The following is a 72089-nucleotide window of genomic DNA, read 5'->3' as shown; positions in this document are numbered from 1 at the left end:
TTAATAAAAATAAAAACCTGGAAAAAAAAAAAAAAAAACTGAAAAATCACATGTACATCAGTATTCACAGCCTTTGCCGTGAAGCTCTAAATTGAGCTCAGGTACATTCTGTTTCCACCGATCATTCTTGAGATGTTTCAGCAGCTTCATTGGAGTTCACCTGTGGTAAATTCAGATGTTCGAACATGATTTGAAAAGGCATACACCTGTCTATATAAGGTCCCAGGGTTGACAGTGCATGTCAAAGCACAAACCAAGCATGAAGACAAAGGAATTGTCTGTAGACCTCCAAGACCGGATTGTCGAGGCACAAGGCTGGGGAAGGTTACAGAAAAATTTCTACTGCTCTGTAAGTTCCAATGAGCACAGTGGCCTCCATCATCCATAAGCGGAAGATGTTTGAACCACCAGAACTCTTCCTAGAGCTGGCCAGCCATCTAAGCTGAGTGATCGAGGGAGAAGAGCCTTAGTCAGGGAGGTGATCAATAACCTGATGGTCACTCTGTCTGAGCTCCAGCGTTTTTCTGTGGAGAGAGGAGAACCTTACAGAAGGACAGTCATCTGTGCAGAAATCCACCAATCAGGCCTGTATGCTAGAGTGGCCAGATGGAACCCACTCCCCGCCTGGACTTTGCCAAAAGGCATCTGAAGGACTCTCAGACCATCAGAAACTAAATTCTCTGCTCTGATGAGACTAAAATTGAACTCTTTGGAGTGAATGCCAGGCGTTACGTTTGTAGAAAACCAGGCACCGCTCATCACCAAGCTAACACCATCCCTAGAGTGAAGCATGGTGGTGGCAGCATCATGCTGTGGGGATGTTTTTCAGCAGCAGGAACTGGAAGACTAGTCAGGATAGAGGGAAAGATGAATGCAGCAATGTACAGAGACATCCTGAACGAAAACCTGCTTCAGAGTGCTCTTGACCTCAGACTGGGGCGACGGTTAATCTTCCAGCAGGACAATGACCCAAAGCACAGAGCCAAAATATCAATGGAGTGGCTTCACAACAACTCGGTGAATGCCCTTGACTGGCCCAGCAAGAGCCCAAATCTAAATCCTATTGAACATCTCTGTAGAGATCTGAAAATGACTGTACACCATCGCTCCGCATCCAACCGGATAGAGCTTGAGAGGTACTGCAAAGAGGAATGGGCAAAAATTCCCAAAGACAGGTGTGCCAAGCTTGTGGCATCATATTCAAAAAGACCTGAGGCTGTAATTACTGCCAAAGGTGCATCAACAAAGTATTGAGCAAAGGCTGTGAATACTGATGTACATGTGATTTTTCAGGTTATTTTTAATAAATTTGCAACAATTTCAAAAACTCTTTTTCACATTGTCATCATGGGCTATTGTGTGCAGAATCTTGAGGAAATAAATTATTTTAATCTATTTTGGAATAAGGCTGTAACATTAAAAAAAGTGAAGCGCTATGAATACTTTCCAGATGCACTGTAGCTGACTTTTTCCAGCCCAAAACCCGCCCAAATGCACAAAAATCCACCCAATATATTAGATTAATATTTTATTTAATTTAAATCGAAATTACCTAGTTACATACAGCAACCAACACCAACAGTCACAGAACTGCGTGATGTGCGTGCACGCGAGGGGAGTCAGATTTGTCTGGGGAGTCAGATTTTGACAACTTTCCTTCACCTCCTCTTGCGAGTGGACCCACGCGGTTTGTGCAGTGCACTGGTCACTATTAACTGAATGGAGTAGGCAGCCTGATCTCACGAGAAAACGTAAGTATTATTATTTTTTTTTAAATTATTTTTAGTGGCTAATTCGTACGAGTTCAGTTGTAAAAAATTTAACGATTTTAAAAAGGAGGCGTAGCACGTAACCCCACCCCTAAACCCAACCGTCATTGGGGGATGAGCAAATCATACTAAATTGTACGAATTAGATCGTACGAATTCGTATAAATTAGCCACTAAATCAAAAAGTTACAAATTGCCGTGAGATTGTGTTGAAGTAGGAGCACACAGTTATGTTTTGTTTAAGTTGCTGCATATAAACTTTGCATTTCAAAACTGCCCAAATTTTTTCCCGCACAATCAAATTCAAAACCGCCCAACCGGGCAACACGGTCACAAACTGCTGTTGTGGGAATCTATGAATAAACTATTTTACAGATCTTTGATGACAGCTGACAGTGTTAAGGGTAACGCATTACAATTAACGCAAGATATGTAATAACATTACTTAAGTAACGAATAAAAGTAACATTACTTTAATAATATTTAAGTTACTTTATTTAAAAAAATGTAAGGCTAGTTACTTTGTTTAGTTATTTCACTTTAAAAAAAAACTAATTGCTGAATTAGAATGATCGTAGTCACATTGAATCCTGCACTCAATGAGAGAATGCAGGAACAGACAGAAATGAAGATAGCATTATTTTGAACACATGAAACAGAAAAGGAAAAGAGGATTATCTGAATGAACACTGATTTTACTTCACTAATAAGACAAAAAGTACAAAAAGTAGAAAACGCACTGCTTTAAACCTTCATTAATCTGTTTATATGACATGTCTAGCTCTTGGTTCAGGAAGTTCTCCGAAGATAACATTATCCTACATTTATTTTTATGCGTTTTTTAAAGGTAAATGAAGGTTATACAGTGTGTTGTTAACTGTAGAGCTTCTACATTGTAGAGCTTCTCTGAAAAAAAAAACTGAACCCCCCCCCCTGCAAGTTTAAGATTGAGCCAAGTCAGAAAAAGAAACGCAAAAGTAACGCAATGCATTACTGACCATAAAAAGTAACCGAGTAATGCAACTAGTTACTTTTTTGGGGGAGTAACTCAATATCGTAATGCATTAAGGGGGGTCCCACACCAGATGCGCGGCTTGTTGTACCAAGCAGTGCCATCATGCATTTCAGAATTCTAAACGGTTCTTTTTTTTCGAACAATCTTTTTATTGAGATGTAATAAAATCATGACAATATAACATCACAATCATATTTACATCTTTGTTTTCAATTTAGGGGAAAAGACCAAAATAATAGAAAAAAGAAGAACAAAAGCAGAAAAAAAATTATAATTATAAAGGGAAATAAAAAGGGGGGAAAAGGGGGAGGGGGGGCACAGGTTGTTTGAATTAGTAACAGATTATTTTAGAGAAAACATGAGGAAATGAGGAAGAAATTGTTGAAAATACAAATGTATATAAGGCATGTACCAAATCATCAATATGACAATGGCTTGTTTAAACAAATCTTTGGAAATAGGGGGAATATGTCAATAGGCTAAGTCAATGTCAGTTTATTTAATCTTTCCCCGTTTCATTTAGCAAATTGCTTAAATTTAAATTTGAAATAAGATATATAAAGGGTGTCCACATTTTCTCAAAGACTGTAAGTTTGCCTTTTAACATGTATAAAATCTTTTCCATAGATAAACTGAAGGACATATTATTGAATGGCCTTTCCATTTTCCTCCAGTACATAGCTATTAAATGCTTTGCTTAAAGTATACCTATATTAATAAGTATCCGAGTCCTGCTGTGGCAGTCAATATTTTCACAAGTAATTCCAAAAATACACATTTCGGGTTTCATGGGCAGTTGTATAGATACCATATCAAAAATGAACATGGCCATCTCTTTCCCAAATTCCTGTACCTTCGGGCAATTCCACATACAGTGCAAAAGTGTTTTTCAACTGAGCATTTGATGCATGTGTCTGGGATATTTGGGTTAATCTTATGTAACCTGACTGGAGTGATGCATGTTCTCATAATCCAGTTGTACTGTATTAATTTAAGCTTACTATTAAATGTTAATGACTGAGCCTCCCATTCATCTAGTGCAGGGGTGTCCAAACTCGGTCCTGGAGGGCCGGTGTCCTGCAGATTTTAGCTCCAACTTGCCTCAACACACCTGCACGGATGTTTATAGAAAGCCTTGTAAGTGCTTGATTAGCTAGCCCAGGTGTGTCTGATTGGGGTTTGAACTAAACTTTGCAGGACACCGGCCCTCCAGGACCGCCTCCAGGACATGCCTGATCTAGTGGAATATTTACATTTGATTCTTCTCTCCAGGAAGCCAATTTAAATTCTGATGATTCTGTCGAGCATGACTCTAACATCTTATAGAACATAGATACTAAACCTTTTGATGGAGCAGGTTTTGATAACAGGTCTTCAAGAGGTGTTTTATAAGGTTTTGTAAGCTTAGATCCTTGATGAGAAGAAAGATAGCTCCTTAACTAAAGGAATTTAAAGAAATGTTTTTTGGTAATATCAAACTGTGTTACGATTTCTAGAATTCTAAACCCTCTTTATCAGGGTACACACACCGGCGCCGCAAATCGGCGGCTGTGCACAGCCACGACTCAGGACACTGTTCATATTCTGCCATATTATGCGAATGTGCATGTCTGGTGTGCGATACTTCCAACTGTCATATGTGCGCCGTGTCAGGGCGCATCTGGTGTGCGACGCCCTTCACTTTCTAAAGTGACTTTCCCCAACATTGATAGTCAAGAAATGTATATTTAGTAGTATATTTCTCTCCTATGATAAATTACCATGGTAATCAGAGTTTCAGCCAAAAAAAAAGGTAATGCAGTGGAAACTAACTGCAGTCAAAGCTTATATGGTTTACTGCAGTAAATTTTCAACAACTACATTTAAGAGAATTGACTCTTTCTAAATGCATTTTTGCCTTTTTTTTCTACTTAGACAATTATATTAGGTATACATGCATATATTTTTAGATTATTTTTTTATTTAATTCTTAAAATGTCCAGATTTTACACAAAATAATGTTTTTTTTTATATTAATAACCAAACATTTTTTTAAAAAAGTACAAACCAGATCAAAACATTTAACAGCTTGCAAGAGCAATTTATCCATAAATGATGTAATGAAATATAATTACTTTATTTTCATATCTATAGTAGTGTGTGTGTGTGATCTGAGCTGTACCTTCAAACTATGTTCATCCATATGTTTATGGGCTCCAAACTGCTGTTGTGGGAATCTATGAATCAAATATTCCACAGATAATTTATGATGGTCATAAAAATCATGAAATCTGGGAGTACATTTCTAAATTACCAGTTGCAGATAATAAAACGTAAACGCAGTCAAAACTAACTAAAGTATAACTTGTAATTTTGGTAGAAAATGTGGTTTACTGTAGTAAATTTTCAACCTCACAGTAATCTTAACACTCTCAAAATGTCTAGATTAATCGTTCATCCATATTTTGGGACCCAAACTTTTAATGATAGTCATGAAAAACATGAAATGTGGTAGTATATTTCATGGGCATAAATTTTCATTTAACAGTAGGGGGTGGGGGTTCAATAAATATAAAATTTCTCATAAGCAATTTTTGAAGGAGACACAAATAATACAGTCAGAACCTTAGGCCTATGTCCGTTTTCATTTTCTCTGTCATCTAGTTTCTGACACTGCAAGGCAAGTTAACTTATACTGTAAAACATTTCATACACAATGGTAATCCAGAAAGAAAGTAAAACTATCATAAAAACATAATAGAAATTGATTATACAAAAAAAAATTAAGTGGGGTCAGTTCATACGTAGCACAGTGCTCATTTAGTAAACGCACAGCTTAAACAATATGCTAATGGTGACCGTTAAGTTAACATTATATCAAGTCGTCACAAATAAAGCAATGCATGGGAAACAGCTTTGGCGTGTTGTGCTATTGTCAACAAGCTAACGTAGATAAGTAATATTTTAACCGCTAATATGGCAGATTGATGGAAAATTACTTCGGCAAACAGCATTTTGGCCGCAACTAATTTATGAATGAGTCTGCATCAACTACATTAAAGAGAATCGCTTTATTTAAAGTGAATAAAATACCATACTTACAGCCAGGGGCTCAACATTAATTGATCTCCAGCCGCACACCTGACTCGTGTGTGAGTAAGTGAGATGAAGCGGGAAAGAAGGCAGTGGGCCAAACCACTATGAGGAAGGGTAGGGGGAACTCAACTTTTTCTAAATGCATTTTTTGCAGGTTTTTTCTGCTTACACAATTACTTTCGGTATAATAACAGATATTAACAATAACTACAGATGACTGGGCGGTTGTTTTTGCATTTCGACTGGTTTTGAATAGTTTTGGGGCTGGAATCAGTCAGCTACATCTGTCAACATTAGATCTGCATTTTCATAAAGCTCCTCACTCAGTTAAGTCAGTTCTCAAGATGTTGCTGTTTGTACTTGACCAAAGTGAGCTCAATACCGACGGTACAAGTGGAGCCATGCCAATCTCACAAAGTCCGCTTCTTGAAGCTTCACTCGGACGCACCTGTGCTGTAGTTCTTTGCTGTTTGCAAATGTAAACGCAACAGACTGATTTCACCCAGCCGCCATTTTAAAAGCGAAATCGAGGCTGCGGTGGAAAGAAACCCAGAAGTTTCACTTGGAGTCAGACAGGAACATTGTGTACCTGGCTGTTTATATCTTATCGTAGAAGAGAAAGTGACAAATTTATAATTTGCCACCTTCCAAGTGACCCGAAGGTCTCTCCTGAATGGATTGTGATAATAGAAAGGGATATCAGACCTCATTTTCAGCTAAGGGTAATGGCACTAGTTAGCTAACGTTATCTTTACCAAACACACATTTTAGATGCTATTTATCAAACTCAAGTGAACTGATTCTGTGTATGTGTGTTTGCACTCGGTGAAGATCAGTGTTGCCAGATTGGAAATGTCAAAGTATCGTACCAGAACCTCAAAAGTATCGCATTTAGAGGAAAAGTATCGTACTCGAGTCAAATGGAGAGTATACAGCTATTATCTAGACACATAGCGTTTTGACACAACGTGCAAATTACCACAATACATAAAAATAAAAAAAAAACTAGGCATACCTTAGTGGGAAGGTTCAAACTCCACTTCTTAGTTGCTGTCATCGAATGTTGCATGTTGCCAGATGTTGAGTGATTCATTTTGCTGTATAAATTGGATGCTGTCATGGACTGCAAAATAGGGCCGGTTGGCTTGAAAGCAGTGCACCCTCCTGAATTTAACACACTCTGAGGTGTGCATGCTTTATTTTGATGAGAATAACTTTGGAAAAAAACACGTTCACATGACGTATTTCAATGGGGGAAAACGACAACATCAAGGGAAAACTCCCCTGTCCTTCTCACCTTCCTTTACAGCACTAATTGTTTTAATGTTATTGCTTAAAAGATCGACCTCAAACTGAAAACTACTGACCTAACCACGGGCATGTGCAGCATTAGCGTTAACTCGTGAGAGAGAGCCATTCTCCACGTTGATTGGCTGAGAAGGGGTAACATAAGATGAGATAGAAAACCTGCCTAACTCCACCTTCTCCTCACAGACAGTACAGAAAAGATGCAGCTAGATCAAGAAGAAGCCAGATTACAATGAAATTACTTTTAAATGCCATAAAATTCTGAAATTATCGTACATTACAGGATTTTTCTCATTATTGATCGTACAAATACAATAATTATCATACGTCTGGCAACACTGGTGAAGATCGGTGAACTGATGACCTTCATGGCCAATCACAGTCATTTCTGTTGAGCATGTGAACACAATGGCAAATCAGCTGTTTAAGAACTTGCTCAATGATGATTAAATGTTAGCAGGAAATGGGCGTTTTTAAAACTTCAGTACCAGGACAACACTATTACAGACAACACCAGGGTGTGCTAAAGAGGACTGCATTGTTTTTTTTCGCTCACCAGTTTACATACCTGAAGCAGGGAAGCGTCTCTACGGTATAAACCAGGTGCCATGAACTGAAGCCTAGGAGGACACTTAGGCATATTACTCTTAAAGCGATTGTGATATTATTTGATGCCTAATATGCTTTTATTTGTTTAAATTAAACGTAACTGAATGGTATTAAAATGATGTTTACACCATTTCTGCATTTTGAAATCACGGCAACAGCTGGAGGTTTGTAGTCCACAGCATGTTGTTGCAATGTTTACAGTGCTGATTCTATACTTCTGGGTTTTTTCCCAATGCACCCTCGCTTTCGTTCTTAAAAATGGCGGCCACGTGAAATAAGCATATATTGCAAAGAATATTACATGTTTGTTGCTCGAAATGTGCCGCCGAGCAACATTACGGTGTAACCGGCTGGGACTAACACCCGGTTCGCTAGTGCACTCCCTGAGGCGAGCGTGCACGCTAGGCAGGTGCTACATGGGCTCTGAGGACCCTCAGGGAACATGGGAGGCCGGTAGTGAGACCTGCTGCCTGGGTTATGGTGGGTGGGAGCAGTGTGGCCCACTCATCATCTATTTTAAGCTAGTTTCAAACTTTAGTTCACTATAAAATAGATAATATGGTAACTGTATGCCTGTTTGTTGAAATGTTGTGATGTTTTCTTTTGTTTTTTAGCAGAGTTATTGAACAAAAAAGACTTATTTTAACTGCGTCAAGTCAAGCTAGCCGCACTCCACAACAACACGGTCAGAACCACTGTGATCTATCATGAGCGCGCAGATTATTATGGCTTTTTTTGTTTTCCTTCTTTCCTTAAGTTTATCTTTCAGATCGTTGTTTTCAGATGATTTTGCAGGTCAAACTAAATTAATTATACTCTAAACACCTGAGTTTTTATTTGTCTTAGCCCCCCTGTGAAAATAATTCTTTTCAAAATATTCCCAGAGAGTGGTTTAACAGAGAGAAGAAGAATAACTCATTTCTAACAACTCATTTCTTTTCTTTGGTGACAGTGCATAATATGTATTTTTACATTACGTTATCGACGCTGAAAGTTTATATTGTGCAGCCATAATTTTTGGTCTGAATTAGGTTATGGAGAATGAGTTATGGTAATTGCTAAAACTTTTGCACAATTTTAAATTAAAATTGAAATATCTACCTAATAATAATGACGACAATAATATTAATAATATGACCTTGTCATTTTTATAAGACATAGAAATCTTTTATTTCGTTCAAAACAAGATAAAAAAGTACTAAACTGCCACCTAGTGGAATAAATGAAACCTTCAAAAAAAAAAACACAGACCCAACAGATCGTAAATAACACAAATAAAACCTTAAACTGCAATGAAAAAAATATGTAATATCCTATATGCATTGTAAAATTGGGAGAGTTTTCTGTAAAATAAGACCATATTTATAGCCACAGCCATATCACCCCTGCAGCCCAAGACTGGTTACTCACTGAAGCTAAGCAGGGCAGTGCCTGGCCAGTACCTGGATAGGAGACCACATGGGAAAACTTGGTTACTGTTGGAAGTGGTGTTAGTGAGGCCAGCAGGGGGTTTTCAACCTGTGGTCTGTGTGAGTCCTAATGCTCCACTATGGTGAAGGGGACACTATACTGTCAGTGAGCGCCATCTTTCAGATGAGGCGTTAAACCGAGGTCCTGACTGTGATCGTTAAATATCCCATGGCACTTTTCGTAAAGAATCCTGTAATCCGGTGTCCTAGCCAAATTCCCTCCATCAGCCCTTACCATAATGGCCTCTAATTTATCCCCATCCACCGATTTGGCTCTGTCACTGTCTCTCCACTCCACCAATAGCTGGTTTGTGGTAAGCGCACTGGCACCATTATCCTATGGCTGCCGTCACATCATCCAAGTGAATGCTGCACACTGGTGGTGGTGTGGAGAGACCCCCCCCCCTCATGAGCACTTTAGGTGTATGGTCATACACGATAAATGCACTATATAAATACACATTACATTACATTATTATATTACATTATCAATCTACTCCAATGTATGTGTAACATGGCCGATCAGACACATAACTATTCTGCTTTTATTCAAGAAATACACCGGCAATTTCTGCCTAGGAAAAGACTGGATGGTCACTTGTAATCTGATTCCAAGGTATTTGCGACACAAAGGAATGTGCTCACAGCACTGAAAACACAGAGACATGGTCAAAACTTCTATTAGCTCCTTGCTTAAGATTGCTTTTTAATATAAATAAATGATATTTAATATAAACTTTTATTCTCTCTTTATGTGTTATCAGGTGTTTTGCAACATTTCTCTTGCTCCTGTATTAATATTATGGTTTTGATACTTCTGCAATAAATGTTTAACTCTACCACAGCTAAACAAGCTCATGGATAGCTCATGTTTGATGTCCCTGCAAAGCTAAGTTGGTGTACTGAACAATGGTTTACATTTCACCTTAATACGTGTGCAAAATACCAACATTTTAAGAAATTTCTGCCTCAGTTCACATCAAAATACCTATGCAAATCACTACATTTCCGAACAAAGGACTATAAAACATGTCTCAGGGAATTTTAACTTCGGATTGGTCAACTTGGCCCTGGAGGGTGGGTACAAACCATCTATATAAAAGCCTGTACCTAAGGCAACCGCCCTAGACAAACCCCAGAAACAGGAAACCTCAGGCCAGAGGAAATCTTAGGCCAGAAAGGAACATCCAAAAAGAAGGCCCAGACCAGAGAAAGACTTGAACCCAACACGGAGAACCCCAGAGGACTCCAGGGAGCAGGCGGGGATGCAAACAAAATGGGTTAATCGCACAGCTCCCATCTCTTAAGACATTCCCATCTCTTATACATTTCTTTCTTTCTTTTCCGCCGAGAGTCTAGTTAAGTTTGGAGCTCCGCAAAACCAGTAGTCACGACTAGCCTCTTTTGTCGCTTTCAAAACTTGAACCGACCAACTCAACCCCACTCCAAGCCTCGTGAGGACAAAGAAATACCAGCTAGCCATGTGCTCAACAGAGGGAGTTTTTTCACATCACACAAGTAACACTTCCATCTGAACTGCTGTAAACTAAATGCAACCATAGAATTGTTAAATTGATTATTTTTGATTCGCTTGGTTTAGTCTTACAAAATCCGAGGTTTTCCATCAGTACATTCTCTCAAACTTATATTTTACTTCCTTTACTGCTCTCTACACTTGTATGAATGTGTGTTTGTGTTAGTGTCTGTTAGATTAGTCAATAAAGTGTCATTTTGTATAAAGAAAGGTGCCTGTGCATATCCTCTTAAGACCCTGCCCATTGACTTGTGTCCTCTGTAGTGGACATTGCGTTTTCATGAATTTTCTTTGAATGTTTTGAGCTACTCTGTGAAGTCCTGTTGTTCTGTTCAGAGGACATCTTGGACTTTCTGGTGATATGTCATTTGATTGGCATGCTAGGAACCACTTCTTACACTGCATCAAAAATGGCCGACATACAAAAAAAGCACATGTTATGGGAAGGAGAGAGGCATGTAAAGTTAGCTTTTTAAATGTTTTTTTTTACTTTTATTATTACATATATATTTGTTTATTAAAGTGTCAGGAACAATACATTTAGCTTTCAAAGCTGTTAACTTGTTTGTGTTTCAAAATATCCTTTTTTAAATGTTCACTATAGTGGACACCAGGACCATCTTAATGTAATTATTGACTGCATGTTGTAGGGGGCAGAACTGAAGCAGAGATGAATCTTTATAAAATAGTTGAGGGAGACTCTGATTTAAAGTCTGACAATCAGACAGTTAGAGAATTAGAGACAATTAGAGAATGACAATCAGTTTTAAATTGCTTTTATGTTAAATTTGTTTTGGATTAACATCACTTTTTTTTTGAGTTCGGCTTTCTTTCAGACTGAACCGTTTCAGAAATTTCAATACAAAAGGAAAAATTGGCTTTTGTTTTGTTTTTGTTACATTAATATTAGATTAATTTCCCTTTACAGCCATATCCTGTAGAGTTTTGTTGTCTGAGTGGGGTCGTTTCGAAGTAAAATGGTCCTGTGGTCCACTTCAGTGGACATGCTGTAAAATTAAAAATAAAAACAAAATGTAAAAACTCTAAATTGTAGAATTTTTTTTCAACCCAACGTATGTAGGAAATCACAGAAAAAAAAGTTTTTCTTTGGGTCTCAGGAGGATATTTATGAATCTAATGTCTTAAACTTAGATTTTGCAACCCTGCTTAAACCCTGTTTTTTTTTATTTTGATAGCAATAGCAGTAATTAAAGTAAACTGTTCGTTCGAACGATCAGTAGATGAATCGTTTGTTCGGATTTAAAGAGTCGATTCCTTTGAAGCCCAGTTCAAACGAATCTTCGATTCCCTTTGCGCTAATTCGCTACATATGTGACCAGAGCACACTTCTGAATTTCTCTATTCAGCATTTTTACTTTAATTTTTAATTCCTGCCCTCCACCTGAATTTTGTGCATTACCAGAACCACATGATTGCAAACAACCTATACTTCTTCCCCAAGATAAATTACTACGGTCACATGAGTTTCATCCAAAAAAAAAATAATAATAATAATTTAGTAACTACAGTAGAAGCTTGTATATTTTGGTAATATGGTTTACTCGTCAATTTTCAGCCAGCAATCTTCACATTCTCAAAATGCCCAGATTTTACACAAAATGATGTAATGAAATATAATGACTGAATTTCCCATCTACAGTATTGTGTGGCGACGCAGTGGCGCAGTAGGTAGTGCTGTCGCCTCACAGCAAGAAGGTCGCTGGTTCAAGCCTCGGCTGTGTCACTTGGCGTTTTTATGGAGTTTGCATGTTCTCCCTGCATTCGCGTTGGTTTCCTCCGGGTGCTCCGGTTTCCCCTACACTCCAAAGACATGTGGTACAGGTGAATTGGGTGGACTAAATTGTCCGTAGTGTATGAGTGTGAATGGTTGTTTCCCAGAGATGGGTTGCATCTGGAAGGGCATCCGCTGCGTAAAAACATGCTGGATAAGTTGGCAGTGCATTCCGCTGTGGCGACCCCGGATTAATAAAGGGACTAAGCTGAAAAGAAAATGAATGAGTATTGTGTGTTTGAGTGTGTGTGATTTGAGCTTTACCTTCAACTACGTTCTTCCATGCTTATGGGCTCCAAACTGCTGTTGTAGAAAGGAATCTATGAATCAAACATTCTACAGATATTTCACGAGTTCACACACAATAGTTTCAGAATAAAGCGTATTTGGCGTGCTGTCCGGGGAGAGGGCTCTGAGCTCGGGGAAGACACCCAAACTCGAGTTATTCCTCTTATCAGGAAACAGAGAGGAATAGGGATTCGAGCGAAGTATCTAGCCCGGCCCCAGAACGCTCCCCCCGGGATTGTAATGCTTAAGAGGTGAGGTGACGGGGTGGTGGAGGGATGCTAAAGTCGTAAGATGCTGCAGGTAAGACAGCTTTGGTATATATAGTGGTTTGGTCAAGAACTGATTGGATAATAGAATAATTGTCAATGACGTATTTGATACTGAAACTTCTGCGCGTGCTCCTGCCGAAATTTGTTTATAAAACATCACTTGATGACAGTCATGAAAAGCATGAAATGTGGCAGTATATTTCTCCCCTATGATAAATTACCATTGTGACGAGTTTCAGCCAAAAAAAGAGTTACTAACTACAGTAGAAACTTGTATTTTTTGTAGAAAATACGGTTTACTGTAGTAAATTGTCAACCTCGCAGTAAATAATATTTTATATTAATAACCAAACATTCTTTTAAAAGTACAAACCAGATCAAATCATTTAATACTTTCTAAGAGCAACTTTTCCACAAGTGACTTATGATGAAATATGACTGTATTTTCATATCTACAGTATCGTAATAGTCATCATGTGGTGATCTCAGTCAGATAAAGTCATCATGTTGAATTACATGTCAAACAGAAAAGCACTAATAAGTAAAGAAACACTGGAAAATCTCCATCAGCCAGAACAACCTGCAGAACAAGTCATTCATTCATGTGTAATTTAACACACAAGAACACACGGGCTGCTCAAAAATCAATACTAGCATACTATATAACAGCATGATGAACATTTATAAAAGTAGTTTGATATATATTTTATGCATGTTGAATGTTTAATCCAGCAGTGGCATCATATTGGCACTGTAATTCATTTCATTCATTCATTTTCCTTAGGCTTAGTCTCCATTTCAGAGGTCGTCACAGCAGAATGAACCACTAAACTATTCTGTGTTTTACACAGCTGATGCCCTTCAAACCACAACCAAGTACTGTAAAACACCCATACACACTCACACACACACACACACACACACACACTCATACACTACAGACAATTTAGTTTATTTAATTCACCTTTAGCGCATGTGTTTGGATAGTGAAGGAAACCGAAGCACCTAGAGGAAACCCATGCCAACACAGGGAGAACATGCAAACTCCACACAGAAATGATAACTGACCCAGCCGGGACTCAAACCAGAGATCTTCCTGCTGTGTGGCAACAGTGCTAACCACTGAGCCACATGTAATTTATTTATCTTCAAATATTGGTTGAGCACCTGCCCAGTTCGTTTTTGGCAATTTTGTTCCAGAAGTATTTTTCTTATTCATTTATCCCACTGGATTTGTTTTTTAGGCATCACGGTGGCGCAGTGGGTAGCACGATCGCCTCACAGCAAGACGGCCGCTGGTTCAAGCCTTGACTGGGTCAACTGGCATTCGTGTGTGGAGTTTGCATGTTCTCCCCGTGTTAGTGTGGGTTTCCTCCGGGCGCTCCGGTTTCCCCCACAGTCCAAACACATGCGCTATAGGTGAATTGGGTAAGCTAAACAGTCCGTAGTGTATGTGTGTGAATGAGAGTGTATGGATGTTTCCCAGTGATGGGTTGCAGCTGGAAGGGCATCCGCTGCGTAAAACATATGCTGGATAAGTTGGAGGTTCATTCCACTGTGGCGACCCCTGATTAAAAAAGGGACTTAGCCGAAAAGAAAATGAATGATTTGTTTTTTAAAGTCTTTGCTAAAGCCTCATTGACCTTATTTATCATGTAAACTTGGGGGCGTGGCCAATGTAAACAAACAGTGTCGAGACCTCTGGTCTCATTCACTTCGACTCATTTCTAGTCTACAAAACAGCTTTTTAAGCTGCTCGATGTTGCAAACTGGTATTATTTAACTACATTATTTTTATTATATTATTATTTTTTTAAGATTTATTTTTGGCTTTTTTGCCTTTATTAGATAGAACAGTAATGAGACAGGAAGCAAAGTTGGAGAGAGAGAGAGGGGGGTAGGGTTGGGAAATGTCCTCGAGCCGGGATTTCAACTCGTGACGCCCTGCAGTGCTACTGAACCACGTGTCGGCGCGCTAACCACTAGGCTACTGTGCAGACATATTATTTTTATTTTAAAGTAAATAAAGGTTTGTAGAGCAAGTAGTTTGATCGTTTAATTTTTTAAAAATCATATTCATTTATCCAAAATCAACTGAATTAGATGTCCTAACACAATTGAAGAAAAGAGCTTACTTCCATGGTACAAAATAAGGTAATTGGAAAAACTCAAACAATAATTACGTTTTAAACTTTAGTATGCAGTATCTGAAAATCAGACCAAAAGACAAATTTGTATTTGTCTTTTTTTAATCAAATTACTTTTTAACTGTGAACCACTGCAAAATACATTATTAAAATGTGTGTTTTTTAAAATCACATCAAATAATAATAATAAAAAATGTTAATTTGACCAACAATCTTCTTTGGGGGGCTTAAAAAGTCTCTAAATAATAACAATTTAATTTAATTATTTAGTTATTATTATTATTATAAGTTATTATTGTTATTATTTTAATTGAAATTTGGAAAAACAAATGTTATCAGACCTTTCTAGAATGAAACAAATATGAAGTATTGTATATAGACTCTCAATAAAACTGTCTTTTTAAATTTTGTCATTGCTGTAAATTATACACATACTGCAAAAATAACAGTATGCTAGTATGTCATTGTGAACACACCTTCAGTTTAATCACAGGTCCTCCATCGCCATGCCAACATGAACATGCATCACTAAGAAAAAGATAGACAAATGCATATAAAAAAAGTGAAGAATTCCAGAGCAAAATTAGTCATTAGATGCAACCCATCTGCGCTCAATGGAGGGAAATCTTCATTTAACAAAATAATTCACTTGGTCTCACTTCAAAAATAATCTCCAAATAGTCGAAAACAGCCTCTGTGTGGTGCCTGAACTCATTTTTTCTGTTCTCTGAGAAAGAAACATGACTGATATGGTCGCCTTCTTCAAGAAAAACAGTCTTACAGGGGTTATAAGTAACCAAGTGCTTGCTATAATTGAGTGAACATTAGTGTTTTCAAAACAATGCATCAAAAATACACACACACACGCACGCACGCACGCACACACACACAAAGGATGATATTGTGGCACACATATTGACTACAGAGGTCTGGAAATTACATGTTTTAAACACAAGATGAATGAAGTTCTGTGTTAATTGTTCATTAAAGTCACACTCCTGTGTTAATTGTTGCACTGAATTCAGTGTCTAACTTGTATCTGTGTTAATTGTTGCACTGAATTCAGTGTCTAACTTGTGTGTGTCAATTGTTGCACTGAATTCAGTGTCTAACTTGTATCTGTGTCAATTGTTGCACTGAATTCAGTGTCTAACTTGTATCTGTGTTAATTGTTGCACCGAATTCAGTGTCTAACTTGTGTGTGTCAATTGTTGCACTGAATTCAGTGTCTAACTTGTATCTGTGTTAATTGTTGCACTGAATTCAGTGTCTAACTTGTATCTGTGTTAATTGTTGCACTGAATTCAGGGTCTAACTTGTATCTGTGTCAATTGTTGCACCGAATTCAGTGTCTAACTTGTATCTGTGTTAATTGTTGCACTGAATTCAGTGTCTAACTTGTATCTGTGTTAATTGTTGCACCGAATTCAGTGTCTAACTTGTATCTGTGTTAATTGTTGCACTGAATTCAGTGTCTAACTTGTATCTGTGTCAATTGTTGCACTGAATTCAGTATCTAACTTGTATCTGTGTTAATTGTTGCACTGAATTCAGTGTCTAACTTGTATCTGTGTCAATTGTTGCACTGAATTCAGTGTCTAACTTGTATCTGTGTTAATTGTTGCACTGAATTCAGTGTCTAACTTGTATCTGTGTTAATTGTTGCACTGAATTCAGTGTCTAACTTGTATCTGTGTCAATTGTTGCACTGAATTCAGTGTCTAACTTGTATCTGTGTCAATTGTTGCACCGAATTCAGTGTCTAACTTGTATCTGTGTCAATTGTTGCACTGAATTCAGTGTCTAACTTGTATCTGTGTCAATTGTTGCACCGAATTCAGTGTCTAACTTGTATCTGTGTCAATTGTTGCACTGAATTCAGTGTCTAACTTGTGTGTGTCAATTGTTGCACTGAATTCAGTGTCTAACTTGTATCTGTGTTAATTGTTGCACTGAATTCAGTGTCTAACTTGTGTGTGTCAATTGTTGCACTGAATTCAGTGTCTAACTTGTATCTGTGTTAATTGTTGCACCGAATTCAGTGTCTAACTTGTATCTGTGTCAATTGTTGCACTGAATTCAGTGTCTAACTTGTATCTGTGTCAATTGTTGCACCGAATTCAGTGTCTAACTTGTATCTGTGTCAATTGTTGCACTGAATTCAGTGTCTAACTTGTATCTGTGTCAATTGTTGCACCGAATTCAGTGTCTAACTTGTATCTGTGTCAATTGTTGCACTGAATTCAGTGTCTAACTTGTGTGTGTCAATTGTTGCACTGAATTCAGTGTCTAACTTGTATCTGTGTTAATTGTTGCACTGAATTCAGTGTCTAACTTGTGTGTGTCAATTGTTGCACTGAATTCAGTGTCTAACTTGTATCTGTGTTAATTGTTGCACCGAATTCAGTGTCTAACTTGTATCTGTGTCAATTGTTGCACTGAATTCAGTGTCTAACTTGTATCTGTGTTAATTGTTGCACTGAATTCAGTGTCTAACTTGTGTGTGTCAATTGTTGCACTGAATTCAGTGTCTAACTTGTATCTGTGTTAATTGTTGCACTGAATTCAGTGTCTAACTTGTATCTGTGTCAATTGTTGCACTGAATTCAGTGTCTAACTTGTATCTGTGTCAATTGTTGCACCGAATTCAGTGCCTAACTTGTATCTGTGTCAATTGTTGCACTGAATTCAGTGTCTAACTTGTGTGTGTCAATTGTTGCACTGAATTCAGTGTCTAACTTGTATCTGTGTCAATTGTTGCACTGAATTTAGTGTCTAACTTGTGTGTGTCAATTGTTGCACCGAATTCAGTGTCTAACTTGTGTGTGTCAATTGTTGCACTGAATTCAGTGTCTAACTTGTATCTGTGTCAATTGTTGCACTGAATTCAGTGTCTAACTTGTATCTGTGTTAATTGTTGCACTGAATTCAGTGTCTAACTTGTATCTGTGTTAATTGTTGCACCGAATTCAGTGTCTAACTTGTATCTGTGTCAATTGTTGCACTGAATTCAGTGTCTAACTTGTATCTGTGTTAATTGTTGCACTGAATTCAGTGTCTAACTTGTATCTGTGTTAATTGTTACACCGAATTCAGTGTCTAACTTGTATCTGTGTTAATTGTTGCACCGAATTCAGTGTCTAACTTGTATCTGTGTCAATTGTATATATGGGTCAAACACAAAATGAGGTTTTCAACTCATCAAAACAATAAAATGTAATATAGCTTTCATTTTTACATATTAAAGGGCACCTATTATGCAAAAATCACTTTTATAAGAGGTTTAAACACAGTTGTGTGGCAACAGTGTGTGAATATAACCAGCTTCTAATAGTAAAAAAATGTATTAACTTAACTTTTTATATTCATACTTCATAAAAACTTCATAAAGCCCCGCCCATTAGTGATGATCTCTCCCTCATTAGCATATGACATTAGTCTTGGTAATGAATCTGCCACTATGCTGACACATAGGCATTTGTAGCTCCGCCTTCTTTTGAAAAGAGCACAATCTCATTTGAATTTAAAGCGACAGTCAACAAAACGCCACAATTCGAATCAAAGCCTACAAGGCTCAGTTTCAGAGTTATAAAACATAATCTGTGTGGTATTTTGAACTGAAACTTCACATACTCACTCTAGGGACATCAGACTTATTTTACATCTTGTAAAAAGGGGCATAATAGGTCCCCTTTAATATGTGTCCTGCTTATTGTTTCTGAAAAAGAAAATACTACTTATTTATTTGGACCATGATTTAGAGAAGACATCCACTAAAATGCATTCAGTGTAACAATAGTTTGAAAATACTGTGAAAATACTCAAGAAAATACTTCAACTGCAGATATTATACATATTTTTAAAAAGTAATCCAATATTTTACAAGAAAATACTTTAAAAAACTAAGATCACTGACAAGCTGAGCTAAATTTGACTAAATTGTTGCACTAAAGGCGGCACGATGGCTCAGTGGTTAGCACTGTCACCTCACAGCAAGAAGATGGCTGGTTTAAGTCCCAGCTAGGTTTCCTCCGGTTGGTCCGGTTTCCCCCACAGTCCAAACATGTGTTATAGGTGAATTGGGTTAACAAAATTGGCCGTAGTGTATGAGTGTGTGTATGAATGTGACAGTGTATGGGTGCTTCCCAGTACTGGGTTGCGGCTGGAATGGCATCCGCTGAGCAAAAAATATGCCGGAATAGTTGCCAGTTCATTCCGCTGTGGTGACCCCTGTTAAATAAGGACTAAGCTGAAGGAAAATGTTTTTGGAGAACAATTTTTTCACATCAGTCGTCCTGTGTTGTGTTGTGTGAATGTGCACAGAATTAAACTTAAACGGGTTAACATCTGTATTGATCTGCAGTGTTTATGTGGCCACTGTACTGCTCTGATTCAAACTCACCACACTGGAAAATAAAGAAAAAACACACACACACACACACACACACACACACACACACACACACACACACACACAAATCTTCAAACATCTCCATTTCATCCATCCTGCACCACTTTCCTGTAAGAAAAAGTCAAAAGTCTCAGCATAATTTGCTCAACAATAGTGTTTTGCTGGTTTTTCCACATGAATCCGCCCTTGTGGACGGTCATTTCAGGTCATATCTAAGGTCAGAGGTCAGTTTAGGGTGATATGCACTGTATTAAGGTAAGTGAGGTTGTCAGTCAAGAGGTTGTGGGTCAGATATAGGCATGGTGTGAAGAACCTCGTCCAGGAGCTGAAGGGCACGGTGCAGGTGGATTTCGATCCAGCACGGGGTCTCCTTGATGCTCTGGCGAGGGTAATCGGGACCCCAGCCCTTCACAAAACTCATGCGCAGAATGCAGAGCCGCCGCAGGTCGTCCACACCGATGCCTGCCGCCGCAGACAGACCTGAGGATAGAAGGTAGCAGCTTTAATACACCATTAAAACTGTGTGTTTTTTAGTACACTTCATTTGTACTTGCAGGAAAATACTGTTAAAGAGCCCCTATTATGGGTTTCTGAAAATGAGCTTCCATGTAGTGTGTAACAGCTCTAAGTGAAGTGAAATATCCAGCTAAGGCTTAAATCTGTAAGTGCACAGTGTTTAAAACTATTGATTCATCTATAAAAGAGTCGACTCATAGTGCTTCAAACGAGTCGTCTTGATAATTGAGCCCCGCCCAAATGTTGCCCATGTAAACCTATGAAAATTAAAAACCTGCGGCCCCGCCCACAAACAGACGAACACTGCAGCAGATCCCGGTTGAATGAAGTCATGAAGATGCTGTGCTCAGCTGGATATTATTGGAGGTGTGAGGGGAAAGTTAGTGTTATTTTCTCTACCCAAAGATGAAACTGAGGAGTCAGTGGTTGAGGTTTATTTTTGCAAAAATACCTCAGAATTATCACCCAGCCTTGTGCTGTTCCCGTCATTTTTCTGACGAGAACTTAAGTAATCTAGACGCTTACAATGGGGGTACATCGAACATTTGTTAAAGGAAGGATCAGAAAAGACTATTGATGTATGGGACTTTGACAGAGCTCGACAGGAACTTTATAAGTACATGGATCTGTGGATCATGGATCAGTTTCTTCCTCCATTTCACAAGTGTAAGTAAGTGCGATTAAAATGGTTTCCTCCTTGTTTTCTCTAGCTTGCAAATTATGTATTTAATTGTGTTTTGTCACTTGTAATCGCTTGTACTGCATTAGGTTAATCTCATATCGCATCTAAAGCCACGTTGAAAACGCGACGCATGCCACTTTGTTTACGGATTTAAATGCTGAGGACCGGGAGATGGGTCTGAAATACGGGAGACTCCTGGGGAAAAACAGGAGTGTTGGTAGGTATGCTCACACATATACTCTGCACTGAACCAATCACAACGGACTATCATCGGTCCAATCAGCGCAGATTAGCTTCGCGCTAAGGAGGGGTTTGGGAACAAATGAATCGCTGAACGAATCATAGTGGAGTGATGGGATAATTAGGTAAAAATAAATGCATTTTGTAAAAAAATGAAAGTGTTTTTTGACCTTGCATGTATATCATCCTGTTGTTGTAGACCCCTAAATCCAAACTATGATCGTTTTTAATGTATAATAGGGGATCGTTAATGAACTGTTGATAAACCAAATGTCATGAAAATCATCTGATTTAGGACTGCATGATACTGGGATGGGCGACACGGTGGCTCAGTGGTTAGCACTGTCACCTCACAGCAAGAAGGTCACTGGTTCAAGTCTTGGCTGGGCCAGTTTCTGGGCATTTCTGTGTAGAGTTTGCATGTTCTCCCAGTGTTGGCGTGGGTTTCCTCCAGGTGCACCCCACAGTCCAAACACATGCACTATAGGTGAATCTAATTAACTAAATTGGCCGTAGAGTATGTGTGTAAATAAGTGTGTTTGGATGTTTCCCAGTACTGGGTTACAGCTGGAAGGGCATCCGCTGTGTAAAACATATGCTGGATAAGTTGGTGGTTCATTTTGCTGTGGCGACCCCTGATGAATAAAGGGGCTAAGCTGAAGGAAAATGATTTCATGATACTGGGATAATATGCGATATTGTTGTTGAGTGTTGCGATAATGATATTTCTAAGGGATGCACCGAAAATTTTCAGCCAAAAAATGTCCCAAAAGTGCATTTTCGGTAGATCTTTAACACCGAAACAACACGGCTGAAACAGTATGTTGTGATGACGCGAGCTGAAACCGCAGCCAGCATGTGTTTGTCTGAAGCAGCATGTCTGCGGTGTCTATTCCATCTATTCGGATCCTTTGCACTTCATCGTGACTGTACTTGATCCGTGATTTAAAGATCAATATTTGGATGCGGAAATAAAGCACCGCACACGAGGAACGATCCAGACTGTGATGGATGCGAGAACCCGTGAGGAGACAGAGAGGTAGATCAGAGTGCAGTAAAAAAGACTCGTCTCTCTGCACTAGATGAGGGACATGTACCCTTCGTTGTCTGATGTGTTCAGTGAAATCCTGCAAGAATGTGCCTCAAATTATAATAGGTAGGTTATTCTGTTCTGACTTAGGCCCCGTTTACACTAATATGTTTTAATACGAAAGTTTTGCTCCGGTTATGCCATCCATCCACACTACGTCAGAGTTTTCGAGCGGCGAAAACGGAGCATTTTGAAAACACTGAAGACGCCATTTCGTGTTATAACGCTCCTGCTGGTTGTCAGTGTGGATGGGGGGCATCTGAAAATGGAGGCGGGGCTGCAGACAGTCGCCTATCTGATTGGGGCTTTTCCCTCAATATTAAGTAGCCTACACACAGTTCAGTCTTGCATCCTCTCTTTGTAAGTTCAGACTTTGCAAGTTTGATATGGAAAACAAACTCCTGAGGACACGTCGGGTAAATTTCAGAGGGAACAGTGGATTTATAACCTCATTCACGTCATCCTGACTACGTTGTTTCACTTTCTTAACAATAAAATGAAAACATTATATGAGGAACTGCCTATTTTCATTTTGATATTAGCAACTTAATAGAACCAAAAATGTTGAGGCATTGTGTAGCTGAATATTTATATGAGCGTCATCTTCACTGTATGCATGTATAACAAAACATTATAACAAAACGGAGCCTATAACATCACTGTCTCCTTTCATTATCAATGAAAATACGAAACATACCATCTCTTTTGCTGAATATCAGTTTTAATAATCAATAATGGCCATTATAAAAGTATAACGTACAATAAGTTTCTACATTATAGGAAATAAAGATAAGCAATCAGTCAAATGTGCAGAGTGAGTGTCCGCGGTTACATTAATTAATTATTAACCTAACTTAACTTTGCGCTCAGCCAAAACGCATTACCTGAAAACAATTAATAGATTCAAAAAACCAAAGTCGGGGAAAATGTCATTAGATATAGGCAACAAGATGAATTAAACATCACGTTTAACAAATATAGTGAGATTAGATCCAGCTGTAGATCCTTGATGAACAGTCTGACATGCACAGCTCTCACCTGTGGTTCTGTGCTCAAAGTACTCTCTGACTGCCTGGAGCTCAGACGCGCACATACGCTGCAGAGCATGACAGAGTGTGTGTATGGTCACGTGATGTGCGTTTTCAGTGGTGTAATGTGGATGGAGAGCTGTTCAGAAATGCTAGGTGAAACGCCAGTGTGGACGTGGACTGTTTTCATTCTAAAATGCTGTTTTAAAACTAAAATTTATTAGTGTAAAGGGAGCCTTAGTCTACTATATAAGTGACTATCAGATTGCTGCCGAATTTCTGCTAGATACTTTTTAAATTTGACATTTTAATTTATGCACTGGCCCTATTTAAATACACTCTCTCAAATCTTTCTCAAATGTCAAGCTTAACCACTCAACAGCCAGATGGTTATCTGAGAGACTAAGCCGAAGGAAAATTGAATGAATAAAGTATAAGTGAATGTTGAATGAAATAAAAGGCTCACTGATAGCCGGAGCGATGCCGCCCACAGACCCTGGGCCTGGGATGTTTCCAGCCACTGCATCCGCCTGTGCAGCCGCTGCTGCCTGAGCCGTTGCTGCCTGCTGCTGCATCTGCCGATGACACTGACGCAGATCAAACACCTGTGCACACATCAAAGCACATTCACTCCGGTCACAAAATACAGTCATGGGCACAAGTTACATCCAATTCTGATTTTTCTTTATCAGGATATATAAACTGCTTTTCTTACTTAAGAGTTTTTATCTTGATCCAGTACAAATACCTCAATTCTTAAATCAAGAAGCATTTTCTAGACAAGTAAATAACATTATTAGGTTTTCAGAAACAACAAGTCAAAATTAAGTGAGCTTTTTCTTTAAGGGATTAGATTAACTCAGACTTGACATGACCCGACCTGACCAGCGGGCTCATATTTCCTGCCACTATCTTCGGGCAGGGGCGCAACTGCAATTTTAGTGAGGGGTATGCGGGTTCAAGTTTTGCGCCCCCCCCTTCCTTAACATGCTTTAAACAAATACATTTAGAAGTTCTAAACACAACTTAAAATATATGAAGTAGTAAAAGTATAATTACACTAAGCATGTGATGAGTCAAAGAATTACATCTCATCCCACCCCAAATGATTTCATTTTCCTCACTAAATGAGTATAGCACCTTGACATGCCTTGCTTTTGTATGACATTTGTCAAAACAAAATTATAGATCTGGGAGTCCTAAAGGGCAACATAACTTAAACATGCAATCACTTCTCAAATGCTTACTGTGAGAGGTGTAAGATTTGTCTTTGCATGAATTATTGACTGAAACTGCTATTACACCTTTCACAAAGTTAAACAAAAAAGACTGTTAAATGTTTAGTGTAAAAAATAAACAAAGACAAACTGCCCTGAGATGATCTATTTTATCGCCAAACTTTTTTGTAACTAAAATTAAAATAGTTTTGAGCAAAAAACATTACCAAAGGGGCCGATGTATCTATATGATACATACACTGTAAAAAAAATCCGTAATTTTACGGTTTATTTCCAGCAGCTGGGGTGCCGGAAAAAGAGTAAAATAATAGCCCTTAAATGACAGAAATGTACCGTAAAATAACAGATATTAAATTACAGAAATGTACCACAAATTTTAACTTAAGCAAATTTCTGTAATTTAATATTCGTTATTTTATGGTATATTTCTGTAATTTAACGGCTATTGTTTTACTTTTTTTCTGGCACCCCAGCTGCCGGAAATAAACTGTAAAATTACGGATTTTATAATATATATGGGAATATAATATAATATATAATCTACATAGAGGAATTTTTTAACCCAAATATTAGTTTAAATTTTTTTATCCAGCTGCAATGAATCAATCAAATGGTCAACAGAGGGGGAGGGGAAGTATGATTTTCTTTATTTAATAAAATACAATTATATACTTGTATAAAACGAACGCAAAATAAATATTTTAAACAAAAAATATTCATTTATTTTGATTATTTGAAACTTTTAGTAAGGATAATTTCAAAAATAGTTTTGACACAATGGCGCCCCCCCATGTGTGGCGCCCCTATGCGCCGCATATACTGCATACCCCCTTTTTGCGCCTCTGTCTTCTGGCAGGGCCGGGTCGTGATCAAGCATTTGTGTGTGTTTTTTAATTTTTTTATCATTACTTAATTAGCCTAAATGGGTGGAAAGCTATGCCATGATTAGACATATTACACAACAATTTTAGCAAAGTCGGCCTAAGCAATTTTGTGTGGGTCTACAAAGTTGCACAATTGGCAACACATGTCATGAGCAGCAATGCTCTAAGTCAGTGTTTCCCAACCCTATTCCTGAAGGCACACTAACAGTACATATTTTCTGTGTTTCTCTTATCTGACCCATTAACTTCAGGTTTTGGAGTCTCTTCTAATGTTCTGATGAGATGATTCAGGTGTGTTTGATTAGGGAGAGATTGAAAATGTGGACTGTTGGTGTGCCTTCAGGAACAGGGTTGGGAAACACTGCTCTAAGTAACCCTTCATACACAAAGGTATTATATTCAGATCACATTCAGCAACTGACATCAACAGAACATCTCACCGATGAAAAACCAGAAGATTCTGATTAAAATTATTAAATTATATTATAGTGTAGCTAATCTTAAAAGTAGAGTAACTAATTTAGCTTCCTTATTCTAGCATACTGTTATTCCACCGTATTACCACCACCATTTGCCATTAAATGTGAGTACTTGTCGGCGCAATAGCCTAGTGGTTAGTGCGCTTACATATGGTGCATTAGCACTTCAGGGCGTCCCGAGTTCGAATCCCGACTCGAGGACATTTCCCATCCCTACCCCCTCTCTCTCTCCCACTTCACTTCCTGTCTGAAATACTGTACTATCAACTTAATAAAGGCAAAAAGGCCAAAAATAAATCTTAAAAATAAATAAATAAATAAAAAATGTGAGTACTTGAGCTTTTACTCATGGTGTGTGTGTGTGTGTGTGTGTGTGTGTGTGTGTGTGTGTACTGGTTTTGGTGTTTTACAGAATTTGTATAATGATATGGTATAAGCTAGGTAATACAACCTTAAGGTGGTTTATTAGGACATGCTGTGAGTCTCTGTAATTCAAAATGCTTAAAAACCCTACTTAAGAGGGTCTTTTAATTAAATTAAATTAAAATTAAATTAAATTAAATTAAATTAAATTAAATTAAATTAAATTAAATTAAATTAAATTAAATTAAAATTAAATTAAATTAAATTAAATTAAATTAAATTAAATTAAATTAAATTAAATTAAATTAAATGTTTCGAGATTTCCTGTGATGGTCGGATTAAGTGGTAGGGCCAAATAATATGCGTTTTTTACTGTATAAAATACATTACGCCTATGGAGAATCCCCATAAACCACCAAAACCAACGTGTGTGTGTGTTACCTTGATGTAGGCGCTGGGGTATATTTTGTGGACGGCGTCACCCGGAGCTCGTCCAGCCTCTCGGTCCAGATAATAACTCTGGACAAACACAGCGTGATCACTGAGACAGCGAACCCACACATCTCCTTCACCTTTACACTCCAGCTGAACACCTTTACCAATGTGAAGCCTGAAAACACACAGACAGACACACACACATAGGTTTACTTCTACAGAGGTATGAAGAGAGAAGTGTGAACATTAAATATCAGAAGTGAAATCATATTTTAGTTATTAAAAATAAATATAAAACTCCTTTGATCATGTTCTCCCCGTGTTGACGTGGGTTTCCTCCGGTTTCCCCCACAGTCCAAACACATGCACTATAGGTGAATTGAATAAACTCAATTGGCTGTAGTGTATGAGTGGGTGAGTGTAAGCGTGTTTCTCAGTACTGGGTTGCGGACGGAAGGGCATCCGCTGTGTAAAACATATGCTGGAATAGTTGGCGGTTCCTTCCACTGCGGCGACCCCAGATAAATTAAGCCAAAGGAAAATGAATGAATGATGTATTGAGCAGTAAGTGATGGATGAGAAGCGGTACCTGGCTCTCTCGATGGCCTCAGTGCGATGAACGTTACTCAGCTGGCCCAGACAGAAGCGATCTCCACCAGATGGGTCCACATAACCATCCACCGTCACCACAGGACAGTTAGAGGGCACCTTAAACGTCTCACCCACCTGAATGTCCATCTCGAAGTATGCAATTGAGCACCAATAATCTGGAGCTGTAGAAAACATAAATAATTTATAATTATTTAATAATTTATTTATATTTACAACTTGTGATGAACGTACAGTTGAATGTACACAGTTATTAGCCCCCCTGTATATTTTTTCTGTTTAACGGAAAGAAGAGTTTTTCAACCCATTTTTAAACATAATAGTTTTAATAAATCATTTCTAATAACTGATTTATTTTATCTTTGTCATGATGACAGTAAATAATATTTGACTAGATATTTTTCAAGACACTTCTATACAGCTTAAAGTGACATTTAAAGGCTTAAGGTAATTAGATTAAAGTTAGGGTAGTTAGGCAAGTCATTGTACAATAATGGTTTGTTCTGTAGACAATCGAAAACAAAGATTGCTAAAGAGGGCTAATAGACAACATTAAATATGCACCTCATTAGCTGGATTTCCATCGCCCTGTTAGAATAGGCATTTTTAAATATTGAAGGAGAAGCGAGTAATGGAAATGCCAAATTTTGATTCAAGAGTTCACACTTAGCTCACGATTTATACATAGCTTGTTTGGCGTGCTGTACCGGGAGAGAGCCCTGAGCTCAAGGTATCCTCGAGCCCAGGGCTCCCTCCTTTCACAGGGCGAGGGGAGACTGAGCTCAGGTTGATCTGAAACTCCCCCGCTGCTGAGGCCAAGGTGAACTTCCTGAGAGTAAGACATTAGAAAAAGATTTAGGCTTATTTTATCTATAATAGAGCACATTTGGATGGTGGGAGGAAACCGGGGAACCCCGGGGAACCCACGCGGACACAGGGAGAACATGCAAACTCCGCACAGGAACACCAGATGGCCCAGTGAAGACCCAACGCCATTGGTATTCTTGCTGTGAGGCAACAGTGCTAGTCACTGGGCCACCGTGTCGCCCATTCTGGATAAAGGTGGAAGAAGGGGAGGAGGGTTTCTTCCAGACGAAGATAGTTGTAGAGAGGAAATGAGGATATATATATAGTGACTTGCGACCCTTTGATTGGAGGATCATGATTAGCCAATGTGGACCAGCTGGGTCAATCATGAGCACATGCTCCTCTCGAAATTAGTTTAAAATTTTAAACTTCACTTAAATTCATTCATTTATTTTCTTTTCGGCTTAGGCCCTTTATTAATCTAGGGTCGCCACAGGGGAATGAATCATCAACTTATCCAGCATGTGCTTTTTTACGCAGCGGATGCCCCTCCAGCTGCAACCTATCACCGGAAAACACCCACACACTCTCATTCACACGCATACACTACGGATAATTTAGCCTACCCAATTCACCTGTACTGCATGCAGGGCTTAATTTGTGCCGGGACACGCCGGATCCGCCCCTCTGAATCTGATCCGGCACCTCATTTTACTGATCCCCCTCCTCAACCGCCCTCCACCATCCGCTGTTCACTTTCACTTTCTTCTGCGACTCCCCAACCCTCTTCACTTTTGTCCGTGACACCCTCCGCCCTCCAAAGCCCCGCTCTCCGCTTCCATGCGCGACACCTCGAGTAACATGCCGGATCAGTTACCCCGATCTGTCTGCATGTCTGCATGTCTTTGGACTTATGGGGGAAAGCGGAGCACTCAGAGGAAACCCACGCGAACACAGGGAGAACATTTGTTAATTTTTGTACTTATGGTTAAACGGGTTTGCAGTGCAAAGTTATGAAAATGAATCTAGGATGGAAACCCGGTTATTGACTGATGTCAAATGTTTCAGCTGAATACACAATAATACCAGGTGGATTATCATTTACCATAGTTTTATTTAAAGGGCACCTATGGTAAAAAATCTACTTTCCAAGCTGTTTGGACAGCCATATGTGCATGTATGGTGTATAGACTGTCATATTGGGGTGATATAAGCACACCCAGTTATTTTTTTTCAATTTAACAACATAAAAACGGTGGACCAATTGGAGCGGTTTTCAAATCGACCGCTACTTGACGTAGGAGAGCGGTCCCCCCGCCCACCAATATTGATTGACAGGCGCGTCATCATATCCTCAGTTTGTTGATTCACGTCCGCCATTTTCAGCGTGAGTCGAAGCGATATCACTAAAGGAACACGCTAGCTCTATTTTCAGATGCAAGGCTCATTGGGCTCAACACAAGAGCAATATTCTCCACATTATCGCTCTAATCCGAATTATTGGTTGTATCTTTAGGTAGGTTTGCAAACATGTGTACTTCTCATTGAGTCTACCTTATACTTCAGCTGTTTGCATTTCTCGGGATCCCAGAAGCTCCCTGTGATCTTAACTAGCATGCGTTTTAGAACTCTAAACATAGGTTTCTATCAGGGTACACTCAAGTCGACGGCTGGGCACCGCGGACCGCTGCAGAAACCTATGTTTAGAATTCAAAAATGCGTGGCGCGACGATTCGGGACACTTCATGCTTCTGTTGTGCCGTGTCGTGGCTTCGAGCGGCACATCCGGTGCCTCAGTCAAAGTTAATTCAGTGTGCGTGGTTATTAGTTTCTGTGTACAAGCTCGGCACTTGAAACTAGCACACAGTTGGCTGTAAAACTGTACAAAGACACAAATGATTTTGACCTCTCTGCTTGGTCTGTGTCCGAGTCGTACATGTACGACTGAATGGTGATCCTCTCTCTCCTTCTGCCTGTCAGACTCTGTTGCAAACGCAGAGCGGGTGAGCTCATGGCCCCGCCCCCTTGTTACGTTGGCGGGAAGCCAAAACTAATTTACATGTGAAGCAACACACCCCTAAATCAGCGAACTGTGGACACGCCCCCAACATGACACTTTTTAACACATTATAATAAAAATCTGAATTGTGTTTTAAACTGAACCTAAACTGGCACACTCAGAAGAACCAGAATATTAATATTAAATAAGAAAAAAGAGCTAAACTATGTTCACTTTAACACTAAAAACTTTGGTGGTGTCTATACACTAAAAGATATTTCTGGTTCTAATGGCATATTAAGTTTTCAAGAACTTTGTGAGCGGTATGAAATGAAACCTCTCTTTTTATATCGGCGATTAAGATCGTCCGTGAAGGCCTATGGGGTTCCCTGGGGGGACAATCTTCCCACTCATCCAATCATTGCTTGGTTTTTACCTCATGGATGAACAGAAAGGCCTTAGAGGGTACAGCAAAGAATTTTGCTATACAGCGCAGTTGGGAAGCTGACTGTCAACTAGAAGAGGGTGTCACAGACTGGGAAAAGTATGGCAGAACATTTTTACTTCATCTAAAAATCCCAATCACTATAAGTTTTGTAATAGAACCCCACTCAAAACACATCGTATCAATGCCTCCTTTAGTCCCTTCTATGATAAATGTCCCGACCAGGAACTTGGATCTTTTTTCCATATGATGTGGGAATGTGGAAAAGTACAAAGATTTTGGAATGAGGTCTGTGTTATCTTATCCAAAATGATTGAATATACTATACCAGTGAATCTTTCCGTACTATTACTGAGCGATGATTCTATGTTGAACCTCACCAAGCTACAAAAAGCTGTTTGGCTGGCTGGCTGGCTTAACTTCTGCTAAAAAAATTACTAGCCCAACATTGGCTGCCTCCACATAATTTGGACATGTACAAGTGGTCGGTACAATTTCAGGACAATTTAATGTTGGAATTATCCACAGCGCGAGTGAACTTGGTACAAATGAGTACATTTAAGATTTGTACTTCAGCTGCAGACAAAATCTCCATGTTTATTGCACAAAGAAATGATCAGGATCCAGAATGATTGCTTTACTTTGTATAATTGATATTTGATACTGTATTCTGTTTTTGTTTTTATGTTAATTTCAATTCATTGGATACCCCAGTTTCAAGAGACCGTATGGGAGGGGGGTGGGTGTAGTCGAGTTGATATATTTCATTATATAGTTTTTCAGCTTGTATGGTTTGTTAACAATTAATTAAAAAAAACTTTGGTGGTGGCACACATTCTCACAACACATGAAAATACAGAAATGCCCTCCAGCTAACACAGACCACAACATAAATGTGTCAGGGGACTGCCAAAAAACAAAAAGATGAACCTGGCTGCTTCCTGTTTAGAATTATTTATTAAATAATATTTCATTTAACATTAATTTAATAGCTAGGTCATATGGTTCCTTGTTGTTTGTACATTTATTGTTTTAAGTGTGTTGACAAATAGATGAAGATGTTTTCCCAGTTTGCTAGTGTTTTTCTATGCGCATGTGTTTCTCACTGTAAAAAATCTCTTGGACAGACTAATCCTTATCCCACATACTAATAAAATATAAACTCGTGCATTGGGATGCAGTGTGTTTTATTCCTCACCTGGGTGTGTGGATATCGGTGGCTGGAAGGCCAGCTCATTATGGACTGACCCTGAGCCAGACAGAAAAAGAAGTGTTTAACTGACACTGCAGCAGATGCTAGTTATGATGCTAGATAGCTGGCAGTGGCAAAAGAGACTCACAGTACTGTCCTGTGTGAGGAAGAGGAGGGTGGTGCTGAAGATGACCGTTCTGATGAGGAATGCTGGGAGGAAAACCGCTTCCTCTGGGCCACGAGCTGGGAGCATCTAAAAGAGGAAAACACAGGAATCATACAGGTTTAAGCATTGAAGAGCACAAACCTACTCGTCTAGTCGCACACTCATGGAAAAAACAATACACGACCTGACAAAAGTCTTGGCGCCTATACAAGTTTTAGAAACAACATATACTAATATAAACGCTTATTTTACGCAAGTAAAATATGATCATGCCTTGATTTTGAATTATTTCATTAGGACAGTAAGGTCTGACTTTGCTGAGACAAAAGCCTCGTCACTGAACAGAAATAATGTCCAGTATAGAATATAAAGTCATGCTGCAGTGGAAACAGAATGAATATAGTGTATGACTCCATCATGAGCTTGGAGGACTGCATCCATACATCTCTGCAATGACTCAAATCACTGATTAATAAAGTCATCTGGAATGGCAAAGAAAGCGTTCTTGCAGGACTCCCAGAGTTCATCAAGATTCTTTGGATTCATCTTCAATGCCTCCTTCATCTTACCCCAGATATGCTCAATAATGTTCATGTCTGGTGACTGGGCTGGCCAATCCTGGAGCACCTTGACCTTCTTTGCTTTTGACCTTATATAAGTCATAATTTATATACAAATACATTTTTTAAATATGAACTTTTATTTTGGATGTGACTAATCTCTTGACAGCACTACTACCTTCATGTAAATGTGATACACCATTGTGTATCCACAATAATAATGTTTGTTTCGTTATTAATGTATCTATGTATTTATGTATGCTGTCAGAAGTCATTTATTATCACTACTAATGACTGTGTTTGAAACAAAAGAACATCAGCAGTTGAGAAAGCTTGCGCTTAGGGTTACCATGGCGATACTCGTTGTGTTTACTTCAGATGCTACTATGCTGCGCCTGCGGAAAGACACTGAAGTCTCAATGTGATTTTGTTTCTCCTGATAATTCAGGTATGTTTTTTATAAAAAGTCAATATGTGTATTATAATTCATGTAAAAACGTGCGAGTACACATTTCCTATGTGTTTTGAAGTGAATAGCTTAATTACAGTTGTTAATTTAGAAGAGTGATTCAGATGAAAGTACCGGTAAAATGACAGTTGGTCTGAGTTATGTTTGTTATAACTGACTCCCCAGTAAATGATATGTATTTTACTCAGTATGTGATAATTGAACAGAAAATGACTTACTATTTGTATATATATATTGGTTGTATATTTGTTAATGTATAAAGTATATGAGACTAGAGCAGGGGTCACCAATCACGGTCCTGGAGGGCCGGTGTCCCTGCAGGGTTTAGCTCTAACTTGCCTCAACACACCTGCTTGATTGTTTCAAGAATACCTGGTAAGACCTTGATTAGCTTGTTCAGGTGTGTTTGATTAGAGTTGGAGCTAAAATCTGCAGGATACCGGCCCTCCAGGAACAAGTTTGGTGACCCCTGGACTAGAGAGTAACATTGGGAATTGGTGTCAAGTGTTACAATTTAAATGATCCAAATAGACGCATGATTGTTCTGTGAGTTTAGTAGTTTTATGGTAAATGGTTATAAACTGAGGTATTTACAGAGAAAGAAAAAGGAAAAAGATGGTTGACAAAGAATTTAAAGTGTTTTCTGTATCATACTGATAAATATACAGAAGGTATAGGTGTATATGTTTTAATGATAAGAGAGTACAGAGTGTATAAGTATTTGAAGAATTCATTGTGGTAAAAAAAAAGAAAAACAAAGAGAACAAAACTAAATGTTTGATTAATTGAAAGATGATTTGTGAGGATATATTTGCATTACATGATTTGTGAAGACATGTTTGCTATAATATGACTGTTAATAAAGAGATGCTACTATGCTGCGCCTGGGGAAAGACACTGAAGTTTCAATGTGATTTTGTTTCTCCTGATAATTCAGGCACTTTTAATCTGCCTATGAGTTCCGCTGCTGGGACCCGTAACATCAACATGCAGTGCATTCTGTCCACGTTTTTTTTGTTCCCAAAAGAATGAAATAATGACTTACTGTTTGGACCGGCAGCCATGGCGCTGAAAGCCGAGGTGGAGGTGGAGCTTGTGTGGTCGGCTGACGGCAGGAGGACGGGGCTGTTGAAAGTGTCAGGCGGGGCAGAGGGCGTGGCTGTGTGCTGGATGGTTTGAATACTGTGACCTCCATCAGCTGCAGAGTGAGACGACTGACCCTCAAACTCCTCCTTCACCATCAGCTCTCCACTCGGACCTGCACATACACAAGCAAAAAAAAACACATTCACTCATCTGTGATGGGCAACACACTTATTTGAACATACTTCTTGATAGAGAAACTTGTTCATGCTTTTATCAGCAGCAGGATGGATTACTGTAACGGCCTCCACCCAAAAAGACAGTCAGAACGCTGCGGCCAGGATTCTGACCATAAACAGGAAATCAGAGCATATCACGTCTATCCTCAGATCTTTACACTGGCTCCCAGTTACATTCAGAATAGATTTTAAAGTATTATTACTTGTCTATAAATCCCTAAATGGCCTAAGACTTCAATACATTACGAATATGCTCACTGAATACAAACCTAACAGATCCCTCAGATCATTAGGATCAAGTAAATTAGAAATTCAGTCAAAGCAGGGTGATTCGGCTTTCAGCTACTACGCCCCTCGCTGCGGGAAAGCTTCCAGAAATGATCAGATGTGCTCCAACATTAGGCACATTCACATCAAGACTGAAAACACATCTGTTTAGCTGTGCCTTTACTGAATGAGCACTGTGCTACGTCCGACAGATCACACTATTATGTCTTTCTTTTCATTTCATTCTTTTATAACTTGTTTTAACACATTTTAATCTGTTTTTATCTGTTTTCATACATTTTTATTATTTGTTTTTATTTTCTTATACTTGTTTCTTTGATTTCTGTTCATGTACAGCACTTTGAATTGCCACTGTGTATGAAATGTGCTATATAAATAAACTAGCTTTGCCTTATACCAACAGGTATATGATAGAAAATATCATAATATATAATACATTGACTACATAATATATGGACTATATCAGGACCTCTTGGTGCATCAAATAAATATATAGACAAACACAAAATGGATTTAAATGACTTATATAAAATGAGAGCAGAAATATATTTATGCTACATGTTTTATAGAAATTATTTTAATATGATGATTTGCTGCTTAATAATATATGAAGAAGCACCACTGTTTCCAATGCTGATAATGATTACAGGTTTGTCAGTGGTGAAAACAGCTGTGCTGCTTCATAGAAACTGGAAACTGTATGGAAAGATGTTTGGAAGACTCTTTGATGAATTTAAGGTACAACGAACAGTATTTATATGAAAAACAGTTCTGCCTGTACTGTAACTTTTGAACAATTTATTGCATCCTAATACAAGCCTACGGACTATACATGATATAAAATAATAATATCTAAACGTGCAAAACAACGTGTAAAACAAAACAAAAAAAAGTTATTCTGTAAACTATTTAAAAATTATGACATTTCTTCCTAGTTTATAATAAAATTACAGTCAGTCACAATACATCCTTAGACATCACAATAATGTTTTAAGAAAGTCTATATATGGCAAATTAGCCCTAATTGTCAATCATAATAAATGAAAACCTTTTTTAACCAACTTTAAATGAAAATATATATATATATATATATATATATATATATATTTAAAAGAAATGTTCTCAGACCTTGAATTAAAAGATAATTTTTAAAGAATACAACAAATATTAGCACACCTAATAAAGCTAAGGAAAATGAAAACTAAAATCCCCCTCACCTGGGCCGCCCAGCGTCAGAACAGACAGATCTAAAAACAGACAAAAGGAGAAAGTCATGCAAATATATATTATACAAAAAAATTTAAATATATCGTCAACCTGATTTCATTAAGTAGGACATGTTGGTCCTATTTTGATCCTGGAACAACATTCCAATCAGCCAATCAAAATTAAGGAATACGTTTACAGTTTATGTTAAGTTTAGGTTTACGGTTATGTTTATGCACTTCTACATGAGTTTTATTCAACTATTACACCCCTCTGATTATGGGAATAATTTACAGCTATGATTGGGTTTAGGGGTAGGGAATAGGTATGGATTACATTTAAAAAAAAAAAAAAAAAAATGATGATCCAGGATTAACATAGATGTACTTGGGAAAAATCATGACATGCTAAGATATAAAACAAACACAGGTCCTTGCACACAATTTTTCATAATAAATTTCATAGTAAAACAATTCACCAATGCTTGGAGAAACGACCCTCTCGTAATGGTACGGGTTCACACAAACATTGTCGCACTTCAGGTCAAAGGCAAACTGGCAGTATTTGACATGTTTCAGCTCGTTCTTGTGCAGGTCCGGCCAACGCCACAGCCGTGCATAGATGACATGAGGAAATCCTTTACGACCAGCCACCTGACAATCAAATCAAATGCATGAATTATTTACAGGAGAACTGATAAAAAAAAAATTAAATTAAATTAAAAAAAAATATATATATATATACGAAGAGAGGCGGGATTAAACAGGATGATTAGACATTAAAAAAAACAGCGATTGTTCCATGTTTTAAATTTCTGTCCAGAGAAGTCATGTTTTGATCTTTGATTGGTCTCACGCAATCATGGGATGCGATTTTGCAGGTCAGAGTTCAGCAAGTGCATATGAATGGAAGTCTGTGAAGAAAAGTCCAGTGTGACCGCAGCTTTACCTGTAGGTTTTAAACAAGCCTAAAGAACTCAATTAGTTTGATCAGGCGTGTTTAATTAGGGTTAGAACTAAACTGTGCAGAGCTGTGACCCTCTAGGAACTGAGTTTGACACCTGTGCTTTAGTCTAACTGCTTTTATCTGTTTTTATATTACTTGTTTTTATACTTGTCTCTTTTATTCCTGTTTAGGTATCTGATTGGGCATTTAAACATTTTAACTGGTCCCTGGCATCTGGCTAAGATCAAGACCCTTTATTACGTTTGGCTAGTTAAAGTGATCTACTCCCGGGAGGGGGTAGAAATCAAGGGCCGTGTGATTTAATTCCAGAAGGAAGTTGAAATGGGGGGTGGGGGGCACGTAAATAGAGATGTAAAGCTTAACTTTTCGATTTGAGGGGAAAAATTTAATCTGTTGGAGACATCCAATAGATTAATTTGGTACCGAAAAAGTCCACAGTGGGGGGTGATCACCAGAATGGGAAAGTCCCAGAGTAAAATGAGAAAATATGATACACCGGTGTTTAGGAATATGGAAAAACTGTCTTTACACTGTTTTTACCGGTTTTTATATTATTTGTTTCTATCTTATTTACACTTGCCTCTTTTATTCCTGTTTATGTAAAGTACTTTGAGTTGCCACTGTTTATGAAATGTGCTATATAAATAAACTTGCCTTGCCTCAACTAACATACTGATAGAATCATCTGAAAAAAAACATTCTTTTAATTTTAAAGGACCTTTAAAGAAAAGATCTATTTTAAAATGCTGTTGTTTTAAGCTTATAATAATATACACTGTTAATAACCAAGCATCAGTTAAACGGACCATTGATACATTATTTTAGAAAGATTTCTGAAAGATTGTGTGATACTGAAGACTAATAATGCTGAAAATTCAGTTTTGAATCAGAGCATTTCCATGCAAACGTCAACCTTGCCGTGTTTCCTTCAAAATAGCGATACCCTTTCTATGTATTTTGCGTAGGCAATTATTTTACAGTACTGCAGAAAAACTCAAAAATGTCTCTGTCAGTGTTTTCAAACAATTATATTTGATTTACCAAAGTCACACAAGTGGCAATTTCACATCCGTCACATTTATTATGAAGTCACATCCGTCACCAAGCCTTTTCCTCATAAATGTGAAGATGCAAAAAAATCAATCAATCAATCAATCAATCAATCAATCAATCTAGTTTGTTCTATAGAGAGCCTACTCTTATCTTTGTGATTAGCATTGTTTCTTTTGGGTTGTGCAGTGTAATTCCCTAAATTTCTACAAAGTACAGTTGAAGTCAGAATTATTAGCCCCCCCTGAATTATTAGTCCCCCTGTTTATTTTTCCCACCAATTTCTGTCTAACGGAGATTTAGAACACATTTCTAAACATAATAGTTTTAATAACTCATCTCTAATAACCGATTTATTTTAGCTTTGCCATGATGACAGTAAATAATATTTGACTAGACATTTAAGCTTAAAGTGACATTTAAAGTTTTAACTAGGTTAATAAGGTTAACTAGGCAGGTTAGGGTAATTAGGCAAGTTATTGTATAACAATAGTTTTTCTGTAGACTATCAAAAAAATATATAGCTTAAAGGGGCTAATATTTTTACCTTAAAATGAGTTTTAATAAATTAAAGCTGCTTTTATTCTAGCCAAAATAAAACAAACAACACTTTTTTCCAGAAGAAAAAATATTAGACATAATTTGAAAATGTCCTTGCTCTGGTAAACATAATTTGGGAAATATTTAAAAAGGAAAATAAAATTCTAAGGGTGGGCTAATAATTCTGACTTAAACTGTGTGTTGTACACTTTAAACTCGCAGCCTTTTTGATCACATCCATAATGCATGGTTATTTTTATAATCCAAAAAATACCAACAATAAAACTCAAAAACTAACTTTATTTTTAAAAGCTATAAACCCTTAACATAACACAGTAAAATGGTCAGTTTTAATAGACAAACATACCTGCAGTCTACCGTCTAGCGTGCGCTGTATAGTCACGCATTTACTGGGATGAGCTCCGTTTGTGGTGATGGCAGTGATCAGAGAGTCCAGCTCATCTTTCTTCTCTTTCAGCTTCTTCACCAAGCTCTCTATGGCTCGTTTGGAGAAGGACTCGCTCTCTCCACCCTGCCGGTGGCACATGAGGCTGTGGACGATGCTCAGGCAGGCATCATTACTGGTGGGTGTGCTGGAGACAGACATGCTGCTGGATTTACACTCAACCACAGGTGAGAAATAAACAAATCCACGGCCTTCGATCCTCCCGAGCTTCAGTCTTCACACCCTGATGTCGAGACGTGCTCCACACTGGCCTGAAAAATAAAACACACACACAAAGGCAGATTGTAAACAATTATCTGTGCTCATTATCAAAACTGAATTATTTATTGTGTCTATAAAGCCCATTGAACTGAATTCATCCGCTGTGTAAAACATGTGCTGGATAAGTTGATGGTTCATTCCGCAGTGGCGACCCCAGATGAATAAAGGGACTAAGCCGAAAAGAAACTGAATGAATGAATGAATGAATTAATGAATGAATGAACGAATAAAACATAGTGAAGCATAATATACAGAATCAAGTCTTGTTAGAATAGAAGATGCCGCATGCATGTACAACATATCACCATAATCAAGCACAGATTAAAAAAAAAAGTAGATTCTACAGGTTTCAGTTTTAGCATTAAAAGTAAAATTGATTTACTTCTAAAATAAAAGCCAAGCTTCAGTTTCAGATTCCTAATCAGATTAGCAACGTGTACATTAAATAAAAGCTTATCATCAATCCAGATACCCAAGTACCCAAATAAAATAAATAAATACTATATATATATATATATATATATATATATATATATATATATATATATATATATATATATATATATATATATATATAGATATGTACACACACACACACACGCACATTTATACATATATATATATATATATATATATATATATATATATATATATATATATATTTATATACACACAGTATAAAATTTTTATAGACATTTCTAATAATTGTATAGCTACATGTGCAGTTACTTTGTAGATAGATAGATAGATATAGACAGATAGACAGAAAGATAGACAGAAAGATAGACAGAAAGATAGATAGATAGATAGATAGATAGATAGATAGATAGATAGATAGATAGATAGATAGATAGATAGATAGATAGATAGATAGATAGATGTGCTTTAAAACAAACAAAACAGAATAATTTGTCAAGCCTATAAAACACATTGATTTAAATTTATTTATGTTTTAACGGCAAATCAACAGCTATTAGCATTAATCCATGGCAGCATTTGTAAATAATTATTCAATACATCATTTACAATCATAAAAGTTCCCTAATAAACAAGTATTATACAAAAAAACATACTGATCACAGCAATAATAATGAGAAAAAGTCATGTAAGATCTTTCAATTTAGTCAGTGATAAATATTCTAAAATTATTCCAAAAGACTGAGTATCTTTATATTTTAGACGTTTCTAATAATTAATCATTTTATGGCTTCATTTGTGTAATTACTTTATTTAGTTATTACATTTTATGGCTACATATGAAGGGTTCAGATGCAAACACTTCTAAATGCCATCTGAATTTTTCTTCTGAATTGAGCGCGTTTATCAGGCTCCTGTGTGTAGGTTCAGTAATATCAATTTTATGGCATATAACAAGCCCTTTTTGTGGTCTTTAAAGTGAAATAACACAACATAAACAAAGGAGGCTGAGAAAAATATTCATTTTCGATGGAAATTTCAGACGGCACTCTTCATATGTGTAATTATTTTGTAGATGGTAGGTGGATTGATGGATAGGTAGGTAGGTATGTAGTTAGATATATAGATAGATAGATAGATAGATATTAATAACATACCACATATCGTAGTAATGATGCTACAAACAGATTTATTTACATAAAGTTGCTATGAAAACTGAACCAAATGATTTCGTAACTGTAACGCTATTCATATTTACGCTGAATTATTGGGGAATCGGTTTAATTTTTTACATTTGAGTTTTTCCTGACAAAAACAGTCAATGTTTTCCTAACAACATCCCAGTTAACTTCTGGTCTATTAAAAAAAACTACACCAAAATATTAAAATAGCCAAAAGCAGAGCATTACACTGTATTATTATAGCAGTTAAATACGTGAACGTGAGTGATATTGAATCAGATCACTCTGTGACAATACAATTGATCTCACTATGATGCTAGCAAGCTAACAGGCTAATAGATACTCCTTAAACGTGTGTGAAATGTACGAGTAAAGGTGTCTGAATTAGAACTATAGTATAACATTTTTAAAAAATAAAGCTAATGTGAGAAAATATCAACAGAAACACTTACGATTCATGGCGCAAAGGCACGGACGCTGTCTCTACGTAAGCGCAGTGATGTCATCGCTCGGGTGACGTAGCCGTGAACGTAAACTCGACCCGCCCTCACAGATAATTTTTCGTCGTTTTTGACTGAAAACTGCAGAAATATAGCTGAATAATAGTTAAAAGGTCATTAGGTTAAACAGTTTTAAACCACGACATAATATCTAATCTTACTACATTCCTTTTCACTACACTAAACACGTTCACAGTGCAATACAGTCGCTGTGTGCAATATAAACGCTACATTTACAGAAGAACATGTAACGCAAATAGTTTTATTCCACTTTATCGTATATAAAGAGACTATACTGAACATTTCTGAACAACAATAAAGGCTTTACTCACTTGAACAAGGATATATCGTTAAATATTGTCCTACAACTTAGTAAACAGCAATTCATACTCCTGAATCTTTCTGTCATTTCTCCATCCTCTGCAACACTGTTTGAGTGACTCAACGGAATATGATATTAATCAAGCTACAGTGTGAAATCAAGAGGGGTCTGGATGCAGACCTGGTGCAGTGCAATCTGAGCTGCATCCAATGCTTTTTAATGGGCTCATGTCCACTACGCTCAATCAATTCTGGACAATTGATTATTCACAGAATATGAAAATCAACTGTAGGCAGATCTTTCTCATATCTGGCACCTAAACTCAGGAACAGCCTTCCTAGGGCAGTTCGGGAAGCAGACTCTGTCAGTTTAAAACTAAATTTAAGACAAATCTCTTCACATTAGCATAGACATAAAACACAAATGCTTTTAAAATCCAAATTCTTTAAAGGATTGTTAGGCTGTTCGTCTGTTTTTCATTATCCCAAGGTTTCCATAATCCTGGACCGGGCCGTATCCTGAGCAGATGCTGTGGTGGTCATGAAGAAGTGGAGAGCATGAGACATGATTCCTGTAAGACCCCTGTGACAGACGAGTCTCCGTATTGATTCTCTGGGCCAGCCTCAACACCCGCCAGTGACCTACTCCACAATGGACTTTCAGTGTTCCTTAGCCTCCATCGCATAGACTTCAGCTGTGCACAGGAAGTTTGGGCAGAGGAGAAATGATCATGCCCAAATGAGCCTGGTTTCTCTCAAGGTTTTTTTTTTTTCTTTACATTCGTCATTTGGTGAAGTTTTGTTTCTCGCCGCTGTCGCCACTGGCTTGCTTGGATTGGGACTCGTGGAGCTGTGCATCGATGGATTTGCTCTTCAGTGTTTGGACTTTCAGCACTGAAAATTAAGCCACACTGGACTGAACTGAACTTCAACTATGAAAACTGGACTGACACAGTTTCTAGAACTTCTATGTTAATCTGCTTTGACACAATCTACATTGTAAAAGGGCTATAGAAACAAAGATGAACTGAATTAGCAATCATTAAAAAGTTAAAAACTCACCTGCTTATGGATATCCAGCAAACAGGAGCACCATTTTGATTCAACACAACAAATCTACTCATGTGCATTCATGAACTCACCTCTGAATCAAGAACAGTCTAAAATGTAGAACAAAATGACTTTATTAAAACATTTTCTCATATTAAAATATAATATTTAGGAAACGCACTCCCACATGGGCTAAATCTGACAGGTACTACTTTGTCGAATTCCTCTTGAGCGCCACAGGCAGAGTGAGAAAATCTTCAGCCAGAATGACTACTGTTCTGGAACCCTGCAGCACCAGCTCAGCTTGTCTCTTCAGCTCTGAAACGTCATCATCATCATCATCTCGCCGCAGGCTTTCAGGTTTGTATCGTTGACTGAAGTGGTGGAGCACCAGTGTTTTCGCCTCACATGTGAGCGCCACAGCCGCAGCCATGCCAGGAGTGCTGTGTCCATGTTCAACAGCCTTCTCCTGCTGCCCATTCTCCAGTGTGGCCTCGTGCACCAGAACATCAGCACCGTAACACGCCTGTTTAAAACCCTCACCCAGTGGGGCACTGCAGTCCCCAAAAACACACACTTTCCGGCCCTTCAGTGGCGGCTCCAGCACCTCACCAGCTGTCAACACACGGCCACTATCTAGAGTCACCGACTGTCCGTTCTTCAGACGCCCGTATAGAGGGCCCGGTTTCAAACCTGGAAATACGTAAGCAAATGTTATAAGTATGACAAAACTATGGTTCATATTCCTTAAAACGTAGGGGGCGCCCTTATATGGTCTGCAATGGAAACTGTATGTCATCTGGTGGTCATGTTTGGTACTGCAGCCAAACAAAATCTTACTAAAAGCTCATTTTTTAAGATATCAACTTCAAATTTGGAATATAATTTGCTCAGATATAATAATGAACCCCGACAGGTTTATCGGACACCCGACATTAAGCAGAGCACTTTTGTATAAGACTGAAGGGCTTTATTTTGAGAAAACAACCATCTTGGATGTACTTTTTAATAGTTTATTAATTGCTTAAACTAAGCTGACAGAAACAAAAAAAAGTGAATAGAGTATGCACTAACCTGCGAATTATTCACTCACAAGATGGCGCCAAACAGTCAAAAATGCAAAGCTGACAGAAACAAAAACAGCTGATGGAGTATACACTAACCTGCAAATTCAGTCACAAGATGGCGCCAAACAGTCAAAAAAAGATCTTCATACTGCAAAGTCGTGACGATATTTAATTATTGATCGTGGGCCACAAATATCGTTATCGTGATCATTATACGATTAATCGTGGAGCCCTAGTGTGCGGTGTGAATGTGTGCCAGTGGAAGAGAAGCTGGAGGAGGTAGACCTTTGCTGTGCATGACATGCAACTTGTACACACACACGTGTTGCTTAAGTCTAATTAAGTCTTAAGTGTTGCTTTAGCTAATACAACCTGTATATAATGTTGATAGTACATCCATCTGTAAATATCACCATAGTTTTTCTATAACTGCGCTTTATAACTTATACCTGTCTCCTGCACTTGCTGCTATTGCACTGCTGGTTAGACCGAAACTGCATTGTACTTGTACATGTGTAATGACAATAAAGTTGAGTCTAAGCTTATCTAATTAAGTCGACTTTGCTAAAGTATTTGTATAATATTTCTAATAATGCCATAGCTTTCTACCCAATTAGGTTAATTAAGTAATGACTAGAAAAAAACAAATGCTTGATCAGGGCCCGGCCCGAAGATAGTTGCAGGAAATATCAGCCTGACCCCGGTCAAGTCTGGGCTCAGGCAAAGAATCTAAACTCTAATGTAAATGCTTGTCTGTCAGTACGATGTTCATGCCTGTTTGGCGCCATCTTGTGACCTATCCTGCTTATTGCATGGCTACTTGTGACAAAACTAAACGATTCAAAACACTGACCAGAGCTGTATTAATTTACTTAACATTAAACATAAAAGACAAATTGACATAAATGACACTTTTTAAAAATAAGAGCATAACAAGACACCTTTAAATAAGTCACCTGGGAAACAGTTGAGTTTTACCATTGATTATTACGCCAGAATGAGAGTAAAGTTCCTAGCCACATCAACCAACAAAATAGCAACTTTTCATTTTCCGTCTGTCTTAGTACACAACGTAACTGCAGAAACGTCAAGCTTTTATCAAATATCACAACTCTTTGGTCATGTTTGAGTGAGATGCTAATGGTCTAATCCGATTCAATGACTTATGCTAAGCTAAGCTAAAAGTGCTCCTGCCAGACTTGGAGATCGGTTAAATCGATAAAAAAATGGTAATACTAAACTGTTTAAAGGTCCCGTGAAATTAAAATTAGTTTTAGTCTGTTAGTTTTAAGGATATCTATATGTTGGTGTGCTCCAAAACGGTGACAAAATTCAAGTTTAGGAGATATAAAACTGATATAAACATCCAAAGCACGCAGTTGTTCACCTTTCGCCTAAATGGATCAACAGTTTTATTCACATCACCTCACTTCGGTTTCTAATCAAATCTTGACCAATCAAATGCTCTCTAATATCTGACATGCCCCGCCCCCTTCTCATTTGCTTTTCATTTAATGCACTTGATCTCAACCACTCTCACTGGCAGAGCTGTGAGAAAAACAACACACTATTGGCAGTTTTTTTCAAAAGGGGAGGAGCTACTCTATGCCCCACCCTCTCTTCATTTTTCTGTTGAGATTACATCAAACATCGAATAAAAATGCACATTTTAAAGCACTTAACTCAAGTGGAGCGGTGAAATGAGTATGTTTCCCCCCCAAAAAGTGGAGTGTCTTCATAACTTTAATGAGTTACCTAGTTCTTTCAGCAGGTCTGTGTTTAGCCGTCCCGGACGTTCTCTCTCTTCCACAGAGAAGCCGAATGATGGGACTCTGTGGAAGAGCTTAAATGCTTTAACCACAAACTGTTTGTCATCAATGAGGTGGTAACAATCTGTGTCGGGGTCTGGATGTACAGTTCTGCCGGGACGCTCCTGCGGATGAAGTGTCTCGCTGGCGGTGGTCAAAGCAGGACTGAGACGCCCCTCTTCAGGACACTGCTCATCGGACGGTTGCAGTTCATGCACAGCATACGGGAAGAGCAGCTGCGAGCCAGACAACTGTAACGCCACACGGATGAAGAGTCTTAGTCCTCGCGGGCCGTAAATGTCCACACAGGGCGGAGGCTGATCCGGCTGAGGGTTCAAATTCAGACTGATGGTGCACAGCAAACCAGGAAGACCAAACAGATGGTCTCCATGAAGGTGGGATATGAACACCTTGCTGATTTTACCTGAATAGAGAACATGGGAAATAGTTATTGTGCTAGATATGAAACTTAATAGCTAGCAAGGATGTCTTAAACTAATATAAGCAACAGACTGTTTTTTAGGGCAACCATAAAAATGTAACCATTTGAAGTAAATGTTGTTAGTTTTATAATTATTTAAACATTTACATTCATAAATAAATGATTAAATAGAAATTAAATACAGATATCTTATCTTTAAATATTTGTATTATAAGAATCGATGTCAAATTATATAAAGACAAACAGTAAAGTCAATTTTATTTAACAGAAATGTGTATTTTGACATTAAAAGCTTTGAATTTGAACTTTATGAATCCGCATAAATTTAAATATATAGGAAAAATTAAGGAAAGTACTAAAATACTAAAACTATATTCATGTAAAAAAGGCGGTAATAATAAATACTAGCGTTATACTTTAAAGTCTGCAATAACTCAAAATTTACCATGTTTATTTTTTTATAATTATTTTTCAGGGGTTTTTCACCTTTATTATGATAGGACAGTAGAGATTTCAGACATTGGGAGCAGAGAGAGGGGAAGGATCGGCAAAGGACCTTGAGCCGGGAATCGAACTCGGGTCGCCGTGAGCACATCGGTGCTATATGTCGGCGTACAATACCACTAGGCTATTGGCGCAAACTACTATGTTTATTTTGATAGTGCACAGTATGTTTACATGAACACTAATAATCTGATTTTAATATGATTATGACAACACTAAGAGTTGAACGTGTGAACAGCGATTTTTGATTAATTTAATTTTAATCTATTGTTAAGCTCATAATCGAACTAAAGAGAAATCGATTTAAGACTTGTGCAATATAACGATATTAGTGACATTATTGAAGTGCAGTACAGACATGTAAACACCTTAAACTATTTCCATCATGTAGGACTTTTTCACTGCGTTTTGCGACAGTATAGTCTATACACACGGCTGTCTGACACTATTATCTGCACCTACCGAGCCAGCGAAGACCACAGACACCTGCATCGCGAAATACGGAAGTTGTTTTTTTTCTCCCATTCAGCGGTATGAAAGTGCCAAACTGCAGTTAAAGTCGACAAATTAAAAATGAAACACCCGAAATTACATGAAACTCTGGAGGAAATGCGGAATGCGCAGTGACGCAATGACGTTAATCGAATTATGCGCTATAACATGTAAAACGGAATCATGAAAGGAACAATCAAAAAGCAGCTCATGTAAACACCTTCATCATATTATTGTCTTAATTAGATTAAAGCAAATAATTCGATTACTGATGTCCATGTAAAGGAAGTCAGTGTTAGTAGTAGTTCATTTAAGGTTTTAGCTTCAACGCTTGACAGAGGGTGTGTCGAGCCCCGTGAAGGAGATCCAGATGTTTTGTTTACCTCATGATTAAAGTTGTTGCACGTCCGCCGGTTCCCGCCTTTGAATGAGCGAGTTTTAGCTACATGTACACTAAGGTAGCGTTCAGAAAAACAAACTTCTGAGGATCATACCCTCAGTATACTCACTTGTTTTGGTGATTAAACGTCCCTAATTTATGTGTATTCACGTCTTCTTTAACGATATACTAAATGTTTGTTTAACTTGCATCTTAATTTGTTGCAGTTGGTGCATTTTTGTTTAACTTGTGCCATTCCACACCCTGTGACGACCGCAGCAACTGTGAGAACATTTCGTGAGTTTTTCGAAGATCACAACAAATCAGCTGAATAAGGTCTCATTGAAACATTCAAGTAAAATGATAAAACAGCATGGAATAAATTTGAATGAATAAATGAAAAAATTAAATAATTTGTTTAAATATTGTCCTTTTTAAATGAATAGTTCACCCAAAAAAATTAAAATTGTCATCATTTACTCAATCTTTACTTGTTTCAAACCGGTTTGTCTTTTTTATTCTGTTGAACACAAAAGAAGATATTTCAAAAAAAGCTGAAAACCTGTAACCATTGACTTTTTTTGGAAGTCAATAGATACAGGTAACTGATGTTTAGTATATATATATATATATATATATATATATATATATATATATATATATATATATATATATATATATATATATGTGTGTGTGTGTGCGTGTGTGTATAGCTAATGAATCAAAGAAACATTGACATTTCTTTGCCTACTTTTATTATAAATTTGGATTGGATGGGTAATAGTACACCACCTTTTTAGGACTACACTACTGAACATGACCATGTTCATTTTAATTTATTTTTTTAAAAGTAAATTAACTAAATTAAAAAGTAATTTTCATTGCATTTAAAAAAGTAACTCAAATATAATTACTCATTTTAAAAATAATGTGTTAGTTTAGTCATAACTTAGAAACGTAATTTTATTACTTAACTCACACTTGTAATGCGTTACCCCCAACACTGATAATCTGTGCCACAAAAAAGTTCCACAGAAAAAAAAGGTTACTTTGGTAATCTTTAATCAAAATCTGACATAATGCTTCTGTTTGGAAAGACAGGCCTTCGATTATGACATCAGCTTGATGGCTTGGGCAAAATATGCTTAGTCATGCCCAGGGGTGTTGCTAGAGTCGAAAGGGCTAAGTTTTGGTGCGTTACTGCCACCTCTGGTGAAACTTGCTTGAGGGAAAGATGACTGAGGGAGAGGAGTTATTTCAGAAACAGGATTCCTCATGACCATACCTCGAGAAGTACATGTTACGATGCAATAATTTAATTTCTGATGCTGTGCTCAAAAAATAACAATACTTTAGTATATATATACACTATGATGCTTATTCCAAAATATTTCCCTGAACTATAAATTACTATCATTTTAAATGTGAAACACCTGGTTTTATTGGATTTTTCTGTTTTAGCTGTTATATACTATAATGCGTTTCTGTTTAGTACAGCATATTATTTGCAGTAAATAGCTGAACTGAACTATTATGCCTCATATGTTTCATTGACAGTTTTATTGATCTCTAATATATGGTTGACAAGGATTTAAGTTGCTTTGATTTAAAAATGAAAACTGTAAAAAAATAGCTTAGATGTAGCTAATCTATTTTTGTCATGTAATCACATTTCCTAGGGGGTAGATTTTACTGTTGTTAAGCTACATTTTAAATGGCACCAAGGTTAGCCCTTTTTTTAGATTTAATATAAGTGTTTTGCGTCTCCAGACTGTGTCTGTAAAGTTTCAGCTCAAAACACCCATCAGATTATTTATTATACCTTTTATTAAATTCCTATTTATACATTTTTTCACTGGGTGGCGGTTTTGGTGTACTGCTCCTTTAAGGCTAGTCCTCCCCGCCCACCGTTTCTATGTCCCTTTCAGCGTGCCTTAATCTCTTCCCTCGGCTGCGTCAGACAACAGACAGACTTAAAGGAAGCAGATCTCACGTAGCGTTTGTGAGAAATACTACAGTAAGAACTTTACCTATGAGTATTTGTTGTGCAGTTGCATCGATGAGCAACACGTACACACACAGACAGACAAACAGAGCGCGATTAGCTTTGCACTCTGTTTGCACGCATATGTGACAGGATACAGGTTAATCTCCACTGCTGTATGGATATATCTTATATTAATGTACAAAATAAACCTGATTTAACGTCCACAAACCGGGACTGAAGCGTCTTCCTTTATAATTGTTCTGACACGCGGCTGTGCTGATGAAGTAAAGCTGAAGTAAATCTCTGTAATTCATTACACACATGCTCTGTTTTAAAACATGTTAAACTTGTGAAACTCACTCTTGATCACATCTGATGAAGATTGATGATCCTATCAAACTGAACACACCTTTTATTCCCGGCTGCTTTGCGCACGTCTGGTCTTGTTGATATGATTATACACGTGACTACCGGGACATGTTAATACACTCAGCTGTCAATCAATTTGGTGGGCGGGGGACCGCACCACCACCTTTTTGTCATAACCAGTGTTGGGGCTAACGTATTACGAGTTTTACAATAATTGTACGTTTCTAAGTAACGAGTAAAGAGTAAAAACGCATTACTTCTATAAAGAAGTAATAATATTTGAGCCACCTTTTGGTTTAATAAATTAACTTTTAAAAAATAAATTGCTGAATTAAAATTAAAGTAGTCACAATAAGGTACAGTCAATGAGAGAATGTGTTCATTATTTTAAACGTATCGACGAAAAGGGGGTTGTCTCAATGGACAGTGATTTTACTGAAGACAAAATTAGTTTAATGTACAAAAGTAGCAAACACTTGGCTTTGAACTTTTAATAATCTGTGGATATGGCATGTAGAGTTCTGGGCCTCAGCCAGTCAGAAAAAGTAACTCAAAAGTAACGCAACTCGTTACTTTCCATAAAAAGTAACCAAGTAAAGCCACTAGGTACTTTTTGGGGGAGTAACTCAATATTGCATTACTTTCAAAAGTAACTTTCCCCAACACTGGTCATAATAACAATCGTCATCCCGCGCTCCCAACATGAAAAAGGTTGATGACCCTAAAATATTACCTTATATCTATTTATATATATATCTATATATATATATATATATATATATATATATATATATATATATATATATATATATATATATATATATTCTCTTTTTTTCTGACAGACTGCTGAGATTCATTATGTCACTGACAACTCAACAGTAGAAACCTGCCAAAACACAGAGACCCGTGTCAGAGAAAAGCAGCGGCAGTGAGTGAGAGTCTGACCGGCTCTGAGCGTGCTCTTCATCAGCTGGATCTGCGTTCCCTCCCCGCAGTCGAAGAGCCAGTTTTCCCCTTCAGTCCTCAACACGAGAGCGGACGCGCCGCGGTGCGGAGACGGGTACGCGGAGCCGGTCCCGAGGAACGTCACATCCATCGACATCTTGCAGAATTCTGCGCATTTACCAGTTTAGTAACACATAATCAATGTCAGGGGGAAAAACACCAGCGTTAACCATGGCTATCAGCTGAGCCACGACTGACTGGAGTCTGTTACACACGCGTTCTGATATCAACATCCGGGGTACGACGAGGACGCGCCTGATGAAGAGCAGACATGCGTAGAAGACTACGGACTGTTGTAAAAGTTGAAGTTTTACCACTTATCTATTACTAGTCTAAATAGATCAGTGAGTTTTACTCCTTTTAAAGGCATCATCTTTATTTTGTGCCTAAATATATGGATTTGTATGTATTTTATGTTTTTTTAACTAGTTCATAACTAAATTACTTCTCTTTGTAATTGTTTTTTTATTGTGACTGATATCTGGATTTTATCAAGTGCACTGTTTAATATAATGAAGTACAGTAACACTGCATACTGAAAAGGGGCATGCTACACAGTATTCATGCTATATACCAGTGTTTCCCAACCCTGTTCCTGAAGGCACACCAACGGTACACATTTTCAACCTCTCCCTAATCAAACACACCTGAATCAACTCATCAGAAGATTAGAAGAGACTCCAACACCTGAAGTTAATGGGTCAGATAAGGGAGACATTCAAAATATGTACTGTTGGTGTGCCTCCAGGAACAGGGTTGGGAAACAATGCTATATACTACAACTTGAGAGATGAAATATGTACACTAGAGGTCAGCATAACATCACACTTGATTCTGATCATTTATTCAAGAGCAGAATTTATTTTCTTACATTTTATTTTATTAATTCATTTATCATATAACACTATATATTCATAAAATCAGCATTTACTTCAAAGTAAGCCAGTAAAAATGCAATAGGGTAATTTAATTAAAAAGTCTAAATTTTATTTACTTATAATGTTTTTTAATATAACCAAATATTTTTAAATCAGTAAAACTATATTGTAGTACATACTCATACATTTTAATCTGTACAAAATTGTTTTGTGCATATGTAAAAGTGAACAGATATATATTTATTATCAAGTGTATTCGATACTGTTTTTATATAAACTTATTTTAATATTTCAGTATGTACTCTTAGTATTTTACTACTTAAAAATATGACATGTATTTAACATTTTATTATTACTAAATAAAGTGAATTAAATGAATATGTTTTTTTTACATCGACAAATGTTACTTAAATACAAATATCAATGTGTTTTTAACTATTAGTAATTAGGCAGCATAGAGTTTTCATTTACATAGAATATTGTCTGTAATTATTTTATATAAGCATTAAAACATTTTTAATTTTAATCAAAAAATTTTAATCTAAAAATAAATGGACTAAACATGTTTTTATATCAACAAATATTAAAGATCCATTTCAGTATACACTCTTAGTATTCTACTATTAACAAAAAAGGCATATTTTACTATTAAATCAATATTTTTTTGGCTTCACGGTGGCGCAGTGTGTAGCACAATCGCCTCACAGCAAGAAGATTGCTGGTTTGAGCCCTAGCTGGCATTTCAGAGTTTGTTTGCATGTTCTCTCCATGTTCGTGTGGGTTTCCTCCGGGTGCTCCGGTTTCTCCCACAGTCCAAACACATGTGCTATAGGTGAACTAATAAGTTAAATTGTGCATAGTGTATGTGTGTGAATGAGTGTGTATGGATGTTTCCCAGTGATTGATTGCAGCTGGAAGGGCATCCGCTGCGTAAAACATAAGCTGGATAAGTTGGCGGTTCATTCCGCTGTGGTGACTATAGATTAATAAAGGGGCAGAATCGTAGAAATGCTAAATTAAGATCGTCTAGGGGTCAAATCGAGATCGCCTTGTTTTTTAGATTAATCATGCAGCTCCAGTATAGAATATAAAGTCATGCTGCAGTGGAAACAGACTGAATATTGTGTCTGACTCCATCATGAGCTTGGAGGACTGCATCCATACATCTCTGCAATGACTCAAATCACTTATTAATAAAGTCATCTGGAATGGCAAAGAAAGCTTTCTTGCAGGACTCCCAGAGTTCATCAAGATTCTTTGGATTCATCTTCAATGCCTCCTCCATCTTACCCCAGACATGCTCAATAATGTTCATGTCTGGTGACTGGGCTGGCCAATCCTGGAGCACCTTGACCTTCTTTGCTTTCAGTGAAGGTGCTTTTTAGTTTGATGTGGAGGCTGAAGTATGAGGAGAGCTATCCTGCTGAAGAATTTGCCCTCTCCTGTGGTTTGTAATGTAATGGGCAGCACAGATGTCTTGATACCTCAGGCTGTTGATGTTGCCATCCACTCTGCAGATCTCTCACACGCCCACATACTGAATGTAACCCCAAACCATGGTTTTCCTTCACCAAACTTGACTGATTCTATGAGAATCTTGAGTCCATGTGGGTTCCAATAGGTCTTCTGCAGACGATTCATCTGAAAAATCAACCTTAATTTTGGTGACTGTCGCTTTAAATTTAAATGAGATTGTGCTCTTTTCAAAAGAGGGCGGAGCTACAGTGGTCATTTGTGCGTCTTAAAACTCCACATTTATAATCCTCTCAGTCGCTGACATTATCTTCGGCAGGTAAAAACTCTAACAGCAGACGGCTGCTTCTCACTTAGGGCTGTTTATGCTAATGAGGGAGAGATGGTCACCAGTGGGCGGGGCTTTCCCCCTCTGATGACACTTACAAAGAGAGAATGTCAATCGAAGTGTTTCTTTTGTTAAGTGTAATTTAAAAAAGTAGAATTAATTTTTACCATTAGAACCTGGTTATAGTCACACACTGTTGCCACACAAATACGTTTAAACCCCTTTATAAAAGTATATTTTGCATAATAGGTGCCCTTTAAGTATCATCTTACAGATAATCACATTGTTATTTCCACATAACTGGAGCTGGAATCAACATTTCATGACCATTTACTCATTTATTTGGGAAGCAGATGTGCAATAAGTTGGATAATATACAGTCAGCCAGCTATTTTATGAAAATAAACTCCGAGCAGATACAAGATGTCCATATTTTTACTATAAAAACACGTTTATATCCTACACATCTGCATATATAATGGTGTAAATATATGCTTAGTCACAGCTAGAAATATATGTCACATTTAATATTGCGCAGTATATACCGAACTCTAGCCAGTCCTTCATGTCCAGTACTGTCAAATACGTATATGGAGGATCTGTACAAACTGAATGAATGATGAGAAAGAAACACGACGAATAAATGGAGTGCGTCTTCATTTTAGAAAAGGTTTCTTGGCTTAAAGCATATAAAAACAATGGAGAGGAGTGACAAAGGCAACACTGGCTGGAGAAAACACCACGGTGGAAAATATATATATAATAAAATATATTAAGCATAAAGTAGATAAAGCCTAAATGAGGTTATTTTGCATTGTAATGGTTTTTTTGTGAAAATTACACACTGTAAAACAGATGTGCTAATGAGCAGTTCTCTTATTTTGTAATTCACAAGTGTTTTGGGTTTATTTATGGTTGTGAATTGCATTTTGGGATGTTGATCTCTGCTCTGTCGACTTTTGATCTTGAAAATTCAACTCTACCGTTTAACAAAATGACTTTTATTGATGTTTTAGGAGTTTGAAATAATATAAGAACTAATATATAGAGAAGTAAATCTGTAAAATAACAGAAAATGTGCTGGCGGTTTATTACAGGGTTTTTATAACGTGATATACCAACCCAGACAGTATATCACTGCAAACTATAAAAAATGTCAATAAAAGTCCCTTTTTTACTTTTCAAGGTTTAAAGTTGTTGGATCAAAGATGAAGATCTTATAATGTGAATAAAAAGCATAAATAAATAGGGAAAAATAAAAAAAAACTGCTAATTTATGGATGTTTTTTACAGTGTAGACAGGTTTTTCACCAAATCCTCATTACCGTGATGGATGTTTTTGTTTTTAAGTGTATTTTAAAGTCAAATAGTTAAATAAAAATGGCAAAAAGTAATGTGTGAATGTTAAAATAATAATAATAACAACAACAACAACAACAAAAACAATAATAATAATAAGACTCCACTTGAAAATGCTCCGTTTCTCTGGATTTATGATTTATACTTAAGTGTTTGATTAAATCATAACTTTGATTTATTCTGTAAAGTATTGATCACATTTTTTTTACAAATTGAAAATACAAATGTTGCCATTTAGAGCATATTTACTTTTTGAATAGTAAAAATATATGATATAATATAAAAGAAGTTATTCTGACCAAATGTCATGTTCTGAAAACAAATGAAAGTTGCTTTTTTTTACTTTTCAAGGTTTAAAGTTGTTGAATCAGGGATGAAGATCTTATAATGTGATTAAAAAGCATAAATAAATAGGGAAAAATAAAAAAAACTGCTAATTTATGGATATTTTTACAGTGTAGACAGGTTTTTTTTACCAAATCCTCATTACCGTGATGGATGTTTTTGTTTTTAAGCGTATTTTAAAGTCAAATAGTTAAATAAAAATGGCAAAAAAGTCATGTGTGAATGTTAAAATAATAATAATAATAATAATAACAATAATAATAATAATAATAATAACAATAATAATAATAATAATAACAATAATAATAATAATAATAATAATAACAATAATAATAATAATAATAACAATAATAACAACAACAACAACAACAACAATAATAATAATAATAATAATAATAATAATAATAATAATAATAATAATAATAATAATAATAATAATAATAAGACTCCACTTGAAAATGCTCAGTTTCTCTAGATTTATGATTTATACTCAAGTGTTTGATTAAATCATTATTTTGATTTATTCTGTAAAGTATTGATCACATTTTTTTTTACAAATTTAAAATACAAATGTTGCCATTTAGAGCATATTTACTTTTCGAATAGTAAAAATATATGATATAATATAAAAGAAGTTATTCTGACCAAATGTCATGTACTGAAAACAAATGAAAGTTGCTGTAAATGAAAACATTTGTATTTGAAATTTAGAAGAAATGTAATCAGACACTTACAGAAATAAATACATGAATAAATAAAAATAAAAATAATATAAAACAAATCCCCAAAAAAGGGAGAATTTTTAATTGATCTAATTCTTTCCATTGCAGTCTATGCCAATACTAACCGCATTAAATATCACCGGTTTAGTATTAAACGAATGAGTATTATGGTTAAAAATGATGCTTAATTTAAATAAAGAAATAATATCACTATGAATCGCATCCTAAAATAGGCTTTATTTTCTTTATGCACAAAAGAATGTCTTTCATATTGAATCTGGAGTGAAATGTGACCTGGCCGTTTGTAAAGTAAATCCAAAAAATGTAAGCAAGGGGTACGAAATAGAAATGCTCTAAATCAGTGTTTCTCAACCACGTTCCTGGAGGACCACCAGCTCTGCACATTTCTCCTTCATCAAACACACTTGATTCAGATCATCAGCTCATTAGCAGAGACTGAAAGTCCTGTAATGGATGTGACAAAGGAGACGTCACAAACATGCAGTGCTGGTGGTCCTCCAAGAATGTGGTTGAGAAACACTGTTAAATGGAGTGTCGAAAACAGAAGAATGAACCTGCCTGCAGACCGTGTGTTGTTTGTTCGGTTTTTCTCTGGCTCTGCTGTTTGTTTGTTTGTTTTAATCTACTATGGGAGTGTGTGAGACCCCGGGCCAGTCGTACATGTCGGGTACGAAAGAGTCGTAGTTTGTGTTCCAGACCACTGATCTGACGTACGACTCTTTATCCACAGGCTCCGGGTATCGAAATGCCATTCCCTTTGAATACACATACTCCACCACCTGCACACAAACACACACACAACATCTCAGCAGCTCGCTCAGGTACAAAATAAGTCACATTTCTGTAAAATACTTCAAAATACTTAATTCTGTGTGATTTATTAGCCACTTTCCTCACACACGTTCCCACAGGGTAAAATTTGTAGTTTTGCTATACTTGTGGGGACATCTGGTACACACACATACATGCACACACGCATGCATGTGCGCCCACACATATACATACATGCATGCATGCTCACACACACGCGCACACACACATAAATGTATTGCGCACACACACGCACGCACAAACACGCATGTACACATACATAGAAATCAAACATACATGCGCACACACAGCACACACACATACACATACATGTCATGCAGAAACGCACACATGCACAAACCTATGCACATGCACACACAAGCATAAAACTCCACCTTCACAGAAACCCGATGTCACATTTTGAATGTGATATAACCCAGGTAGAGTATCATTTAAGCATTTTGAATTATGAGGACACACTGCATGTCCTCATAAACCATCGTAATAGAATATAACTAGGTCAAAATAATGTCATTATACAAATTGTGTCCTTGTAAACCAGCACACAGGCACACACACACACACACACACACACACACACTAGTATTAGTGCGTTATGAGGACATTCCATAGGCGTAATGTATTTCATACAATTAAAACACTTATTATATGACCCTACCCACTAAACCCCACTCTCACAGGAAACCTGTTGCGATTTTTAATCTGATATAACCCTGGTAAATATGATTTAAGCATTTTGAATTATAAGGACACACTTCATGTCTTCATAAACCACCTTAATAGAATATAACTAGGTCAAATTAGTGTCATTATTCAAATTGTGTCCTTGTAAACCTACTAAATCAACGCACACTTACACACACTGGTATTAGTGCGTTATGAGGACATTCCACAGGCGTAATGTATTTCATACAGTTAAAAGACTTATTATATGACCCTACCCACTAAACCCCACTCTCACAGGAAACCTGCTGCAATTTTTAATGTGATATACTGTAACTCAGGTAGAGTATCATTTAAGCCTTTTGAATTATGAGGACACACTGCATGTTCTCATAAACCACCGTAATAGAATATAACTAGGTCAAATTAATGTCATTATACAAATTGTGTCCTTGTAAACCAACAAAACCAGCGCACTCACACACACTGGTATTAGTGCGTTATGAGGACATTCCATAGGCGTAATGTATTTCATACAATTAAAACACTTATTATATGACCCTACCCACTAAACCCCACTCTCACAGGAAACCTGTTGCAATTTTTAATGTGATATAACCCTGGTAAATATGATTTAAGCATTTAGAATTATAAGGACACACTGCATGTCCTCATAAACCACCATAATAGAAGATAACTAGGTCATATTCATCTTATTATACAAATTTTGTCCTTGTAAACCACCAAATCCAACACACACAGACACACACACACCTTGATGGCCATCTGCAGTGACACCTCTCTGATGTTAGACAGTGGTGGATAGAGTCGGCCCTGACTCAGCTCTTCATCCGTCAGCTGATCCGCCAGTGTCTACAACACAAATACTCTTTCATCAAGTTACAGTATCAAACATTAACAGAACACACCTACAACAAGCACTGCTTTAACTCATCTACTGTAGTAACAGTGTTCAGACTGTTTCGCTGACCTCAAACCTAACATACCCTTATCATTTAGTCACTGTTATATCATTACAGAACAATAAGACTTTATTTTATCTTCCAAACACTGCTCATGATGTTTTTTTAATGAAACTGCAGTGGATTTTGTCTCTGAAAGGCAACGTAAACATGCATTAAAAGGTTTTAAATGCAACTTAAAATAAAGGGTTACATTTAAAGGGACAGTTGACCCCCAAATTTTCATTCATGCAACCTTTGCTTGGCCCAAACCTGTTTAAGTTTCTTTCTTTTGAAACACTAGAGGAGATATTTTGAAGAAAGCTGAAAACCTGTAACCATTGGCATCCAATAGTACACTTCCAACAGTCTTTTCAAATTTAATTTATAACACAAATGCAGACTATATATTACTTTAAACTATTAATTAACGAATATTTTTTTATTGTGCATTATTTATTAAAGAAAGTTGGAATTTAATTACTTAAATAGTTTGTAAGAGTGAGTAAAATTTTAACATTCACATTTCTAAGCTACAGTAAAGCTCTTCAAACTGCAGGAAACATATTAGAAGATGATAAAAAAAGCCTTTTTGAGATTATATCATTAATAATTTATTATTATTAATCATAATTTAACTACAAAAATTCAACAAAACTGACGCCTGTTGAGCATAAAATAAGAACTTTTTCCAAAGATACACAATCAGAATCAGAAAGAGCTTTATACGTAAAACATATGCTGGACAAGTTGGCGGTTCATTCCGCTGTGGCGACCCCAGATTAATAAAGGGACCGAAAAGCAAATGAATGAAAGAATTAATGAACATTATATAGTAATATTAGTAATATTAATAACAATCATTATCTTTATTATTAATAATATAATGATAATAACGATATTGATAATAATAATAATGATAATAATAATAATAATCATTAACAATAACTAATTATTATTATTAATATTGATGATAATGATTATTTTAATAATTATAAATAATAATAAATGATTTATTTTTAAATATAATTTGTTAAAGATTTTTATTATTAATAATATTATTATTTTATAGTAATTATATTACTATTACTATTAATAATGACAACAATAATTAACATTATTATTAATAATATGATAATAATAATAATAATAATACTGATAATATTAATATTAATCATTTATTCATTCATTCATTTTCTTTTCAGCTTAGTTCCTTTATTAATCAGCGGTCGCCACAGCGTAACCAACAACCAACTTATCCAGCATATGTTTTACACAGTGGATGCCCTTCCAGCTGAAACCCATATTTGGGAAACATTCATACACACTCATTTACACACATGCACTACGGACAATTTAGCTTACCCAATTCACCTATATCACCTATAGTTCACCTCATATTCACATGAGGCGAACGTGCTACCCACTGCGCCACCGTGAAGCCTTAATTGTTATTATTATTATTATATATAATAATAATAATAATAATAATAACTATTTTATTTTCAAATAGAATTTGTTAAAGATTATCATTAACATTAAAATTATTGTTATTATATAGTAATATTATTACTATTATTAATATTAATATTAATAATAATAAATGCATGTTAAAATGTACTTTGGTCTTGATGTTTTTACCTTTGCGGCCTCAAGGAAGACCGTATCACTGATGTGTCGGACTCCACTGAGAATAACAGCCAGCGCTACACCTGAAAACACAAACACAATCCACAGATCAATACACGCTGACCCGACAGGCTGTCTTACATGAATCAATATGCTTACTGAATATGATCTATTTCTATATTTAGTATATGTTCATACCGGGGAATATATAAGCATTGTTGCCCTGTCCAGGGGTCAGTATTCTGCCATCTTCTAGTGACACTGGAGCAAACGGACTGCCGCTTGCAAACAAGCACCGCCCCTGAAACAGAAAAATATTGACTTCAATTCATAAGTCCATATTCAACAATGCAAATTTAATCATTCTCCATGGCAACATCAATAAAAGCAAAGGCCTTATAGCACATTTGACTTTTTTGTTCTAATCAGATTTGAAATCTTGATGTCCTTGTTTTTGTGTATTTGTGTACTAAGTGTATGAGTTGTCCTTAAAGTCTTAGAGCATGAATGATCTGAACCTGTGTGAGGCTGTACGCGTCTTCAGCTGTGCACTCAGCTTTGGCTGTCGGGTTGCTTAAGGCGAAAATAATTGGACGCTCATTCAAGCTTCCCATTGCTTTGATGACATCATGAGTGAAGAGCCGACCGGCCCCTGACACACCTGTTGACAAAGGAAAAACATACACTAAAATATACACACACACACACACTCAACAATGAATTGCCCACAAACAATTGATGTATGCATGCATACAGTATATTACATGCATGTACAGCTGAAGTTAAAATTATTATTCATCTATTTATTATTTCATTCTTACATCCATTCTTACATCTATCCATCCATCCATCCATCCATCCTTCCATCCATCTATCTATCATTTAATTGCTGGATCCATCCATCTATCCATCTATCCATCCATCCATCATTTAATTGCTGGATCCATCCATCCATCCATCCATCCATCCATCCATCCATCCATCTATCTATCATTTAATTGCTGCATCCATCCATCCATCTATCTATCATTTATTTGCTGCATCCATCCATCCATCCATCTATCATTTAATTGCTGCATCCATCCATCCATCCATCCACCCATCATTTCATTTCTGGATCCATCCATCTATCTATCATTTAATTGCTGCATCCATCCATCCATCTATCTATCATTTAATTGCTGCATCCATCCATCCATCCCTCCATCATTTAATTACTGGATCCATCCATCCATCTATCTATCTATCATTTAATTGCTGCATCCATCCATCCATCCATCTATCTATCTATCTATCTATCTATCTATCTATCTATCTATCTATCTATCTATCTATCTATCTATCTATCTATCTATCTATCTATCTATCTATCTATCTATCTATCTATCTATCTATCTATCTATCTATCTATCTATCATTTAATTGCTGGATCCATCCATCCATCCATCTATCTATCATTTAATTGCTGGATCCATCCATCCATCTATCTATCATTTAATTGCTGCATCCATCCATCCATCCATCCATCCATCCATCCATCATTTAATTGCTGGATCCATCCATCCATCCATCCATCCATCCATCTATCTATCTATCATTTAATTGCTGCATCTATCCATCCATCCATCCATCCATCCATCCATCCATCTATCTATCTATCATTTAATTGCTGCATCCATCCATCCATCCATCATTTAATTGCTGGATCCATCCATCCATCCATCCATCCATCTATCTATCTATCATTTAATTGCTGCATCCATCCATCCATCCATCCATTTAATTGCTGGATCCATCCATCCATCCATCCATCAATCTATCTATCATTTAATTACTGCATCCATCCATCCATCCATCCATCATTTAATTGCTCTATCCATTTTGGATCCGAGCACTAGTCAATTTAAATTAGTTAATAAAACTATTATGCTTAAATATCTTCTCTATTATACAGCACTGAAAAAATAATTAACATTTCACGGGAGGGCTAAATATCTTGTAGATCTGTAAAGTAACAGGATGGATGGATGGATGGATCTAACAAGCTACAGAAGGTCGAAATGGTCTTAAACGGTCTATAAAGCACAGCGCAAACTTTGACTAACATAAAAAAACTGAAGGTTAAACTTTTAAATGTTAAAGGAGGTCGGTTGGGTTGGGTTGGGTTGTATTTCAGAGAGAGAAAGACCCAGAGTGAGCAGCTCGTCTTACCGATGATCGCTGTGGGTTTAATAACATTGACAGCGTCTAAGAAGCTTTTCACATCGCCTGGATCAGGATGAACAAAAGCCTCTTGATTACTGTCTGTCTCGTAAGCTCTGTCCTATAAAACAGAGAAACACACACACACACACGCACACAGGATTATTGAAGGACTGCAGTTGTCAGTCTCAAACATGTGAAAGAAGAACAAGTTAGAAAATGGCAAAGACTTTCAATTCCTGTTCAAAGATTTTTGAGAAGTATTACTTGAGCTTAGATTTGCTTTATTTTACTTTCTTTTAACCCTTTCAGACGCAACAGACATCTTGAGTGATGATACGATGTTACTGTAGCATAGATTTACTGTAGTATTCACTTAATTGGATTTCATCTTCATCTTAATTTTATCTTATACGTGTAGTTATAAGTTACCTTAATGTAATAGATTTTTCAATTATTTTTATTCTAGCTTTAGTTCAGTTTAAGTTAGTTAATTTTAGCAATTCTGAGCCAAAATGTATTGCGATAAATCGCATCCAAAATAAAAGTTTGTTCTGACAATGTGTGTGTACGGTGAAAATGTATTATATATATACACATATATATATATATATACATATACATATATACACACACACATGTGCCAAATATTTGTGCCATATATATGGCTACTTTATTAGGTACACCTGTGCAACTGCTCGTTAACACAAATTTCTAATCAGCCAATCACATGGCAGCAACTCAATGCATTTAGGCATGTAGACATGGTGAAGACGATCTGCTGCAGTTCAAACAGAGCATCAGAATGGGGCAGAAAGGGGATTGAAGTGACTTTGCTAGTGCCAGAAGGGCTGGTCTGAGTATTTCAGAAACTGTTGATCTACTGGGATTTTCATGCACAACCATCTATAGGGTTTACAGAGAATGATCTGAAAAAGAGAAAATATCCAGTGAGCGGCAGTTCTGTGGGCGCAAATGCCTTGTTGATGCCAGAAGAGCATCTCTGAACACTCAATACATCCAACCTTGAGGCGGATGGGCTACAGCGGCAGAAGACCACACCGGGATGCCACTACTGTCAGTTAAGAACAGGAAACTGAGGCTACAATTCACACAGGCTCACCTAAATTGCACAATAGAAAATTGGAGAAACGTTGCCTGGTCTGATGAGTCTCGATTTCTGCTGCAACATTCAGATGGTCGGGTCAGAATTTGGCATCAACAACATGAAAGCACGGATCCATCCTGCCTTGTATCACCGCTGGTGGTGGTGGTGTAATGGTGTGGGGGATATTTTCTTGACACACTTTGGGTCCATTAGTACCAAATGAGCATCGTGTCAACGCCACAGCCTACCTGAGTATTGTTGCTGACCATCTCCATCCCTTTATGACCACAGTATACCCATCTTCTGATGGCTACTTCCAGCAGGATAACGTGCCATGTCATAAATATATGCACTTTTTATTCACATAGGTGAAAATTATCCATATCCTATCCCATCATTTCCTCAAATCAAAAACTTTCCATTGTATCCACATATCAATATTTGGGAATCAGTCTGGACTCTCACCTCACTTATTGTGACCATGTTCAAAATGTTTATAAAATGCTAAAACAAAAGCTATTTGTTTATGGGAGAATTAGGACAAATTTGTCTTTTCTGTTTCTGAAACTGATCTTCATGCCATAATCTTGTCTACCTTGTCTTAATGTTTGCCTGTTTGGTCCCTCACAACAAATGATATCTTGGAGCCAATAGCTAGACTGTACAATAGGGCCTATAAGATCCACAATAGGCTTTCTGGATGGACACATTACTGTTCTGCTCTATCACTCTCTAATGCTTTATCATTTCAAAATTACATTATGAACACAGGGATTAAACTCTACTATAAATTTTTAAATAGCGCTACCTCAGCAGCCCTTTGTGCTTTGGTACCAAAACTTAACACAAGGACTGATCGTTCCACCAGATCTGCAACAAATGGATGTTTGCCATTACCAGCTTTTAATAACTGTTATGGACAGAGATCTTTCTTTTATGTATTCACAAAAGCCTGGAATGAGATCCCACAACATTTAAAAACAATACCAACATTAAGACTTTTTAAAAAAGTCCCATGCTCATCATCTAATGGTCAACTATCGCTGTAGCCACTGAGTTAGTAGCCTGGTTCACTCTATTTTGAATGTTTGGTGATTGTTTATACTGTTCTGATGTGTTGATGGATGAGATGGCAAGTGTGTCTATATGTTTTTATGTTCTACAGAGCAGGAACCTGCTGAAAAACAGCATTCATGCTGAGTCAGGCCCAATTTTCATTTAATCTTTTCCTGTTTAAAACAATTTTAATAAATAAATAAAATAAATAAAGCACAAATCATCTCCGACTGGTTTCTTGAACATGACAATGAGTTCGCTGTACTCAAATGGCCTCCACAGTCACCAAATCTCAATCCAATAGAGCACCTTTGTGATGTGGTGGAATATACATACATTATATACATACATACATTATATACATACACACATTATATATATATATATATATATGTGTGTGTGGCACACTGGGTAGCACTGCACAACAAGAAGTCCGCTGGTTCGAGCCTAGGCTGGGTCAGTTGCCATTTCTGTGTGGAGTTTGCATAAATCATAAATCGTGAAAATATGGAACCTGTTTTTTTTCTTTGTTTTTATGTTTTATTTTCAGTTTTTGTACCCTGAGCTATAGTAAACAAAAAAAACACTTTTGTGTTTGTGCACACATGGCGAACAAAGCTCATTCTGTCATCTAATGCAATATCAATCTGCAATCAGATATTATATTATAAGTTTGACATAAAATACTGTATGCACACACTCAAAATCACACTCATACTCTTATGTGACCAAATCCGCTGACCTTTACTAAGAGCCCGTATTTGTCAAACATCCAGATCCTTTTCCTGGCATCTGCTTGAGACATTCCTAACTCCATCATCGCCATGACGATCAGGTTGGCAATTCCCAGTGCGGCCTTAAAAAAACCAAACAAACAAACAAACAAACAAACAAACAAACAAACAAAGAGCGAAAGTAGTTTAAAGTCTAAAGCTCACCATAAACGAGTACACCCCTGTTTGAAAATTTATATTTTGATCCATTTCTCAGTGAATATGGGTAATATATTTTGGTGCATTTGAACAAAACAGATTTATTAAACAGATATATTTATTTAAATAATATTTTAGTCACATAACATCTTTAGAAATGGAAAAATAATACATTTAAATTCATGCAAAAAATTGGACAAAAAATTACAACCTACAAAATTTCAACAAAAATTTTATAGATTTTTGTTTCTCTTTTTTTTTTTTCTTTTTGAAAAAAACATGCATTTAATATTTTTCCCTGCCGTATAAATGTGGGCTACTCATTTTCAGAGCGTTATCTTAAGTTGTTCCGTTAGATAAGCTCCAGATTTGGCTTCAGTGTTTACTAATCTAATGTATATACACAAGTATAATATTGTAAAGCTTCCTATAGAAAATATTAATTTAAATATTTGTGGGGGGGCTGTACTCACATATGCTGAGCACTGTATATATATATAAGCTGCATTGAAATTAAATCTCTCATCAAACCACACAGATTTAAAAAACGAGTGTTTGCATTGTAGTGATTTGAAACTGTATTGTGTTCCCACCTCTCCAGCACCCAGAAACAGAACTTTATGTTCAGTTAATGGCTTTCCCACAGCACGCTGAGCTGCCAGTAAACCTGCCAGAGCGACTGATGCAGTGCCTGCAGACACACAAACACAGCAGAAAATCATTATTACAGAACTGGAAGTTTCTGAAACTTTTATTTCAGTATGTTGACGCACTTCTAAATGGAATGGGTTATTGAGTAAGGGGCGGGGCTTTCGTTTTTTGCATCATTCACTCATAGCAAACTTATGTTAAGAGGGGCGTGGCTAAAATATTGTGGCTGAACCAGACATACTGACATCATCAGAGAAGGACTGTCCCTCCAAATGTAGAAGCAAACGCTCAGACTTTAATTGAAGATTACCAAAACGAGCTTAACTTGCACGAATTAATTACCTGTTCACCTAAAAATAATAATGTGTTATTTACAACAAAATATACACTGTACATTTTTATTTCAGACAGACTTTAAAGAAAACAGGTCAACAGTCAGGTTTAATTATTTTATCAAAACATTTTATCCAGTTTTTTACTAATTTTATCAATAGCGAAACTCATTTATTCACTCATTTTCCTTCAGCTTAGCCCCTTTATTCATCAGAGATCGCCACAGCAGAATGAACCGCCAAACTTATCCAGCATATGTTTTACACAGCAGATGCCTTTCCAGCCGCAACCCAGTACTGGGAAACATCCATACACACTCATTCACACACAGACTCATACACTATGGCCAATTTAGTTTAGTCAATTCCCCTATAGCGCATTTGTTTGGACTGGCCAGGAAACCGGAGCACCCGGAGGAAACCCATGCCAACACGGGGAGAACGTGCAAACTCCACACAGAAATGCCAACTGGCCCAGCCGGGATCCAGCCCAAAAATGAAAATTCTGTTATCAAGTACTTGCCCTCATGTCACTTCAAACCCATGAGACCTTCGTTTATCTTCTAAACACAAATTTAGATATTTTAGATGAAATCCTGGAGCTCTCCCATGCTCCATAGACAGCAATGCTGCTGAACGTCCAGAAAATGAACACCATTCATTGTGACTTCAGTGGTTCCTCTGTAATCCTACAAATCCCCAAGAACAGTTTATGTATTAAAAAAAACTGTTCAAACTTTGCTCGCTAATGTTTTCTCTTCCTCGTCAGGTCATCAGGGTGCACGTCTACTATGACGTCCAGACAGTACATTGTATTCCCTGTAGTAAATGTACACCCTGACCTTATATGGGGGTGAACAAAGTAATATTTACAGTTTTTTAGTGCACAAATTATTCTTGGAGCTTTGTATGACTATAGTTGAAGTCACACTGAATGTTTTGACAATGTATCTGACTTTGAACTTCTCGGGACCATTGCTGTTTATGGAAGATGAGAGCTCCAGGATTTCATCTAAAATACCGTAACTTGTGTTCTGAAGACAAACAAAATGTCTCAGGGGATACAAGTTGTATTAGCAGCTCAACTCTCAGAACATGGTAAACATAGTAAGTGTATTTATGCACACACACTATAATCTGTTGTTTTACTCCATAGAACTGCATATAAACGGGGTATAATGGCACACCAGGCACACCATTTTATAAAGGGTTAATGGTGCCAACTGATGATCAACAGTAAAAATTAAAAGTATTACCTCTTCCCAACAGGGAACACCACCAACCATCAAGAATGAATGATTACCTGGTGTCATGGCTTTGCAATCAAAAAAAAGTCATTATAATGGAAGTCAATGGGGCAAAAACAGACACCAACATAACGAAAGGGTAGTCCATTTAAACAGCACACAAGGGTCAACAACAATTCTGGCCTTTTACTTCTACTCTTGTACTTTACTCACCCTGGATGTCGTCATTGAAGGTGCAGTACTTCTCACGGTACTTCTTCAGGAATCGGAAAGCATTGTGATTCCCAAAGTCCTCAAATTGGATGAGCGTGTCCTGTCCGTACTTGTCCACCACCGCCTCCATGAACTCATCTATAAGATCGTCGTATCGCTGTGAACGGTCCCGCCGCTGGTACAGACCCATGTAGAATGGATCCCTCAGTAATTTCTGCGGAAACACATGTTACAAATATAGCATATAACGTTAAAATATAGCAGCTATTTTCACAAACTAGCAACAACTAACAGTCCTGTAGGGAATTTCCTTCTGAAATTAAGAGGAGCATTCAGTGTTCAGCATTCAGGAAGCAGAATCTGTACTAAAAGTAAAATAGTAGGTTTAACTATTATTTTACTTTATTTTTATTTCATGTATTAAATAAAATATTCCTTATTACTTATAAAGCCACAACAAAAGGGGCGGCACAGTGGCGCAGTGGTTAGAACCATCGCCTCACAGCAAGAAGGTCGCTGGTTCGAGTCCCGGCTGGGTCAGTTGCCATTTCTGTGTGGAGTTTGAGTTTGCATGTTCTCCCCATGTTGGGGTTATTCATATAATGAGCCATTCATATTAAGAACAGTTTAGAAGAATGATTTCATTCATTCATTTTCCTTCAGCTTAATCCCATGTTGATCAGGGGTCGCCACAGCGGAATGAACCGCCAACTATTCCAGCATATGTTTTACGCAGCGGATGCCCAAGCATTTCATTAATAAATATGCAATTAAAAACCACAAACAAATAAATACATAAAGTAAATAAGATTTATAACGTTAATGTAAGATAAATTTTGCATTTAAATGTACAAGTACCGTCAGTTCTAGCTTCTTTTTTAGAGAGTTATTTTAATAAACAATATATATATATATATATATATATATATATATATATATATATATTTTTTTTTTTTTTTTTTCATATGAATATAAGGGATAAGGGAAAGTTCAGCAAAAAATTATAATTCTGTCATCATTTACTCACCTATGGAAGCCCGTTCCCGCCACTAAATAAAAAGAATTAATTGAAAAAAAAAAAAAAAACGTAAAAAAAAATATTAAGTCAGAATTCTGAGTTATAAAGTCAGAATTCTGAGTTATTCTTATTCAGAATTCTTAATAACTCAGAATTCTGAGTTCAAATACTGTGCATTCCTGGCCTTTATTGGTAAACTGGGCTGCGAATCCATACCACATCACAAGCAGAGAACCTAAAGAAAGAGTCTTTAACACTTCATTTATGGTCAATCGCCATAACAGGAAACTCCTTTAAAACTCGCAATTCTGACTTAATAACTCGCAATTCTGACTTAATAACTCGCAGTTCTGACTTATTAACTCAGAATTCAGACTTTATAACTCGCAATTCTGACTTTATAACTCAGAATTCTGACTTTATAACTCGCAATTCTGACTTTATAACTCGCAATTCTGACTTTATAACTCAGAATTCTGACTTTATAACTTAATTTTATTATTATTTTTTTTTTTATTATTATTATTTTTTCAATTAATTATAATTTTTTTTTATTCAGTGGCGGGAACGGGCTTCCATACTCACCTGTTGTTTCAAACCTTTATGAATTTCATTTTTTTTTAGAACATAAACAGAAGGGGTGTCACAGTAGCTCAGTGGTTAGCACTGTCACCTCACAGCAAGAAGGTCGCTAGTTCAAGTACTGGCTGGGTCAGTTGGCATTTCTGTGTGGAGTTAGCGTGCTCTCCCTGTGTTGGCGGGGATTTCCTCCGGGTGCTCCCCCACAGTCCAAACACATGCATTATAGGTGAATTGGATGAAATAAATTGGCTGTAGTGTATGACTGTGTGAATGAATATGTATGGGTGTTTCCCAGTACTGGGTTGCAGCTGGAAGGGCATCCGCAGTGTAAACCATATGCTGAATAAGTTGCCGGTTCATTCCGCTGTGGCGACCCCTGATGAATAAAGGGACTAAGCTGAAGGAAAATAAATGACTGATAACCCTAACGTATGCATCAATTCAATTGTAAGAAATACATGTGGTTAAGCAAACAAAAATCATCCCACTGCCTTTAATGCTCTCAAAACAATGGAAATAAAACAACGTTTCGACCTACACAGTCTTCATCAGGCCAAACATGTGAAATACATGTGCACACACAAAGAGCACGCAGATACAAAATCTAATCACGGATGAATTGTTTAGAAAATGCATGTTTATTGACCTCATTATCCGTGCCCACATCAATGCAGACTGGCAGGCAACTCTCAGGCCGGATTCCAGCACAGGCCGTATAAAGACACAGCTTTCCTACAGGAATACCCATCCCGTACACTCCCAGATCCCCCAAACCCAGGATACGCTCGCCGTCCGTCACCACCACAGCCTGCAAACACACACAAACAGATCCATTACTGTAATAACAAATCTTAAAGAGCAGCTTGTAGGAACGATGTCCTAATATTGCACCCAACCGCTGGTTTAAATGCATCTAATTTCAAGAAACATTCTCATTTTCTAAGCAAACACATTTAATATTAATCAGTGCAAAAATATATTAATATTTTTGCACTGATTTTGATCTCATTCACTTGACAATTAAATTCTTTTAAAGAATTTAAAGTATCCCCGTAGACTATTTTTGAGGTGTATTTTTTAAATGGTTTAATATTTACAATGTTTCTGACTTTTATTTATAGATTTATAATGTTTATCCACTGCATAACTGTTTTGTTTTTGTTTTTTGCCATCCTTGTATTTTTTAAAGCACATTGAGAATTAGATTTTAATGGAGCTTTATAAAAAATAAATTATTATTGTTATTGTTATTATTATTATTGTTATTATTATTATTATTGTTATTATTATTATTATTATTATTATTATTATTATTATTATTATTATAATCAATTCTGGGGTCCGTTCTTCGTAGCTCGTTTAAATGACCTAAGATGATTTGGCAGATGCTGGATCTGTGAATCTTGATAACAGATCTCTGGCTAATTTGGTTCTTCAAACACGTTCGTGAATCAGATTAAAATGTCTGGATAAACTGATCTGAGATCGCTGTGTGTGTTGTGAAGGACAAATCTATCGATCCTCGAAACCATGATCAGCAATGCAACGATTGGCTGACGGCACAGCAGCGTAATGACATCATCTGATTAATATTCAATTATCCATGTGAGTAAAATTACATCAAATTCACAGTAAACGGTTTGTTAAATATGACACGCAATAACTTGTTGTGGGCTGCAGGCTTTACACTTTCATGTGTCAAGAGTATTCAGCAGTTTATTTAGTTTTACAGTTATAGCTGATTTTTTTATTAGCAGCCGGTTTCTTAATCAGTGTAAAGAATAACTGGATGTTTAAATTCATTTTGCATCACAAAAGCATTTTGATATCGTTCAAGGTGTCTGCAACTTTTGTGAAGCATCAAATCCCCGTCATATTAGCTGTCAAAACATGTTCATGACAACATAAATGTATTATTCCTTTAAAATAAGTCAAATTTTGTGCATGTCTATTGTCATACACTAATTGTATTAAAGCGATTGTACTCGTTTGTATCTAAAAAGTTCATATCAATACATTTTCTCTTTAAACCACCAGGTGGCAGTCTTTGTAATTTTATTTCGGAGTGCAGATTACATACATTTTATATATATATATATATATATATATATATATATATATATATATATATATATATATTTACTATTTTCCCAAGTGTGTATAACTACTACTGTAAGAAAATTTCAGAATTCGGTACATACTTTCAGTATTATCTTTGCTTGAACTGACCTGATCTAATCCTGTTTATATGAAATGAGCCTGCTTACGAGTAGGTTTGAGCTACCAGGACTGTTGCTATGACAACAACTTTCGAATGAGTTTTGAAGAACTAATCGATCCTGGTTCATGTCAAATCGTCAACAACCAAATCCAGCTAATTGAGTAATCCACGAACAAAGAACGGACCCCAGGACTTAGGGGACCTATCATTCACCAGGCACAATAAGGTGCAAGTCATGTATGGCGTGATTTGTTTTTATTTTCATACAGGCACAGGTGTTGTTTTCACGTTTTGCGCCACGTTGTTTAAATAGCAAATCTATTTGCGCCACTTTGTGGACTCATGGGTGTGCCGGTCTAAAAAGGAAGAGTGTTGAGGCGCATTGTTGGCACGTTGCTTTTTGAGGAACAAAAATAGACAGCGATTGACTAACTAAAAGCTGTTTTAAAGTCCAGCGTAGAGTTTTGTAATTTAAAGAGTGCGGTAGTTAAGCCTAGATGGGTCCAAAAGGCATACTCATTGCTTAATACACACAGGATGTATAGCAATACACAAATATCTTTACCCATGAAAACAAATAAAGGAATCAAATGTTACTAAATTATTATTTTCGACATAAATATAAAAACCAGTACCTCCATGCCTTCTTCACCTTGAGGAGTTTGTAATTCAGCTCTGTTGTGGTCAGTTTATTCATGATAATTTGCATTAGTATAATGTTATTATTAGTAGTCGTTTTTATTATGCTTAATTATATTTGTTTTAATGAAAAGAAGTTTAGATTTGTCCACCTGTTGGGTTTTGGAG

General features: G+C 36.8%; 3 protein-coding genes across 3 annotated transcripts in view; all 3 read right to left on the bottom strand.

The window, feature by feature from the left end:
• Positions 1–16934: 16934 nt before the first annotated feature.
• Positions 16935–41128, bottom strand: smad4b (SMAD family member 4b). Its single transcript, XM_056457307.1, has 11 exons — positions 41038–41128; positions 38628–38977; positions 36183–36357; positions 35716–35745; positions 33934–34146; positions 31842–31946; positions 31700–31750; positions 27231–27414; positions 26648–26816; positions 23709–23847; positions 16935–20166 (listed from the first exon to the last, which is right to left on the bottom strand). The coding sequence occupies exons 2-11, from the start codon at positions 38865–38867 to the stop codon at positions 19955–19957; spliced, it is 1518 nt and encodes a 505-aa protein (XP_056313282.1). The 5' UTR covers positions 38868–38977; positions 41038–41128; the 3' UTR covers positions 16935–19954.
• Positions 41129–42574: 1446 nt separating this feature from the next.
• On the bottom strand, positions 42575–50740 carry elac1 (elaC ribonuclease Z 1). The gene is made up of 3 exons (XM_056457306.1): positions 50450–50740; positions 45279–45755; positions 42575–43149 (listed from the first exon to the last, which is right to left on the bottom strand). Exons 1-3 carry the CDS (start codon positions 50604–50606, stop codon positions 42665–42667), a joined length of 1119 nt encoding a protein of 372 aa, XP_056313281.1. The 5' UTR covers positions 50607–50740; the 3' UTR covers positions 42575–42664.
• A 4579-nt stretch (positions 50741–55319) lies between these two features.
• me2 (malic enzyme 2, NAD(+)-dependent, mitochondrial) overlaps positions 55320–72089 on the bottom strand; it is a 41338-nt gene continuing 24568 nt past the window's right edge. Inside the window, exons 6-15 of the mRNA XM_056457305.1 lie at positions 69708–69869; positions 67462–67675; positions 65612–65709; positions 64829–64942; positions 61932–62043; positions 60239–60381; positions 59919–60021; positions 59733–59803; positions 57904–58002; positions 55320–56414 (exon numbers count right to left, since the gene is read on the bottom strand). Of these exons, the coding sequence (XP_056313280.1) occupies positions 56253–56414; positions 57904–58002; positions 59733–59803; positions 59919–60021; positions 60239–60381; positions 61932–62043; positions 64829–64942; positions 65612–65709; positions 67462–67675; positions 69708–69869 (1278 nt within the window). The 3' untranslated portion in view covers positions 55320–56252. The remainder of the gene's footprint in view (positions 56415–57903; positions 58003–59732; positions 59804–59918; positions 60022–60238; positions 60382–61931; positions 62044–64828; positions 64943–65611; positions 65710–67461; positions 67676–69707; positions 69870–72089) is intronic.

This window comes from Danio aesculapii, chromosome 5, assembly GCF_903798145.1.
Source record: "Danio aesculapii chromosome 5, fDanAes4.1, whole genome shotgun sequence".
Classification (NCBI taxonomy): Eukaryota; Metazoa; Chordata; class Actinopteri; order Cypriniformes; family Danionidae; genus Danio; species Danio aesculapii.
Note: the sequence above shows the minus strand (reverse complement) of the source record. Positions and strands in the feature narration are given on the sequence as shown.

Bases quoted from the DNA above. Each gene is read 5' to 3' on its own strand.
- smad4b (XM_056457307.1), bottom strand. From the start codon at position 38,867: ATGTCTGTCTCCAGCACACCCACCAGTAATGATGCCTGCCTGAGCATC. The intron at 35,746-36,182 runs GTGAATTGTTTT...GTCTGTTTTTAG, and splicing joins GGTCGTTTCTCCAAGCATTG to ATCTGTCTGTTCTGACGCTG. The intron at 31,947-33,933 runs GTAAGTCATTAT...TTCCTCTTTTAG, and splicing joins CATGGCTGCCGGTCCAAACA to ATGCTCCCAGCTCGTGGCCC.
- elac1 (XM_056457306.1), bottom strand. From the start codon at position 50,606: ATGTCGATGGATGTGACGTTCCTCGGGACCGGCTCCGCGTACCCGTCT. The intron at 45,756-50,449 runs GTCAGACTCTCA...TTCTCTATTCAG, and splicing joins GAAGAGCACGCTCAGAGCCG to GTAAAATCAGCAAGGTGTTC. The intron at 43,150-45,278 runs GTAACTCATTAA...ACGTATTTCCAG, and splicing joins AGACCTGCTGAAAGAACTAG to GTTTGAAACCGGGCCCTCTA.